At 39.2% G+C, this 72,089-nt stretch overlaps 1 protein-coding gene across 3 annotated transcripts; it reads right to left on the minus strand.

Annotated features, from left to right (window-relative positions):
* Positions 1-260: 260 nt before the first annotated feature.
* TM4SF1 (transmembrane 4 L six family member 1) lies at positions 261-21,065 on the minus strand. 3 transcript variants are annotated; one of them, XR_013413414.1, is made up of 6 exons: positions 21,010-21,065; positions 20,612-20,704; positions 7,182-7,271; positions 6,945-7,090; positions 2,917-3,097; positions 261-1,099 (listed from the first exon to the last, which is right to left on the minus strand). XR_013413414.1 is itself a non-coding variant. In XM_015131757.3 (5 exons), the coding sequence occupies exons 1-5, from the start codon at positions 9,046-9,048 to the stop codon at positions 952-954; spliced, it is 762 nt and encodes a 253-aa protein (XP_014987243.1). In that variant the 5' UTR covers positions 9,049-9,150; the 3' UTR covers positions 261-951. The 3 variants fall into 3 exon arrangements, 2 of the variants coding, with proteins under 2 accessions (XP_014987243.1, NP_001253644.1); XM_015131757.3 differs by lacking the exons at positions 20,612-20,704; positions 21,010-21,065 and adding an exon at positions 8,872-9,150 and having other exon boundaries at positions 2,897-3,097; NM_001266715.1 differs by lacking the exons at positions 20,612-20,704; positions 21,010-21,065 and adding an exon at positions 8,872-9,165 and having other exon boundaries at positions 1,059-1,099.
* Positions 21,066-72,089: the final 51,024 nt, after the last annotated feature.

Here is a 72,089-nt window from a genome sequence, read left to right on the forward strand (position 1 = left end):
CCTTCCTGGGAGGCTGATACCTGCAGCACCTGGTAGAAAGGACAACTGCCTAACTGAGGTGATGATCCCACAGGTACAGCAATGGCAATTTACAGACAAGAGAAAGAAGAGGAGAAAGAGGATGAGGGAGAGAGAATAGGATAAAGAAACCAAAAGACAGGAAGCCGTTAGCAACAGGGGCCACATAACCTGCAAACTGGGAACAAAAAAGGGGGAAAAACAAAAGAGAACTTTAAGGACAATGAAACTAAACAACAAAATGGTAGTGAATACTTTATTTTGTTGTAAACAAGTTAGTTTTAAAGGTATTTCCTCGTAGTCCTCCTGCCCTCACTCCTCCCCCGTTCCTATGACGCTGATCAACTGCTTTATTCAGTTTCCCATCTTTCTTCTGGCCCAGTCATCTCAGTCTTTCTTTTTTTAAACACGTGATCCCTAGTACTCGTCCTTGGAGGACAAAAGGCTTTCCATATGTAGGAAAAATTTGAATCTCATAGTATTCACAACAACTAGCAGCATTGTAAGTTTTGATGCATTCATTTGGATTGGAACATTCTCAATCAGTCCTTCCGCTCTAAGTAAATATTTGTTTCTCACAGAACACAAGGCAATTCAAAGGGCCTCTTGTTAGAGATTTATAGGTGTATGAATGGGAAACATCATACAAGCAGTGAAAACAAAAATCTTTCCAGGTTGTAGGATTTTCTCCCTCTTGGTCTCATAAAAAGCAACTAGACATCTTTAATTTAAAAAATACATGCACATATATACAATAGTGATTGGAATGTTATTTTTATCCAAAACATTATAGAGTTTATCTCAGATATACTGAGGACTCTCACTCAGTCTGTAAATTACCCCCAGAGGGTGGTTTGTTTCCTCATTCCTTAAAAAAAAAAAAACATAAGTTTACTAAATGTAAACACTGACATCCTGTGAAGATGCCAGTCTTTACAGGCCTTTGTAAAAGTAGAATATGAGGAGTATGTTACACCAGTACAAAGTTTTACAAATGAATACAAGTAAAATATATAAATTACAATGAAATAGAGGAAGATTGTGGCTCTGTCCTGGGGTGGTTCTTTTAGCAGTCATATTGCTGTAAAGAAAATAAAATACCATTAGGTTATAATCAGGATAAATAATGATGACATTTTAGTCCTTTAAATTCCTATTTTAAGCAAACATAAACAGACTGACCTCAGCTTCAGCAAAGCTTAGGCCAACCATACTTAGGGCTTAGACAATGCTCACGAAATGTTTCCTAAACAAAACCGGATCCCTCGTCCTCCATGAGTAAAAGCCACAGAAAGGGCCCATGGAAACTGCAGGATACTGATGCTGCATTGCTTTGAGTCCATTTGTGTAGGGTTTTAATCTTAGGGATTTAAAAGATAATGCCATGGAAGTTTCATACCGACATGAGCTCAATGTGGGTAACCTTTCAAGTTAAATGCTACAGAGTTATAGACCTGACTCTTCTACATGAAAAGCTCTGCCCTTTGAAAGTGTCTTTTGTCCTATAAACAAAGGTAACAGATCTTCCCTGTAGTATCTGGGAAGAAGCCATCCCTACAGCAACTCAGCTGGGAAACCCAGTGTATTTACTACCCCAGATCAGAGGAGAGTATCACTCCCTGCCAAATCACTTCAGCCATTTTGGTCATCGGCTCTTTATGCTTGTCCCCAAAATGTACTAAGTGAGTGCATTTAGTACAAGTAATCACTTAGTTTGAACTCTGCCTTGTATGAAATTCAAGGCTAAAGGTAAGCTGCATTACAGCAATCCCCAGAGGATACTTCTCTGCCGTTCCCCAACCATATTGCTTGAAAAAAGCTCCATATTGAAGGTTTCCCACTCCCTTATTTTCTTGGAAATTTGCCAAAGAAATTATTAATCTTGCTATACGTGCCTGATAAGGAAGACTAGATTTCATTTTAACTTTCCCCCAAAATTACAGAAAGTTTCCTTTTATTTTCAGCAAAGTTTTTCATGGTGGCAATGGACTTTTAATTTTCATTAGGTTTTCGTCTTATTTTTAAAAGAAAATTAACAGATCTGGCACCAGAGGAGTAATTGGTTTGAAAAATATAAGACATAAAATAACCCTCTCAGAGATAGGATCAAAGCTGGACTGACATCAATTCAATAATATATATATTTTAGGAAGATATAGAAACAAGAACTTTCACTGCTACAAACAAATGCATTTTTTTTCTCCTAAATCATATCAGGAAACAAGTGCTTCCTGGTTTTCTTTCACAACGAAAGGGTTTTCATGAGCTGCTGTTCAAAGGCTGCTAGTGATTCTCCATACTTACTGCTTAGGCATTTTTATGACTCCTTATTAGGAAGGAATTGCAGAAAATCCAGGAGAACAGCAAGTGTGGAATAAAGGTTAAATGTAGGAGCTTTTGCATAAAATGACTCAAGGTTTGAAGCCTGTCATTTCCTGAGTAGGTGATCTTAAGCCTATTGCTTAATATTTGAGTCATAGTCTTATCTGAAAAATGGGTTTACTATAGTGCCTGTTGCATAGAATGGTTGGCTATTACTTATGTATACTAGTTGGGAATATGACAGCAAACAAAGAGTAGACATCGCTTTTTTTCTGTCTCTGCAGCGAAAGCAGAAGCAGTGAATTAGATCCTGAAGGGAGCGCTGTGTCTATGGGCAGCGTGTTCCTGTGTGCATAGAACCAACTGCAAAGAACTAAGACAATCCTGTGACTGTGAGACTCGAGGAAGCTTGTTCCTGACAGCTGAAGTGAATGCTATAATTGTGTTGCTACAAAGATGATACCAGAATAAATGCTGGTAGGTCGAGCATGTTTGGTTTTGCCTTTTTCTTTATGATGAAAACAACGGTATATTAACACCAGGGCCAGACTACGACATTTTTATGCAGGTTCTTACCTGTTGGCGAGAGCAGCAAAAGCCACATATGCCTCCAAGCACTCCATTTATTACTTGAATAAGACACAAGATGAATTCAATTCCACCAAGAGCCAAGAGGATAGAAAACAGAGATACATTCCATTCCACAATGTGCTTGGGTTCAGTGCACTGGGACCATGTGGAGGTATCCAGAAGGTACCTGTGGGTAAAAAGAGAAACTTCTGACACATGGCCATACTTAGGGGATACTTCGTAAACTACTTTTGTTTGGTGGTTTTTCATTCAGAAAAAAAAGAATGAATTTTTCAATATCCTGTGTAAGTTTCTTCCAATGCATGTCATTCCATAAAATGGAGGAATCTAGTCCAGATCCTACTATAATGATAAACATAAAATTATAATTTATAATTTTTTTTTTTTTTTTTTTTTTTTTGAGATGGAGTCTCGCTCTGTCGCCCAGGCTGGAGTGCAGTGGCGCGATCTCGGCTCACTGCAAGCTCCGCCCCGCGGGTTCACGCCATTCTCCTGTCTCAGCCTCCCGAGTAGCTGGGACCACAGGCGCCGCCACCACGCCCGGCTAATTTTTTGTATTTTTAGTAGAGACGGGGTTTCACCGTGTTAGCCAGGATGGTCTCGATTCCCTGACCTTGTGATCCACCCGCCTCGGCCTCCCAAAGTGCTGGGATTACAGGCGTGAGCCACCGCGCCCGGCCAATTTATAATTTTTGACCTCTAATCTAGGATTACATGGTCAGAAATTCTCACCTTATAATGATGTTTATATTCCCTAACAGACATCTGAATTCTTATAAACAAAAATAAAAACGCAGAACTGTATTTATGCTGTGTTTAAAGCTAGGTAAAATTCATGTATGTGTATGGAAGTAACCTATGAGCAAATGTGGAAAAATGAAAATAATTCATGTGCTAACGTAATTATAGGTGTTTTTTAAAACTGTTTTCTAATTTTATTGTTGTTATTGGTATAAAGATGGGTATTTGTATTCAATATTGAGTGAATACTTAGAAAATACAATCTCTTTAGGCTAGTTTTTTTTTAACTTTAAAATATTAATTTAGATCATTTTATTACATCTCAATTTGTTACTTTTGAAAATTATCCAAATTCTGACAAGTTTGGAGATTTAATATGCTTAATATGCTAGAATTTTTCAATTGAGACCTTTGGAACAAAGCTATTTTTTGCTTTTAAGGAAAAAATTAATTTGCAACATGAAGCACAGGGGATTAAACCTAACTAATTTGATAGCTCTTTACTTTTTTTTGAGACAGAGTCTCACTCTGTTGCCCAGGCTGGAGTGCAATCGCGCGATCTTGGCTCATTGCAACCTCTACCCCCCAGGTTCAAGCCATTCTCCTGCCTCAGCCTCCCAAAGTGCTGGGATTATAGGCGTGAACCACCACGCCTGGCTGATGGCTCTTCACTTTCATGATGCTGTGCCCAAGGGTCCATAATAGCAGGTAGCACACTGCATTCGCTCATTCAACAAAGATTATTGAGCACACAGTGTGAGTCTGACACGGAGCCAGAGCTGGGGATATAATGGAGCACAGGGCACGAGTTCTGTCCTGAAAGAGCATGGCTTCTAAAGGAAGAGACAAGTCACAAGTAATCTCAATGCAACAGATATGCTGATCAGTAAACAAAATATGGAAGAGCCACAGAGGAAGGGCACCTAACCTAGTCCAGGGAGAACACCTGATTATACATCTATTCAATAAGGCTGAGCTCCATGAAGGTAGGAGCCAGACCTATTCATCATTGTATATCCAGCCGCTAGCATAGTATCTGACACACAATAGCCCCTCAACACATTTTAAAAGCAGTTGAATGATAAATAACAACATGAAGTTACGTGGTGAAATATCAGCAAACCATACTGAGGTGATACCTGACTATAGATTATAGGATTTAGTCAATTTTATAAATACCTGGATATTCTTCCAGTATGAATTCTACTTCTGATAGCTCTCCTAGAATTTCAGCCTTTGCTACAGAGTATTTGGATTCTTAACGAAATATAATATAATCATGTGGGAAAATCAAGGTTTGACTTGATTCCACAAAGAGGCCTGGTATAATTCTTTTCTTATCACGACTTCCTGCCACAACAGAACAAAGGGGCTTGGAATTTGAGACCTAACTTTAGAATAGTTCATTGAGCCAATCAGAGATTATAGTTGTTCATTTCAAAAACAGTTCTGTCTTTGTGGCTCTGACTTGCTGCATGTCAGCAGAACAAAAATCTGTACTTTCAGGTCGCAATGTAAAAAAATTTCTTTGGCTCTGCCTGGCTCCCGGGCAACTAACCTGTGGCTTGTGACTGTTAGTTATTTCCCATATTGAAATCCTTGGACAGTTTTAAATGAAGAATGACGTAGAACAGAAGGAAGGTTTCTTGTAGAATCCACGGTGGATAATGGGAGGGGCAAACAGTCAAATAGCTATAAAAACCATTTAGCAATACTACCACCGCTTCCTGCTTTATGGCTGCATAAGTCATGACTTTTCTTAGAAGTATGTTTGTGCAATAGTTTTGTATGTTTGTACATATGTGAATAGTCATTTTCTACTAGTACATCCAGTATATTCTGATAAAAGCTGAGTCATGATTGATCACAGTTTTGAACACCAAAATTTCAAACTTCTGTAAGTATCAATTTTTCTTCAAAGGCTACCATTGGGTTATGTTTATTGTAAGGTAGTGGATAATACTAACAGTTAACAGTGGCAGTTGCTCACGATGTGGCAGCCTCTGTGGGGAACATTTTACATATTATTTCATTAATTCTCATGACAATCGCAATTGAGTTACTCAACTGAGATGCAGAGAGCTCAGTTCACCTTTTCCTGTAGGTAAGTGCAGAGCTGGAATTGAACCCAGGTAATTCAAATTCATGATCTCATAACTATGCTAAATTTATGAGATTCGTATATCCTCACTACATCCTTTAAATTCATGGGGACAAACACTCTTGATAATATAATTCGTTATTAATATTATTTTTAATCATGAATCTCAAAACTAAACCTTTCAAAATTCACTTCAGAAAGTTGAGTAGGGAAAAGGTAAACTCAGAATCAACTCCTGCTCAAAGAAACATGTCATTCATTCATCACCACATACATCCGTTTCTATCAGCTGTGCTGTTTCTGTTCTTGATAACTGATAGAAAAAATTAGTATCAACATAGAATGGCGGAACAGCACGAATTATCCTGATATTACAATTGTGAATAGGCCTTACTTATATAGCTTAGTAACTAAAAATGGTAGCATTGTACATAGTTCATATGTTTTATATGAGTCTATGTGTGTATAGGGGTAAGGGCATGATTTGCCCTGGGTTTGGGTTAAATTCATATAGTTGCCATTCTTATTATATATGGATTCTATAATACTTTCTTATAAAATAGTAAAATGTATTACACGTAATCAGCCAATTGTTCTGGTATAATGTATGAAGTAATTGAGATGCACTGTGTGAACACAAACTCTACATCTAGACTGCCTGGGTTCAAATGCTAACCGCCACTTTCTGGCAACGTGACCTTGGATGAGTTACTTCATCTCTCTGGGATTTCGTTTCCTCATCTTTAAAATAGGAAGTCACTTCATAGGGTTATTATGAGGACGGAATTACTGATTCTATTCAAAAGCACTTTGTATTTGGGAAGCTGAGGAAGGAATATTGCTTGAGCTCAGGAGTTAGAGGCTGCAGTAAGCTATGATTGTGCCACTGCATTCTGGCCTGGGTGACAGACCTAGACCCTGTCTCTGGGGAAAAAAAAAAAAAAGAAAGAAAGAAAGAAAAGAGAAGAAGCATTTAGAACTTGTTTAGGTCAGGGACTGGGCATCCATCCTTGGATACCTATTGCCTAAACCATGCCTGAGTCAGTGAGAATAAACAGTGGCTAGGTGGGTGGATGGATGGATAAGTGGATGCCTATCCGGTTTGATGGAGCTGCCACTATATATATGTGGTGGATAAAAATGTGTAGCCATGTAGAGAATAATTACATACTGGCCCTCGGTGCTGGCAAAGGTGTAGTTCCACTGGCCGAAGGAATCAAGACATAGTGGTCCTTCTGCCAAGCCAAGGGCTGCCACAATGACACAGTAGCCAGATCCTGCAATTCCAATGAGAGCAGCCAGTACAGAAGAAAGCATCTAGGGAAAAGGAGAAACACAGGAAGTGAGCCACAGAGTGCCACAGCTACATCTCAGGAGCCATTTTCACCACCAAGGCAGGAGGACCTACCGCACATCGTTTGCCACAGTTTTCATGGCCGCAGCAGCCACAGCAGTCATCCTGTTCCAGCCCAATGAAGACAAATGCTGGCAGGAGCATCTGGTTAGGAAACAAACAAAGTCAAGTCATTGACTTGCCCAGGCTCATATGGGTCGGGTTAGGCATCTCTTGGTAAAATATATTTATTTCTAATGATGTTAACTGGCTTTGATTAAGTTGACCAAGTATCTCAAAGAATGTAAGCCTCTGAGGAGAAAAAAAAAAAACATCTAAATGTCATATCTGCTTGTTTTCAAGTAATCTGTCAAAGCATTTTTTAGGGTGAGGGTGTAACGTGGGAGGAGTAAAATAATAAACTATAAATGTGTTTATTCCACAAGAGTTTGTCATACAGTCCCAGATACAAATTCCGTTTTGGAAATAGTAAACCCTTTTTTTAAATCTGATTTTTTCCCCTTGTAAAATGCAGAAGATACCAACAAATCTTTAATAGAATAACTGAAACTTTTTTGTAAATGGGAGACATGAAAGCTATATATAATAAATATGAACTGCTTCCTTTATTATACAAATGCATAGTTTTAACTTAACATTATTAAGCTCTTAAGATAAAGTAAGCATGAAATACTTCAGGTTCAAGATCGAAAGAAACTTAAGTGTGATGTTATGTTTAAGACAAATAATCATGTTAACAAGATAATAATGCTTAAATCTGAGGCAGACGGGCACGGTGGCTCATGCCTGTAATCCCAGCACTTTGGGAGGCCAAGGTAGGAGGATCACTTGGGCCCATGAGTTCAAGACCAGCCTGGGCAACATGGTGAAACCCCATCTCATTAAATAAAATAAAATTAAATAACATCTCATTAAATAGATAATTTAAGGCAGATTTGCCATGCCATAATCAGTGTATTAGGTTTAAACGTTTTAGTATCTTTTACTTGATTAAGAAAATGTATCATGTATGGTACCATTCCATAAAATTTCTCTTTAAAATTTTTAATCCCAGTACTTTAAAGTAGCAAACTTAAGTTTGTTCACATTCTTTCCATGCTGTGGTTGAAGCTAATGCTTTCAGCTCCCAGGTTGGCAGGGAATTTCCTTTCACTTCAATCAAAAACAAATCTTGGAAAAAACAACACATTCCACTGTTAGCTTCAGACACCGACCTGCTGCTAACTGTAGGGTTTTTCCAAGATGCCACACCCCAGCCTTACATAAAGGAGAAACTTAGAGTTCTTTTAAAATAGCAGTGCACTCACAATGCATTATTTTTCCCTATCACAGATGGCTGAAAAGAAACAGCAGAGAATTTGGATTCAAAAGTGTTGATTTAGGCAGAGAACCAGCCAACCCCTCCCAGCTCCCCAGAGCAAATGTTAAATGACTACCCGCTCTAGCAGAAACTCTATAGTCTCTCAAATCTGATTTAAGAGCGAATATCTGTTTCCTACCCATAGAGTTTAGCAAAAAGGCAGTTCACTTTTAGTTGAAAGAGGGTTTTGTAAAACAACATCTAATAAAATTACTAGGCTATACTGTACTTACCTCGCTTTTGTATAATCTGCTTTCAAAGGAATGAACAACAAAAAAGTCCCTTGATTTGGAAATATACATTACAAAAAACTTTCCATGAAAATACATAATGAAAACATCTAGGAAACAGGAGAGAATTCAGTAATAATCCTGAATGACTTACCAGCAGGCCCCCTCCTACGATGCCAGAAAAGAACCACACGAAGCGGCTGAGGTGGTTTTCGGAGGCATACTTTGTTTCCCCATTGGGAAAGTAAAGCAAAATATTAGCTATAATGCACAGGAGGGCGAGCCCCACCAGAGAATGTCCGATGCATCGTGCACACTTCCCGTAGCACATGGTGGTCTGCTAGGTTTTCTCCCCTTTCTCTTTGTCTTCAGCTCAGTGATACCCCAAATTAGATGAAAGTGTGCCCTTCTGGTGGAGAAACCAAACACCACTCTCAGCCCATTCCTGCTACCTCTTAAATACTGCGATTCTTAGTCACTGAGTGGATGAGGTACTTTGCTTTCATTGGTCCTAATGGCAGGCTCTGGCTGTGGTGCGAAGAGGCAGGGGGAATGTCCCGCCCTTCAGACGAAATCCTTGGGACAGGCAAAACCAGGGGCAGGATGTGAGAAACAGCCTCAGTTATAGGCAACAGGGAAAATGATTAATCTTGAACAAGGCATTGACTGTGCAACTCCTCCACAAGATAAAGAATCAACAGGAAAGCCTAACATGACTTTCCAGTAACTGCCAAGTGTCTGAGATGCGACAGCCCTGGTTGAGGCTTTGAAAGACAGTGGGCCGTGCCCCTGCTCCATGCAGCTGTTTGGACAGCTTCCAGTCTGAGAGCTCTGTGTTCATTTCTACCTTTGCGCTGATTTAATTTACAACCTGGGGCAAATCTCCTGAGCTCATTTCCTTGCCTATTAAATACAAGGTGTCTGAGACATCACCCATGGATTTGAGGAGGCTGTTGGGGAAACTACAGAGCAAACTTCTTTACTCTGCCTACAGCAAGCTCTGCAGGACGGATTTCAGTGCTCAGCCTCCCTGGATATCTGCCCTTAAAACAAATCTGCACAACAAAGGTGGCATCAGTCAGCACAAAGGGCTCAGATGCTTTTTAAAAATTATTGAGTGTTGCTGTCAGGAAAAGCTATGCCAGGAAGGGCCAAGGAAAGCTTAAAGCATGGGACAAAAGTAAAAAGAGGAAGAAGAGAGGGGGAGGAAGAGAATGAGAGGGAAAGAGGAAAGGAGGAAGGAAAGAAGAGAGGGAGGGAGGGAGGGAAGGAAGGAGGGAGGGAGGAAGAGAGGAAGGAAGAAAGGGAGGGAGGGAGGGAGGAAAGAAGGAAGGAAGGAGGGAGGGAGGGAGGGAGGGAGGGAAGGAGGGAAGGGGAGAAAAAAGTAAGAGAAAGGGACTTGGCAAGCAGAGTGGAGAAACAAGGTTCAGAGAAACAGAACTGACTAGGACTGTCAAAACCCACACAGAGGTAAACAGATGGTTTACCCAGCCAGATCCTGAGACCAGCTTCCACAGGCTCCCCACACAGGGCAGATAAGGGGTGTTAGACTAACTTTCTATTTGGTTACCTTGCAGAAGGAGGGGCTGGGCACTGAATAAATTTAAGCCTTGAACAGCAGATTGCACCAGCCAATGGATGGCGGTGGGAGGTGGACAGGGTGGTTGGGTGGGGCCAAGACTGGAGGGCCTGGTCACCAGGACAGGATAGAGAGTACAGAAAATAGAAAAGGCCCAAGGTAGGGAGGCTTTAGCTTAGAGAAGGTGAATGAGGTTCGTGAATCTAGAGTCTGAAGGATTTGGCCCGAAACTAGAGCGTGGGACACATACCAAATTTGAGGAGACCAGCTGTGGTTAATGACATGGCATGGGACCAGAGGAGGGCCCAAGAAGTGTGGCCTCAGCACACTAACAGGGGTGAAGCCAGGATCCAGGATGGCCTGAGGAAATAAATCAGTGGAGTCGGGAAGCCTGGAACCACCCAGGTGCTCAGGCAGAGGCAGGCAAATCCTCACAAGAGCGCCACTGGGTCACCACCATGTGTCCAACAATAGGGAACCTGTGTTCAGCCTGATGGCTTGGAGACAGAATTCCACTGGTGACAGAGCCTGGGCCCTGTGGGTGAATGACAGCATCCTTTGTTGAAGCGTAATCTTTGCAACCCCACTCTGGGCTTATCTATCCCTCCCGGGGGCCAAAACGGGGAAAACTGATTCTTAAACGACTGATACGGTTAGGCTTTGTGTCCCCACCCAAATCTCATCTTGAATTGTAATCCCCGTAATCCCCACATGTCAAGTGAGAGACTGGGGGAGGGAACTGAATCATGGGGGCAGTTTCCCCCACGCTGTTCTTGTGATAATGAGTTCTCATGAGATCTGACAGTTTTATAAGGAGCTCTTCCCCCTTTTCTCGACACTTCTCTTTCCGGCTGCCTTGTAAAGAAAGTGTCTTGCTTCTCCTTCACCTTCCACTATAATTGAAAGTTTCCTGAGACTTCCCCAACCATGCAGAACTGTGAGTCAATTAAACTTCTTTCCTTTATAAATTACCCAGTCTCAGGCAGTTCTTTGTAGCAGTGTGAAAATGGACTAAAACGACGGCTTTGCCCTCAAGCGCTTAAATTTCTTTCTGTCTTCTTTCCCCCATCTCCAAGTCAGTAGGGAATGGAGAAGAGTGAGGGGCTTGGAAAGAGAAAGCCTGGAGTGAGACCCCCAGCTCTGCTATATTCCAGCTGTGTGGACTCAGTCCAGTCACTTACATTCCAGGACTGTTTCCTAATCTATAAGACAACGGGCAGGGCTAGATCAGTAGTTCTTAGAAGGTTTTTGAGAATCTTAAAATAAAAAATAAAAGATTTTTTGAAAATCTTGGAATAAAACCCTCTCCCCAGAAAAAAGAAACATACATGCTGCAGGATGCTGCTTATATGTGACTTCGTCAAAGAAGACCTATCTAGTGAAGATATTCCTCTATCTCCAGTTACGCTCCATCACGTTACCCTGCTGTATTATCATCACAGAATTTATCAGCCTCTGAAGTTACTCTGTGTATTTGCTTGTTTCCTTTTCTGTTGGTGTTTCCCCTCCCAACAGAGTGCAGACACCTTCTGCCTTGTCCACCATTGTTTCCCCAGTGCCTGGAGCATGTCTGGTGCATCATAGGTGCTCAGTAAATACTATTGAAGAGTTGGGTGAATAAAATAAGTGAATCTATGAGTTTTTAAGCCTCTTGTTAAGCAGGCTGATGCTCCAGCCTCCCCACCCTCAATTTCATTATGCCTCTCTGTGAGCTCAAGATCTCCCAGCCTCTCACACCATTGCTCCCAGGCCCTACCACTGTCTGGTTGTTTGATTTGGGGCAAGCTATTAACCACTGTGTACCGTGTACCTCTATTTCTATAAGTCATTCATTCACCAACATCTATTGATTCCTACTATGTGTTGTAAGTTCTGGGGATATAGCAGTAAGCAAAGCAAACAACAAAATTCCTGCCTTTAAGGAGTATCCACTCTATCAGAAAGAGGGAGGCAAATAAAAAATAATAAGTAAAATACAGAGGGTATTAGATGGCGATAAGAGCAGAAAAGGGAAATAGGTGGGAGGAGAAGGCCTTACTAGAAGACCTCTCTGAGACAATAATAGAATCTGCCTCACAGGGTTGTGGTATGCAGAACTGAGTCAATGTGTGTAAAGCTTGAAGATTCTGGCATTTAGCAGTCACTCAAAAAATGTTACTTATGATTATTTACTATTTTTATCAGCCCTCTCTCTCAGAGGAGATGTCTCTACTTTATCTGTGATTCATTATATTTACTTTTCTGGGATTCTATCACTCCAATATATGTTGGATTCCTTTGTTATCTTTCCTGATAAATTTTAAAATACTGGACTTCCCCCAGTTACAGTAAAACTCATTTCTAGCTCCTTCATCCCTTCTGGAATCACCCTTAATCCATGACACCCTTGGAAGCAGTGGTTTTTACTGCATCACAGAACTGCAGGTTCCAGAGCATGAGCTGCTGGTTCTCAGCCCCATGTTTTGGATATGCCAAAACTGCCAGAAAGGCCCTGCTATTCCTGCCCAGCCTACCCTACCCCTGCCTTGTTACCCTGACTGAACTTGTTACTTCATCCATGATGCCTTTCATCACACCCCTGCCTGCTTCCCCCGACCACCCCACCCTCTGCATGCTCATGACTCCTGCTTTGTTCTTACACACACCACACCTCCATGGCAGCCCTGATCTGACCACGATGCACAAGTGTGTATCCTCCTTAGCTTCCCCACCTTCACTGAAGTCTCAGAGAGCAGGGACCTTCTATTTTCTTCTTTGAGGGCACAGCAGCTAGCATGGTGTCAGGCATTTAGTTGGCTCTCAATTAATATTTGCCAAATTTTGTTCAGATGAAGAGGGAAGTTGAATATGTTCAGTTCTAAGATTATCTGCATTTAAGCAAAGTCAAAACATCTTATGAAAAGTTAGGGAAAATTGACATTTACTATATTTAAATTAGAAAATGTTCAATTTTACCTATCATTAACATAAGCAACTGGTATATGCTTCTTAGGGTTAGCTCTTTCAACGTTTTCATGCATAGAATGTGGCTTGAAGAATAATTCCAGGGGAAACTCCTTTTGCTTATATCAAGTGCTATATAAGCATAGATTTTCATGCTGAAAGAAGCCTCAATAGAGTGAATGGAATCATTGTGGCCATTTTATAGTTAATCCCACAGGGGTTAAAAACTCTTCCTAAGGTCATCTAGCTAGTTTGCAGTGGAACTGGGTTACCTTTAAGAATTAACATAAACAGTCTATGATTCTATGTGGTTGTGGGATTCTAGGAGGAAGATTTGAACTCAGATCTCCTGCACCCTAGTTGTGTTTTTCCACATGTGTTTCTCCTTCCTTGTAGGTTCTTAGTCATTTGAACATGACAAATGTAATGATTCCTATAGAGTAACCATGCTCATTAGCGCCTTCTGATTATAGTAACAGAAGCCAGTTGAGTTACCTAAAACAAAGGGGCATTAATTACAAACTTCAAAGGTGGAGATGCAGATAGGATGATGGAACTCATGGATAGGGCAACAAAGGTCTGAAAATTCTGAATGTCCTACTCCACATTTTGCATTTTTGACTCTTTCTATCCATATACTTTATTATTCTTAGTGCAGTCTCATTGTCTCTGGTTCTCAGTTCACACACAAAAAATATGGCTACTGACAATTCTGAAGTTTATGGTTTTCTCAGTTCAAAAGATTCATCCCAAGTCCAGATTGTGAGAGAGGGGACATGCATTGGACAAGACCAGGCCAGGTGCCCATGCCTGTGGGGTCAGGTGCCCATGCCTGTGGGACCAGGCGCCCATGCCTGTGGGGCCTGCATAAACTTGGCTGCTGGGAGCCATCCCTGCAACCAGGTACATGGAGGAGAAGTCGTTCTCAGGAAAAGGTGAGTGTGGGACCAGGCAGGGAAGCCAGTTGCTGTCCTTTATTTGGAACTATAATCAGGGTAGACAACCACAGTAAAGAGATGCAGAGGCAGGGAGCAGTGTAAAACCACCTTACACACAGCTTCCTGGCTTTCCCCTCACTTTAGGTTATAGCTCAAATTATTATTGGGCTAAAAAATAAGCTCTGTTGGCCCAATTAAACCAGAATTAATCACCAATTCCCGATCTCTATCTGGTAATTTTAGTTCAACATTGCTCAGCTGATGGCTCATTAAGCCAAGAACTCTCCCAGGTCTCAGTTGCCATTTTCAGACAAGACACCTCCTGGGGTGCCTGCCCTGTGGTCTGAAGCTCAAAATGTGGCTCTGGGTCTCCCTTCCTGATGGCTAGCTACCCAGAAGGGCTGGTCTGACTTCCTGTTGAATGAGTGAGCTGATGGCATCCAGGGCACCTAGGACATCTAGTGCACAAATACTTGAAGGGGGAAGGACTCTCATGTTCTGATTTGAGTATCATTTCCTTGGGTTGAATAATTAGAGCCTGGCATGTGAGATGTGGAGGGCTTCAAAGACCATTTGACTTTCAACAGAAAATGGTCTATGGTCTAAAGTGACACACCCTGATTCAGCCCAAGGGAAACAATGTCTATGGGTGAGGCCAAGAATCTGCATTTTAAGTAAGTCCCTCAAATGACTCCAGTGCACAAGCAGAGTTGAAGTTCACTGATGTAGGTGGCCCAACCTTCTAGTTTTATACATGAGGCTACACAAGTCCAGCAAGGTTCATTTCAGTTGAGAAGAAAAATCATTGATTAAAATAAAAAACCCTAAAAAATTTAAACTGATGAATTAATGTGTTTGCACCTTTTGAACCTGGTTCACCAAGTGGTTCTTTGTGAGATAGGAGAAGTAGCAGGCCACTTCCAGTTCCTCTCTCTGTCTGATGAGACACCAGGTCCTCCCTGGGAAAAGTGGCAAGTTCTCTCATGCTGGCCTCCTTCCCCAGATCACAGCTGCCTTTGGGGAGAATGACAAACCTGTTCAGGGTTCCTGGGTAATACGTACCCACTTTCTGTGCATTCAGGGGAAGGGGAGTGTGGAGTGGAAGGAGAGTAGGCACATGCAAGTCACTCTGATGCTGTAATTTAACTTTACAGCTCCCTTGTGCAAAGCTGTTTACAGGTGAGGAAACTGAAGCTCCTCTGGGTTAAGCATGCAGGCCAAAGTCACAAGGCTGGTGAGTAATTAGGCCTGGATTCCTCCTACGCAGGGCTCCCTGACTCACATACCCACGCTCTTTCCTTCACACACTGGGCGGATTTTACTACAATGTTAATCAGATTTGGGGACTGTTTCTTTGGCATTTCTAAATAACATAACTTTGAGACATTAATCACTTGGATTCTACTTTAATTTGACGAATGATTTCAAGGTTAACCTGATGTCTCAAAATTAAAGCTACAGCTCCTGTTCTACAAACTTGGTTTTATTGTAGCAAAATAGAACTATCAACAAACAAGAGATGTGTGCAATTAAAAATTTTTAAAAGAATTGTCTAGATTCAGTAGAGGAGAGAAATAATAAAGCCTATGTTCATTTCCTTTACCCTGGTCTAACTTATAAAAGTATTTCCCTACCTGTGTCACTGGTCACGATTGCAAGTTGTCCAGGTTCTCAGCATTTTGAGCAAAGAATTGGACAAAACGCCCAGCAAAGCAAAGAATGAAGCAACAAAAGAAGAAAAGCAGGGATTTATTGAAAATGAAAGTACACTCCACAGTGTGGAAGTGGGCCCAAGCTGCAGCTCAAGGGCCCGAATACAGAACCTTCTTGGGTCCAAATACCCCCTGAAAGTTTCTCATCGGCTACTTCATGCTCACTTCATATAAATGATGTGGTAGCCTGAAATCAGTCTGATTGGCTGCAGACAGCAGCCAACCAGAGGATGAAGTGAAGTTACAAAGGTCACACTCCCCTGCAAACATCTAATTGATTTCAAAATGCAACCAGAGGGTAGGGTGAAGTTACAAAGTTATACTTCTATACAAACTGAAGACTCCGCCCATGATCAGTCTGATCAGAGCCACAATCAGACCATCCAGAGTCTGGAATGAAGTTACTAAGTTGCAAACAAAGACTGTGCCAGCAATCAGTCTGATTTGTCGCTTACAGCCAATTTCCCATCTGCCACGCAGGAAAGGTCAAAGGGAGTAGCCTCTGGTCCTTTTGTTACTGAGTAATGGAAAGTTAGGGTTTTCCTTGCAATTTAGTTCTAGGAAGTCGATGTGAAAAGCCTTAGGTTCCCTGTTTCCAGACTCTATTCTCCTGCCTCACATGGCCTTTTGACCTTATATAAAATATGCTTGCTTTTTTGCAGAAAGGTTGGGGTGGAACTCTCCACTCCTGCTTTCATACCATTTGAAGTTCAGACCAGTGAGACTTCCATCAGTTGGGAGTTGAAGATGCTACAAGGACAAGAACTGAGGATGGTTTGCTCAGAGCTGATTTTTAGACACCATTTTCCAGGGATCCCTGGTGACAGAGGAGCATTTTTTTGTGGTTGAGTTCTGAATTAAAAAGTTTCCTACTATACATTTGTTTGGTCATTTCTGTGACTTCAGTACTCTCAGAGACTTGGACCAAAGCCTAAATAAGAGGCAGTGTGAGTATTCTCCAAGTAATCATTCCAAGTTGGTGAGTTCATACTACACCTAGACCTCATGGCCTCGCCACTCTCAAGTCAGACTGGTTTTTGTGGCTGTCAAAGTCTAACATGGCAAATTTCCCACTGATACTAAGTGAGCTGAAAACTCAAATTACAGTTGATTTTGCCCTAGGGAATTTTACCAGGAACAGCTTTACAGCAGTGGAGAGTTGAAACGTGTGTGTGTGTGTGTGTGTGTGTGTGTGCGCGTGCGTGTGTGTGTGAGAGAGAGAGAGAGAGACAGAGAGACAGAAAGAGAGAGAACAAGTGAGCAGCATATGTATTAGAAAGACAGACACCCCCAAAAATGTGACAGATTTGGTTTGGCTACACTGCTTGCTCTTCTGGCCCAGGTGGACAGTTGACCTTCTTTCCCCCTCCCTGTTCATAGTCTCTGACTGGCTTTGATGCGGTAGAACCGAAGTCCAAATAAGCATGACCCTAGACTCTAATACAAACACCATGCTTCAGATTTCCTCCTCAGAAAGGGAGTTGAGATTCTAACCAGCTGAATCATCTAGTGACAACTCCCTTCATTGTGTTAAGTTACAAAAACATAGTTGTTCACTATGGGAACCCTGATGGGAAATCCATTCCACTTTCAGGTTAAACGGTTAGCCTGGCCTGTTTCACATGACTGTAAGATTCTACAAGGTCCTGATATTTCAATAATGCCTTCGCCGTGATTTGGAAGTTACTTTTTCAGACTTAGAAGGTGAGGAAAACCTGAGCAAGAATTGCAAAGCAACTGAAAAACCAATTTGAAACACAAACACTATCTGGAATGTTTATAATGCATTTATTCCTTGCCCAATAGAAACCAAATAAGCTTCTCTGCTGAGACCCTTCAGAATAGCTGTCCCTAAGAGGAACTAAATCAGGAACTGGGGATAGCTGGCAAGAAGATTTATCAAAGCAAGCTCAGGATGTGGAATCCCTACATTGCCCTGGATCTTCTTTTGCAGGTGTAGGTTCGTAGAGTTCTCATTCACCATCCTGAGGACACCAGGGGAATAAGGATTGCGGGGCCTCATCCTTCTTGACTTTCTCCCCCTCTGATTTCCTGACTGTCTTCTCAATGGTCCTGATGTCTTCTATAATGAGTTGATGTTTTTAGGAATCAGAGTCCTGGACACAGAGACACATCCAGGTTTGGCACCAAGCTTGTGTGAATTCTTTTCTGACTTTTTTTTTTTTAATGAAGGAGAAGGAAGAACATAAACAAGTGTAAGTGGAAAGCACTTTTTTTTTCTTCTAGGATCACATATGTGATACTTTACAGGGATTTCTTCTAGGTTGTCCATACGTCAAAAACAGCTAAAAAGATTATTACAGGGAATTCTTAAAGTCTTAAAGGAAGATAGTCTCACAGGAGGATGAGATCCCTGACAAATCAATATTTTAATTATTGTCTTAAAAGGATATGGAGCAGAATTTCCCCCTCATTTTCATTCTTCAGTTAGAGCTTCTGATCAACATAAGGATCATTCACCCAACAAATATTTACTGAGCAATCACTTAGTGCCAGGCATAAGTCTAAGAGCTTCACACATGTATCTTACTACGCTCCACAGCAACCTTCTAGGTAGGTGCTATTGTAAACACTATCACACAGGGTATAAAACTGTAAGAGCTTAACTGCCTTTCCCAAGGTCTCACAGATTTTCCAGGGTGGCCAGGATTTTAATTCAGGCAGTCTAGATCCAGAGCCTCTTAACCACTATACCGTGTTGCCTCCAACCTGGGGGAACTGGTCTGAAGAGAACAAGTATTACCACCAGTGTTAATACCATTATAGGTAAAATACACACAGTGCCCAGATATCGCTTTCTAAATACGATTCTCCAGTGAAAGAAACCAAGGCACTTTGGACTTTGGAGAAGTGACTGACTGCAGGGCTGAAACAAGAAGAATGGGAGATAATTCTGGAATATTTTGTGCCGGTGTTCTGTGTTCTTTTATGAGATGGTCATTCAGGTGAGGTCACAAAAGGACATGTGAGGAGGCTCAGGAAAACGCAGTTTACTGTACCCACAGATCCTAAAGACAGGAGGCACAGTACACCACAAAGAGCCTCAGGGGAAAGCTCCGGGGTTGCCAGGAGGCAGAGGGGCAGGAGTGAGAGCAGCGCCAGGCCACGTGGCCGTGGGAAAAGCAAGGCAGGGTGAACTGTTTAGGACTCGCTGGTTTGAATATTTTCCATAGGCTCTAAGTCATGGAGGTGTCCTCTAGTTGCTTGGTATCTGGTCTTGGAATGACTAAAGCAGAGAAGGGTTACCTCTTGTGTGTATAGCCAAATAGAAGAGGTAACGATCTGGTCCGGTTAGTTTACATATCAGAGACATGCTCCTGGCGGAGGGGAGTGTTGGTCTCTCTCCCCAGCTCTACTGGGAAAGGATTCACTTTGAAGCTTACTCCGGTCATTGGCAGAATTTATTGCCTAGTATTTGTAGGACTCTCGCTTTTTCGAAGTCAGCAGGAAAACGAGCCTCTAGAGTGAGTCTGCCAGCAAGACAGATCCTTACATAATGTAACACAATCACAGGAGTGACATCCCATCACCTTTGCCTTATTTTATTGAATCCCATCACCTTTGCCTTATTTTATTGGTTAGAATCAAGTCACAGGTCCTACCCACACTCAAGAGGAGGGGATTATATGAGGATGTGAATACTAGGAGTCAGGGATTTCAGGGGGACACGATAAAGTCAGCCACGGTGATGCTGTGTTCTCATTGCATCCTATGAGGTGGTTTACCATACCCCTTAGTCTACTACAAGCGATGTTAACTTGAATCACTTAATGAAAATGGTGTCCACCAGGCTTCTCCAGTGCACTTACTCTTTTCCCCCTTTGTAAATAGTATTTTGTGGAGAGATACATTCGGACAATGTCAATATTGCCTTTTCATCAAACTTTTAGTTAATATCTCTATGAGCTCATGAAGTCCTATTTTGTTCAATGAATTATAATCCATTACTAATGCTCAAATTGTCCCAGATTTGGCCTGTGAAAGCCCTTTAAAGCTGGCTCCTGTGTCCTTTTCACAGGACATTATTCTTTGGCCACTTCCTTACTTTCTGGATGTATTGTTTATATTTTTTATTTTCTGTATATTATAATGTTTTGATTTCTTAAAAACCTTGATTATAGCCTCATAGAATATCCAGCTAAACTGCCCAAAGTCTCTACCTACAGGAACTGTGAGATAATAATTATGTGTTGTTTTAAGCTGCTATGTGAAAATTGATTGACTGCAATATAGAAAGCTAATATAGTTGTTTCTATTTTATTTTCGCCAAAGATGCCTGCAATCTTCAGTTGCATCAAGATAACAAAAGTAAGGAAAGACGGAGGAAACATGCTGGGTTGAAGGAGACTGAGGACATATAACCACACAATGCAAGATACTATCTTGAACTGGATCCTGGACCGGAGGGAAAACTATTGATATTAAGGACATTACTCTGACAACTGGTAAAATTTAAAATTGGTAAAATTTAAATATGGACTGTGGGCTAGATAACAGCATTTTGTAAATGTTTAATTTCCTCATTTTGATTATTGTATGGTAGTTATGTAGAAAATTATAAAGTGAATATGACAAGATGTTAATTTGTGAACCTAGTAAAGGGTATATAGGAGGTATTGGTACTATTCTTGCAACTTGGCAGTCAGTTTGAAGCTATTTCAACATAAAAAGATGGAATAGCCCAGCCATGTTTGTTCATACCTGTAATCCCAGCACTTTGGGATGTCAAGGCAGGAGGTTCTCTTCAGCTCAGGAGTTCGAGCACAGTCTGGGCAACACAGTGAGACCTCGTGTCTACAAAAAAAATCAAAAAATTAGTCAGGCATTGTGGCACACACCTGTAGTCCCAGCTACTCAGGAGGCTTAGTAGCTGGGACTACTAGCTACTAAGTGGGAGGATTGCTTAAGCCCAGGAGGTCAGGGCTGTGGTGAGCTGTGATTGTACCACTTAAGCCTGGGTGACAGAATGAGAAAATAAAAAATAAAAATCCTAGTGTGTGATTTTACTTTTAGAATAGTATTAGAAATCATTCAAAGAGCTCTTTTGCCTCTGTGGGAACTTTAGGGACTTGAGGAGCACTGAGATATAAGATACTCACCTATCAGTGTCACATAGGTATAAAGAGCATGAATGATACATAACCTTTTATCACATTATATAGGTTTGGTGTATTGTCAGGAATTTGATGTCAAGACTTGCCCTTTATGACTAATTCTTATGTGTCATTCACCTAGAAGCAATAATCCTTGGATAGGTGTGCAGTAAATTTGGTGTGACAACAATGTTGTCTTTGGTAGACCCTGATGGGACACAGTCCAGCTCTCTTTCTGGCCTGAGGCCCTTGTTCCTCCTCCTGCTGAGAGCGTGCTGTGAGTGTTAGCCATCCACAGCCCAGGTTCTCTCAGGGACTGCCCTCTACCTAAGGAAGCTGCGTCACCCAAGCTATGGCCCCTCCCTGAGGAGAAGCCATCTCTAACCACTGAGGAGGCAGACTATACCTGGCTTCCTTGCCTCAACTGACAAACTTGGTAGCAGTAGGGAGTTGAATTAACTCATTACTTTTAGGTCCTATACACGTGTTGTTGTTGTTTTTTTAAATCAGAATTTAAAAATTCACATTCCTTGTGGCTCAGAAATGTTCCTGTCTGCATTCCATAGGAAGCAGCAGCAATGTTGTCAGGCAGCCTAGGGTTCAGGAAGTGAATTGATGGGTTTGGAGAACGCATGTGCTGAAGACGGGCTTCCCTGGGAAACAGATTCTGTGTGGAGATGAGCTTATAGGTGGTCTCTTAGGGAGTACCCTCGGGATCATCCCTATGAGGGGAGAGGAGTGAGGCAAGCAGGGCTGGGCAGCAGATGAACTCTGATGCAGTTCAACAGAGGCCTCCGCCAACCCCACGGACAGCTGTGGAGCTAGGATGACCTTACCAAGTTTGTCAGTATCACAGACCCTCTTGTGATACAATGTCCCTTTTCAGGACAAAATGATCTTTAATGATTTTGTTTACTTAAAAAAATTTTAACACATACAAAATTAGAATAATATAATATAAAGCCCCATAGATTTTCTCTCACATGGCTCCAACAATTATCCGTGACCAATTTATCTGCTTTGATACCTCAACTATTCCCACATTATTTGAAGCATATTCCAGATATAATATTATTTCATCTGTTTTTCAATATCTTTAAAAGAGTATGAACTATTTGAAAAAACATAATCCTCATAGCGTTATGTAAAATATTATAAATTAGTAAAACAAGTTCTTTAATATCATCAAATATCCTTTCAGTGTTGAAATTTCCAGTTGTTTCATAAATGTTATAAAAGTTGTTTTGTTTATACAGTTTGTATATTTGAATCAAAATCCAAATAAGGTCTGCGGATAATGATTGGTTGATAGTCTCTGAAGGTTCCCCTCCACCTACCTCTTTTTCTCTCCCTTTCAGTTTCTTGGTGAAGAAAGCTGTAGAATTTCCTGCAGTCCATAGACTGGAAACCTCTTGTACTGCTTAACATGCCAATTGGACTTTGGACCTGGAGGCTTCATCAGATTCAAAGTTTTTTGTTGTTGTTGTTGTTTTTGCTTTTTCCTGTATTTGGCAAAACAACTTTTTATGTGGGATTGTGCTTTTTCATTAGGACACACCTAAGGCCAAGTTGTTTTCCTTTTGATAAAGCTCACTGTGGGTGGCCAATGTCTAGGTACGATCATTCATTAGGAATTATGAATTTTATCATTCTGTTTTAATTTATTAACCGGATTACTTTTTATGAAAAGAAACTTCTCCTTGTCAATTATTTGATGATCTGGAGACTCAGTTTGTATTAAAAAATTAGAATAGGGCCGGGCACAGTGACTCACGCCTATAATCCCAGCACTTTGGGAGGCCAAGGCGGGCAGATCACCTGAGGTCGGGAGTTTGAGACCAGCCTGACCAACATGGAGAAACCTTGTCTCTACTAAAAATATAAAATTAGCTGGGCATGGTGGTGCATGCCTGTAATCCCAGCTCCTCGGGAGGCTGAGGCAGAGAATCGCTTTAACCCTGTAGGAGGAGGTTGTGGTGAGCTGAGATCGCACCATTGCACTCCAGCCTGGGCAACAAGAACAAAACTCTGTCTCAAAAAAAAAAAAAAAAAAAGTTAAAATAAATGCTAGATCCTTTGCCTGGATTTACCAATTTTTAAAATAATTTGTTGGTTCGCCATCATCTACCCAGTATGACCAATTAATTTTCATTTTGTTTAATATTAGTATGAACTTTATGCATTCATAATGTATTTCATCATAGCCATTACAGTTATTATCTTTATATTGATGCTTAAGTTGCTCTGTCTTTGGTCAGTAGAAGCCTCTTCCAGTTAGTTCATGAGTCCTTTTACCATGGCCCTAGTCATCTTCATAACTTTCTTGCTATGTGGTATTAATAAGAGGTGCCGGGCTCATCCTGTACATTTCCTGCCCAAGACCTGCAATCAGTCATTTCTCTAAGAAGTCCTGGTTCTTTTTGAATGGTATTTCAAAACCATCATATAGGCTGAAGGAGGAGTGCCCTGTAATTTTTTTAAACTCCTACCTTGAGAGTAGGTAGGAAAAAGAGATTCTGTTCCTATCCTTTTTATGTCCTTCTGTAATATTCGAACTTTTATCACGTATATTTATTATTTTATTTTCTACACACAAATTATACATAAGTACACAGTTGAAAAAAAGTCAAAGTAAAAATTTTCCCCATGCCTTTCCCATACTACTTCCTCTGCCAGAGATAACTATAGTTAGCAATGTGTTGTGAATTCTTCTAGAGTTTTTCTTAGATAGTATTGTTACCTAAATAAGACTAAGGCACTTAGGATTCCAGATTACATTTTAATCTATTTGGACTATTCAAATAAACGGAAGTCTGAGATAAAAATATAATGGACAGCTATTTAAATCTTCTTTGGGATCAACAGCCCGGGCCTCCGCGTTGCCAACTCCAGGGGGTGCTGTGTACATTCAGGTCTCTGTAACTAATGTCCCCTGGCGTTTGCAACACAGCAAACCTGCTAACAAACCAATAGGACACTGAGCAAGAGGTATGAACGCACAGAAAAGAAGATGGTTCATAAATATATGAAAAGATGTTCAAATTTCCTTTTGACAAGAAAGTGCAAAATAAAACCAAAATATTGTTTTTCATCTCTCAGATTGGCAAGGATTAAAATGCTTGTTAACATACCCTTATTCAGTGCTGCTGGAATGACTGCATTTTCAGCAGTTTGGCAATATGCATTCAATTATAAATGTATTTGCAGTTGCTAATTTAAAACAATTCTAAAAAATATACCCTACACATATACTTGAGTGTTCGGGAACTGATGTATGTATAAGGCAGGGTTTCTTTAACTAAAATTTGTCATTTCCTTTAATTATGAAAGCATGCAGGAAACTATGATAGTATCAGCCTATGCCTTTGTTACCAATAAAATCACAGATGTTTTACGTCACATTACAATTGTTGCAGATATTTTGAAACAGCATTTATGCTCATTCATATTTTGAAATTACAGGAATTTGATCTTATTATGTGTTCGTAAATAAGTACATATATTTCTAAATAAATGTTTATATAAAGAATATTTTGATGCCTATATATCAGCATAATTTGTTTCCTTTTAATCCTGAGGATTTTGCATGCACTGAAAAACATTATATTAAGAAGAAATTAATAGGCTTCACCAGACTGCCAAAGGGGTTCATGACACAAAATAATTACAAATTTACAGCATCGTGTATGTAATAGCAAATTATCAGAAGCAACCAAGAGTGGAAACTGATGAAAAACCATTTGTACCTTGCTGTAGAGAATACTCTGCAGCTGAAAAAAAAATAAAGAATGAAGAATCTGTCTAATAAAATGAAACTATATCTAAGATATTTTACAGAGAGTAAAGCAGGGTACAAAATAATTTATGTAGCAGGCTGCTACTTGTTTTAAAAAAATGAAAGAGAGAGTGAATATGTACAAATGTCTGTTTGCTTGTATGTGCATAAAATAGCTCTGGAGGACACACAGGCAACTGATAGTATTGGTGGCTTCTGGGGATGAGAACTGGGTGGTTTGGGGCTGGAGTGTTACGGAGACTTTTTCCTGATAAACCCTACAGGACCTTTAAAACTTTTGAACCTTGCAAATGTATAATCTATTCAAAAATTAAATTTAAAAAAGTGAACACTTAAGAACTCCTTACTGGACTCTGTACAGGAGATTCATACACAGCCCCAAGGCAGCACCTGGTCAAGTCCTTTCTCCCCAGCCTGCTCTGCAGCAAGCCCTGTAGTTTCTATGCCCTTGAAACTAGGCCTCATAAAACTAAGAAACTAGGCCTCATATAGAAAAAAAAAAAAATTAACACCAGGTGGCTCTGGATAGGGTCCCACCCTGCCTCGATAGGGTCCCACCCTGATAGGGTCCCACCCTGCCAATTCCGGGAAACAACCTCATGGGGTCCCACCCTGCCAATTCCGGGGGTCCCACCCTGCCTCGAAGTTCCCGGAATCAGCAACTCCAAGAAAAAAAACCTCATAAGGTCCTGCTCTAACCAATTAGAACAAGACACCTTGCTCAGGCCATAGCTAGACCCAATTACCACGCGCCTAAAGCTTTGTTTGAATTTCGCGCCTTAAGCTGTGTTTGAACTTGTGTTTGCCTATATAAACAACCTGTAACAAGCACTCGGGGTCCCAGGGCCAACTTAGAGCTTGGGACCCTAGCGCGCTAGTAATAAATAACTCTCTGCTGTGAATCTCGTGTCGGTGATCCTTCGCGGCGACCCCTGCACAGGAAGGAATCGACAGTTCGGTTCCAACACCCTCAATCTCCTATTCTGAACCCTCAGTCATAACTTTCTCTCTAAGCCTTCTTTGGCTCTTGCCTTTCCCAACACCTTTAGCGTTTTCTCATTAGCCTATTCTAATGCAAAACAAGCACACTCCGGCCCTGTCTCTCTATTTTTGCTGCACACAAATTGTTACAAGTCAACTAGGCTTTGGTGGAACTGTTCTTAATGGGCAGTGAAGTATGTGAATATTCACAAGTTTTTTGTTTCAAGTATTTTTTATGTTTTCGTAGTATAATTATTTTAAAATGAAATCCTATTCATAGAATGAGGGCAAATTTTTAGTTTGTTGGTCACAAGTGGGGCCTAATCACTACTATTTGTAAGAGGGCATAAATATTATGGGATTAGGTCGCTAAAATATTTCATCTTCCCAAAACTCCCCTGATAAATTTTCTACCATTTCAAAAATGAAGCCAAGTTTCAGCACAGTATAGTGATGACCACCCTTGTCCAATACATCTTTGGCTATAATATAGGGTACATTTATATTATAAAAGTAACATATTTTGAAGAAAACATTAATGCCAAGCCCTGAGTGATGATACTAGCATGAGTAATGATTGCCAAAATTATGCAAGTTGCAAAACAAATTTAAGCAGGGTTTATAAATATTTGTTTAGAGCCTTATAACAAACGCTGACTCTTCTTGAGATTTGGGTCAGCAGAAGGAAGCCTGCTATATTTTTGGCAAATATTTTGTTTAAAAGGTTCTTTGTATGATCAACAAAACTATAGCAAGGTCTTTCCATAAGAATCTGCATGACCAAATAATTTAAAATTAAAATATAACCTTATTATTTTCATGGTGGACTCTGGGAAAATATCTGAGTTCTCAACAGAAACTGCCAGTTTGTTTTTGAGTGGGAAATGTGTTTTCTTTGGAGTCATGAACAGGATGAAGAAAACTGGGACAACTGCCAAGACTGGGCTTCGGGCATCTCCATGCTGCAGAACAGAACAGGGCAGCCGGTGGATGTGGTGGGGGTGGGATTTAGAGAGGAGAGGGATAAAATTTCCTGTGGCTTCTAAAGAGCTGTATAACAAGGTGAGTTATTAAGAAAGGAATAACTTGTATTTCCAGCTTCTTTTCTCATTCATGACACCTAGTACAAAAGTTTTCCCAGATTGTGTTCACAAAGGAGAGGCATGGATGTTGTCTTTGGAGTTGAAGACACAGAAGCTACCTAATGTAAGGAAACATTTGATTTTCCTCAGGCTAGGAGTGGGGAGTGTGCACAGGAATCAGGCAGGTTTCTGGAAGGGCGCTGGCTCCCTCATACACATGTGCTGGCCAGGAATTATTTCGGGATGTGCTTTAGAGGCTCAACACTTAACGCCAGGCTCACAGGAGACATTGAGATCCTGAAGGTCTCTGTGGGCCTGTGCGTGGTCAAGGAGTGGACCATTATGAGGCATATCTCTGGTCTGGCTGGAACATAAGGCCTGTTCAACGCTTTCAAACACTGGTGAGCCACCAGTGACTCTGACAAGCATCTTGCAAGCTTCTGTCACTCCAAATACTAGGAGATTTTTGGATGAACACCGAAGCCCCCAAATATTACTGAGATTGAATTTTCTACCATCATGTGAGTGAAAATACAGAACTAATTTTTCTGTCACATTTACACACCAGAAAGTGGCACAGTGACATTCGCACCTGCTGTATTGGAAGTATTTCTATGCAGTCACATTTAAAGTTCACCTCCCCTGGGCTACTACTGCTCCCATGCAAACATACATGCAAGCACATTCTTCTATCAACATCTTGGAAGTAAGATCGGCTGGGGCTGGCTAACCTCCCTACCCTTCTTGACATACCCCTCAGTCTTCATGTTGTCTGTCTCATTTGTCTTCTTTACTTGTTGGCCTCATTCACTTTTCATGGAATTAATTCTGCAGAAAATCTAAAGAACCCAATATTTGCCTGTAACTCAAGGGCATAATTTCAGTCTCAAAATGGTCATGGTCTAGAGTTTGATGTTGAGTAGAAGGTAGAAGGATATGGTGGGAGGACATGAGAGCAGTACCAGTCCATGGAACGAGGACAGGGAATTTTAGTGGTACAGAGGGGTAGGTAACCCAATCTGGAACAAGAGGAGGGGTCAGGTGAAGATTTTACAAGAAACTGATGACTTAGTATCAGCAGATCTTAAGTTGCGGAGAGTAAATAGGGACAAGAAAAGCATTCTAGGGAGATAGATTAGTCAGGAAAATGCTTGGGGACATGAAAAATACGGTCTGCTCCCTGAACCTCAGAGTTTAGCATTGTAAAAATGTAAGCCCCAGGGGGAGCAACCAAACACTCTTTCTCCCCATTCTTGTGCAGTTTCTACACATGCTCTACAAACTGCCCTGAACAGTCATCTAACTCATTTCTCCACCTCTCAAGAGTCTGCCCAGTGTGGACTCATGTAAGAAGCAGCAGCAAATCAAGCAAAATGATTTCTAGCAGCAAAATGAAAGACTAAACTAGACTGTTGGGAGAGTTTTATCAGACAATTTCGGAGCTCCTCCTGCTATATAGGATTAATCAGTATATATTAGTCAAATGCCTAGACCCTTTCATTTCTGTACCTAGATTAAGATTTGTAATATAATCATTTTCTGAGAACAAGCATACATTATGTAGTGCTTGTTAGTTGAAAATAGAATTATGAAATTATTTCATACATAATTTGATTACCTAAGCTGACAGGACACAGAGAGTTAGTTCAGGGCATGGATTTTCACATAAAGACAAATGTTGTTTTCAGACTCAATGTAGAAGGTCTTCTTCAAGGTAAGATTTTATCGTTGGCTAATTCCTCCACATAGATATTCCTTCCCCTTCCACTTTATTCTGTCTTAAATTGTCATTCCTTTCAGGAAATGTCCCATGAACCAAACTCAGTTTGTTTTCAGCACACTGTTAATTTTGCCAAGAATAAAAAGGGACATCATTTCTATGCATGTTTATTGCACATGTGTTATTTGTCAAGAATTCATTCAATCAAGTAAATAAATGGAAGAGATGATGAAATTAAGGAATTGCTGCCCTAACATCTCTCTTCCTTAAAAAAAGAAGTTTTGAAAATTTTGTTCCTAGGGAATAATTTAAGATTTTCAGTGAATGTCTTTTTAGAGCAAGTTTTTAAAACTTTTATTTGCACTGTGGACCCATGTGGTAACAGAGTAATACCTGTACCCCTCTCAGAGTAATGTTTTTAAAGGCATAAAATAGAATACATAAGATGACAATTGAATTAGAAAAATAATTATATGGAAATACAGTTATCAAAATTACTCTTAAAACTTCATTATAAAATAACATATGTGTTTCTTAACATATTAAATAATAAGATCCAGCTGCAAGTCTAGTAGCTACCATATTTTGAAGTTGTGATTAGTGCAAAGGATAGTTTCAAGATACAGTCATGCATTGCTTGATGGTGAAGGGTGAAGGATGAGGGTACATCCTGAGAAATGGGTCAGTAGGCGATTTTGTCACTGTGCAAATATCCACAAAGTGTACTTACACAAACCTATGATGATATTGCCTACTACACACCTGGATGTACAGTACAGACTATTGTTTCTAGGCTGCAGCAAGTTACTGTACTGAACACTGTAAGAAATTGACATACAACAGAAGGTATTTGTGTGTCCAAACATAGAAAATGTACAGTAAACATATATAATCTTAGGGGACCACTGTTGCATATGCAGTCTGTAGTTAACTGTAATTTTTACGCAGGGCATTACTATATGTAAAATTATCTTGTGAGAGGAAAATATATTTTTTACTTACCTTGGTGACATACTTATAGGAACAGCTAATAATTGCCATGGTTTGGAGTCTAAATTCATAACTGAGAGAAATGCTAGAGGTTCAGGAAATCAAACACAGGAATTTTTTCTTCATCCAGGCCCATGGACTGCCTGAATTCTATCCCTGGACCCAAAGAACGCTTGTTTTCAGGGGCCCAAGATCAACATATTGACTCAATTTCTGCCATTAATAAAGAGATGACCCTAACGAGATCAATTTCTTCACGAGAAGGCAAGGAGCTTCTTAATCTCTGATTACAAAGTATGAGAAGGAAGAGGAGGTTTACTATTGTGTTGTCCCTCGAAGATGCTTCACTGCAAACTCATTCTGCACTCTCTCCTACCCTAATCCATTCTATTTCAGAATTTACTTTTTAAAAAGTTTTAACCCAGAGGTAGCCCAGAAGAATGAAACAACCATGAGCTTGACAGAGGCCTCTTGAGCCCCAGCCTCATCTCCTATGTGACAATGCTATGTCCCTTAACTTTGACTGTCAGTTTATTCACCATAAAACAGGTGCAATTATGCCTATCTAGCAGTGTCCTAGTGATGTTTAAACATGATGACAATTACGAAAATGATTTGTAAGCTACGAAGAGCTGTGCAGTCTTTTCTATGTCTTTTTCTCACTATAGTACACAACTAGGGGATACAAGAAAGGCAAAGCTAATGACAGCACATTAAGGAAGAAGAGCCCAGGTTCGATTGGTACAGAGCACGAGAAAAGCAGAGAATATTCCCTACACACTGGAGGATCTCAGAGCTTTTTTCCCTGCTACTTCATGGCTATATAAAAGCATTCTCCCCCACCAGCCCTCACAAGAACAACAAAAGTCCATGTTTGCTTTAGTCACCCAAGTGTTCATCCTTCCATCCACCCACAGTCATGAGAGGATGTTAGAAATGGCTTTGCAGGTGCCAACCAATTGGAATTACATGGGCAAATGATCCAAATAGATATATTGATATCTCAAAAGCAGACAAATGACCACAAATATATATATTAAAAAATTCTCAGCATCATTAATCATCAGAGAAATGCAAATTAAAACCACAATGAAATATCACCTCACGCCTGTTAGAATGGCTCTTATGAAAACAACAAAAAATAACAAATGCTGGCAAGGATGCAGAAAAGGGGGAACCCTTAAACACTGTTGGTGCGAGTGTGAATTAGTAAACCCATTGTGGAAAACACTGTGGAGGTTTCTCAAAAAACTAAAAATAGAACTACCATGTGATCCAGCAATTCTACTATTAGGTAGTTATCCAAAGGAAAGAAGTCAGTGTATCAAAGGGATATCTGCATTCCCGTGTTTATAGCAGCACTATTCCCAATAGCCAATGTATGGAATCAACCAAAATGTCCATCAACAGAAGAACAGAAAGAAAATGTGACATACACAATAGAATACTACTTGGCCATAAAAAAGAATAAAATTCTGTCATTCATGACAACATGGATGAGCCAGGAAGACATTATGTTAAGCAAAATAACCCAGGCACAGAAAGATAAGTACTGCATGTTCTTACTCATATGTGGGGGCTAAAAACATTCTGTGCTAATAGAAGTAGAGAGCAAAATTTTGACTATTACAGGTTGGGAATGGTAGGGGGCTGGGGAGGTTGGGGAGAGGTTGGTTAACAGATACAAAATTACAGCTAGATAGAAGAAAGGAATTCTGGTGCTCTACAGCACTGCGAGGGGAATATGGTTAATGATGATTTATTGCATATTTTTAAAAAGCTAAAAGAAAGGATTTTGAATGTTCACAATACAAAGAAATGATACATATTTGAGATGATGAATGTGCTAATAACCCTCATTTGATCATTATCCATTGTATACATGGGTATTGAAATATCACTGTATCCCATAATAAGTACAATTACTACATGTCAACTAAAAATAAAAAGAAAAGTAAAAAATAAAAATTCAATGTATACATAGCACTCAAGGGCACATTTGCTTAATCCTTAGAGTGACATTTTGTTCAGTGCAAAAGAGTGATGCAAGAAGTTAAAAGGAATGTGCAGGGTATACTCCTTACTAATAATACTAATAATACTTCCATTTATATAAACTTTTATTGTCTTCAAAGCCCTTCTAAATGTACAACCAAAATGTTGAGAAAAGGCTATATGATTGTTACATTTACTGACCAGAATTGAGCTATTTTGTTTGATGCTCCAAACAATGTTATGATATAGGTAGGGAAGGTGTTTTATTACTTCATCGTTATTATTATTATTATTTTACAACTGGAAAATCTAAGACTCAGAGAGTTCAGATGACTTGCCCAGAATCCAGAAAAAGTAGCAAGACTAGATGTAAACCTATGTCTCCAATCCTAGTACCTTTTCTCTTCTAATATACCATACAGTTTCTAAGATAATTATGAAAGGTAATTAACCTGAATCACTTGTTTACCTTTGAAGAGAGATTTTCTTTCCAGATCTCCAGTTGCCTGTCAAGACCAGCCCTCTGTCAAGACTCTTGGAGTCATGACTAACAGGAGGGGAGCAGGTGGCAGCGTGGCCACCTGCCATGCAGAAAGACTGGGTCATTTCCTGTTGGTAAAGGGTTTCCTGGTTCAGGTTTGTCAGGCATTCTAAAATTGAGAGAAAAACAAAAGCATCTCTAAAGCACATGGAAAAATAAACACCAAAGTCAATGCTTCTGTGTTCCAAGTGAAAATGTCACTTTAAAGAGAATCAGCTGTTATTTTTAGAAAGAAAGAATAAAATTTCAGCTCTGTATACCAAAAGTATAACCTCATCCATTAGGGACACTGATGTAGAAGCAAGTAGACACTATTCAAAGTCTGCAGTTCCTACCTAACTAGGTAATGCTTAAATAAATAATCGGTTCCCATCATGCAACTCAATGTTTAGCTGAGTTCAAACATACTGCTGCCAACATTTTAAAGTCAACAACGATATCTAAAATAAACGTAGGCTGACTAACACACACTGGTACTTTAATGAAAATATATTGTGAAATAGCTCCTTACCAATAGAAGTTCTTGGGCTCTTTCTTTGGATAACTGTGGACTATTCGGAAGAACGTTAAGCCACCTATACATTTGTTAATTAGTTCAACAACATCCCCCATTTTTTGAGCACTTACTCTTAAGAACTTTAACGATCTGAGATTTTATCCTATTTTATCCTATTTTGAAGCTATTTGTTAGCTTGCCAGTTTCAAAGAAGCTGGTAGAAGTCATGAGATTCTTGGGTCAGAGACAAGTGATTTTGTTGCTTACAGCAGTAGAAGTAGCCAGTGTTAGCATTTTAGAGGAACTCTGAGCTTAGGGAAACCAGGCCTTTTACACTGAACAGGAAGCATGGTTACTCATTACTCTTGAGACACTTTTTCACTCTTCCAAGGTGGTTTGCTACACAAACACCCTTGAAAAATAGTGCAGAACAAAGTCAGTCAATCCCTTTACTCATAAGACATGTAGAAATGTGAGAAATCCAAGGAGAATTGTCTCCAGACACTTACTCTCTACCAGACATTTTAATAGATGCTAAACATACGAAGATAAAAAGAACATGCTACCTAATTCTTGATAAATATAATAGTGCTAATAAATTCAACTATGACATTAAACTCTCAAGTTCTGTCCATAGAAAATGTGGGAAGTTCAGTTAGTTTAGTAACCCTCTTTAAATTCTTCTAATCAAGAAAATTGGTGAAGGATTCACAAGGCAGAAAGCCTGGCTTTTCATCACCAGCTTGTTTGCCAGTGAAGTGTTAAAAGTGCTACGTGTTGGCAAAATGGAACTAACGCATTACAATTACATTAGAGTGCAATATCTCAGCACTTTTCAAAGTATTCAGTCTGTGGCGTAATGATCAAGATGACATAAAGGCAAAGGTCACGGCAGGGGAAGTAGATAAGAAAAAAGTGAAAGCTGATAGAAAAAAAAATATTATCAAGGAAACCTTTCTTAATTGTACTGGTAGGACTTTGCTATAAAAGAAATTAGAATTAAGCCACACCAAAATTCAGACCAAAACAGCTGACTCTAGCAAATGCATGAGTTACAAATGCCTTTAGAATACAATTTAGAGGTGAGTTTTTCTTTTTTTTCTTAAAAACAAGCAAACAAACAAACAACAACAACAACAACAAAATGGGATACATGTGCAGAACGTGCAAGTTTGTTACCTAGGTATACGTGTGCCATGGTGGTTTGCTACACCTATTGACCTGTCCTGTAAGTTCCCTCCCCTCACCCCCCACCCCCACCCCCACCCCCGCCCCCCCAACAGGCCCTGGTGTGTGATGTTCCTCTCTCTGTGTCCATGTGTTCTCATTGTTCAACTCCCACTTATGAGTGAGAACATGCAGTGTTTGGTTAGAGGTGAGTTTTTCTATGGGGACTTGAGCATTATTACCAGAACAAATTTAAAAAAAAAAATTTAAAATTCCACTGAAAATACACAGTCCGACCTTCTGAAAAAGACATAGATATGTTTTCTAAATCATTTCAACTTCAGTTAATTCTTTATAATGCCATTTCTCCCATTATTCTGATCCAGTTCCCTTTAGGCTCACTCGGTTTTTGACAAGGAACTTTCCAAAAGTAAATTGACTTCCTAGGCAGACTTTTCCACAAGTGAGAGAAAATTCTGACCTGACAGTATGGATATTTCAGACTCCTTAATAGCACTCTTTTCTTTTCCATTCCAAATTGGTTAATTGGCGATTTGATTTGTCAATAAGGCTCTTGTGAATTTAATTAGCATAAGCCACTTCCATCAGAGTCTTTCTCCCAGGTAACATGAAAAAAATTACTGGATATTTTGAAGATGCAAACAAACTGTTGAGAAATACTTTGTTCCTAAGTGGGCTAATGCTGAGGCCCCACTGACAAGTTCAAGTCCTCTGGAGACTGAATGGCTTACCTGATGGCTGTTCTCCCTTTGATTTTTTTCAATATGATAATAATTTTGCCTTTTTCCTTTCATTTTTCCATGAAAGTTAAAATTTAAGAACCTGTTGAAGATCTATCTCTAGTATAGTACACAACAGTCATGTCTGTAATTCTTTGATCTGTCACAGGTACAGGAGTTCCTCTAGGACTATAGATGTATGTTTATAAAACTGGTAACATATACTGCACTTGATTTTAGCCAAAAGGCTGAGAAATGATTTTTTATATATATGTGTGTGTGTATATATATGTATGTATGTATATGTATACACACACACAAATATATATATGCATATATAGGATTGCCTATATATATATATATATATAGTATTTTGAGACATAGTGAAATAATATTGGATAACAAAGGCCTAAATGGAAATACAATGTATGTTTAGATTCTTTAAAATAATTTAATATTTAATATTAGTAAATAATTATCCTCAAATTAATTTATCATCCTGAACTATTTGAATCATTTAGCACTTCGGAAATTTTTTAATTTCCCAGTGTCTTGGGAACTTTTTCCATGAGTATTGATTCCAGTGTACTTTGATTGTGAAGCAAGGCTGTGAAACAAGTCTTGTTATCTCCATATTCAGAGGCATCCAATGTTCTGATTGTTCTTAGGAAGATTATAAAAGTCGTAAAACTTACCACTGTGAAGAGAATTAATAAAATACTTTTATAACATCTATTGTCTGTGTCTGAAAGAGTTAATGCTAAGGGTAATGTGGCTGTTAGGTGGGCTTCTGAGGAAATGGTGGGAGAGGCCCTGGTGAGGCATCTCCATGAGAACCTGCCTCATAAACCCACGCACTTACCCATAGCAAGAGATGTCCAGACCAAAACTTCCTTGGATGTGTAAGGAGGAAGGAAGGAAAAATCAAACCAGTGGGGCCAAAGTTGCTTCTCTATGATTTCTTTTTGGGTCGCCATCAGTCAGAGGTGTGTGCCTTTTCCCAGCTGTCGATAGCCTGAGTCATAAGAGAAGGAAGATAGCAGATCACCCAGAGGAGCTGATGAGCCATAGCCAATCAATTTTAGCAGGAAATGTTGTGGGCATTTGATTTGAAGAGAGATTAAACACGTGCACAGGGGCCAGGGGGAGGTCTGGTGTCTACCCCCTGCATGGAGTTTCCAAAAGTTGTATATTTTATAAACAAATGTGGCACATCTTATAAGGTTTTTAGGGAACAACTTTGATATGACAATTGTGAAGGCCATGATGAAAAGACAAAACAGAAAACAGTGTGAAAGTAGGAGCCTGACATTACGAAGAACGACACCTTTGTGTGTTTGCTCCCCCAACAGCCAGCACCAGGCCTTGCTTTCCGCCAGTGCTACCACTACCACAGGTTTGCACCCTCTCAAGTTAGACGCTGGTATTATTTCCCCAAGCAAAACAAGGGATATAAACAAAAAAGAAAAAAGAAAAGAAAAAGGAAGAAAAGAAAAGCACCCATCCACCTGAGTTAGAATCTTGGCTGCCGTTCTCCAACTTGACTCAGTTACTTGGCTGAGTCTCCGTTTCCTCACCTGTAGGATGGAGTTTTTTAAACACCTACCTCCCGGAGCATTATAAAAATTTAATAAGATAAAGTTTGCGTCTCGGCTTGGGTTCCCAGAAGAGACCTGAAACTAGGACCTGAGTGCAAGTAGTTTATTTGGAAGGTGAAGGGAACTCTCAAAGAGGAGTGGGAGCTAAGATAAAGGAAAGGAAGGAACTCTTCAAAGGAGCATTAGCCGAGCCTGGGCAACATAGTGAAACCTCGTCTTAACAAAAAAACAAAAAATCAAACAATTAGCCAGGTGTTGTGGTGCATGCCTGTAGTCCCAGCTACTAGGTAGACTAAGGTGGGAGGCAGACTGTAGCGTGGAAGCTAGAGGCTGCAGTGAGCTATGATCATGCCACTGCACTCCAGCCTGGGCAACAGAGCAAGCTCCGTCTCAAAAAATTACACAAAAACACTATTAGCAAGCCACCTTTCCTTGTGTGTTACTGGAGCTTAGAATATCACTAACAATTCTTTGAAAGAAGGAAAAAAGTCAGAAAATATATATGCATACATACAAATACACATGTATATTTGTTCATGCAAAAAATATACTTAAACACAAAAAAAGCTGTTAGAGAGGTTGCCTCTGGGGAAGAAAATTGGAGGACAAGGAAACATGAGTAAGAGGCATACTTAAATTTGCTCATATCACCTCCCATACCTCAAATTTTCCGTGCTTGTGTATGCTTTTGAATGAAGAGAATTGAGAAAGTTTGCTAATACTGATTATTCCCTAGCCCACTCCCTTTTCTTTTTTAATCCTGAGGCTCATTACCTGACACACTCAATGTTACAGAATAATTTTTAAAAGTTTTAAATGCGCAGCTGGGCCTAGTGGCTTGCATCCTGTAATCCCAGCCACTCGGGAGGCTGAGGCAAAACTGCTTGAAGCTAGGAGTTTGAGGCCAACCTGGGCAACATGTAAGAGCCCATCTATATTTTAAAAAAAAGAAAGAAAGAAAGAGAGAGAGAGAAGAAGAAAGAAAGGAAGAAAGGAAGGAAGAAAGAAAGAAAGAAGAAAGAAAGAAACAAAGAGAAAGAAAGAGAGAGAGAAGAGAGAGGGAGGAAGGAAGGAAGGAAGGAAAGAAGGAAGGAATGAAGGAAAGAAGGAAGGAAGGAAAGAAGGAAGGAAGGAAAGAAGGAAAGAAGGAAGGAATGAAGGCAAGAAGGAAGGAAGGAAGGAAAGAAGGAAGGAAGGAAAGAAGGAAGGAAGGAAAGAAGGAAGGAAGGAAGGAAAGAAGGAAGGAAGGAAAGAAGGAAGGAAGGAAGGAAAGAAGGAAGGAAGGAAGGAAGGAAGGAAGGAAGGAAGGAAAGAAGGAAGGAAGGAAAGAAGGCAAGAAAGAAGGAAGGCAAGAAGGAAGGAAAGAAGGAAGGAAGGAAGGAAAGAAGGAAGGAATGAAGGAAAGCAGGAAGGAAAGAAGGAAGGAAGGAAGGAAGGAAAGAAGGAAGGAATGAAGGAAAGAAGGAAGGAAGGAAAGAAGGAAGGAAGGAAAGAAGGAAGGAAGGAAGGAAGGAAAGAAGGAAGGAAGGAAAGAAGGAAGGAAGGAAAGAAGGAAGGAAGGAAAGAAGGAAGGAAGGAAGGAAAGAAGGAAGGAAAGAAGGAAGGAAGGAATGGAGGAAAGAAGGAAGGAAGGCAAGAAGGAAGGAAAGAAGGAAAGAAGTAAGGAAGGCAAGAAGGAAAGAAGGAAGGAAGGAAGGAAAGAAGGAAGGAAGGAAGGAAAGAAGGAAGAAATGAAGGAAAGAAGGAAGGAAGGAAAGAAGGAAGGAAGGAAGGAAGGAAAGAAGGAAGGAAGGAAGGAAGGAAGGAAAGAAGGAAAAGTTCCATATGGGAAACAACTCAAATGTCCATCAAGGGATGTATGAATAAGTCATGATATGAGGGACTTACATGAGGGAATGTTATTTGGCCATAAAAAGAAATGGAGTACTGACACACAGTACAATGTGGATGAACCTCAAAAATTTGCTAAGTAGAAGATATCAGACACAAAATTCACTTATCTTATGATTCCATTTGTAGAAAATATCCAGAAGAGGTAATCCACAGAGATCAAAAGCAGATTTGTAGTTGCTAGGGACTGGGGTTAGGGGAGAATGGGGAATTACTGCTTAATGGATAAGAAGTTTCATTTGGGGATGATGAAAATGTTTTAGACTTAGAGGTGGTGGTTGCAAAATACTGTGAATGTACTAAATGCCAGTAAATTGTTCACTTTAAATGATTAATTTTATGTTATGTTAATTTCATATCAATGAAAAAACGTTTTATAATCACAAAAGCAATAAATCAATGCCCACTTTAGGTTTAAAGAACAGAGGTTTAAAAAGAAAGAAAAGAGACAGGAAAGAAGGAAGAAAGGGAAGAAGGGAGGGAGATACAAAGAAAAGGAGAAAGAACCACTCCTATTTCCATCACTCAGGGAAATTCATCATTAACATTTTGAGTTAATATTTTGGTATATTGGTATTACCTTGCAGTCTGATAATAATAGTCAACTATATTCCAGACATACAATGTTTGGTATTACATAACCTTCCAGTCCTTTTTTTCTCTACACAAATATGCTTTTTTAAAGAAAATTTTAAAATGATATTATATTGTACATATGCCTACATCTCCTGCTTTGTTCACTTAATATAGCACAGGTTTTCACATCGTTAGTCTTCCACATGATGTTTAATGTTGTATTGTACTCTAGAGCATAATGTACTATAATCTATCTGACTAATCCCTTAATGTTAGATGTTTAGGCATGCAGAGTTATTGTTGAGAGATGAAAACATAAAGACTATAGTTATGAGACTGGTTCTTGTGTGTGACTTGAGGTACCAGCTTTTTCCTTGATAGCGTCACCTCATTCATGTAAAGTCAGCACAGCTCCCTCTACTTTCTCACAACTGAGGCACCCCCCACCCCTTAGCCAAAATCATATATAAAGTGTTTTATTTATAAAGAAGCCTTTTGTTAATATTGGGAAACTGAAAAAAGAAAACACACAGTACATTAAAAAATATTTCACAAATCATTCACTCATGATTATGACACTAATTGGTAACTGTGGAATTATCTTTTAAATGTCAAGATACAAGGAGGTGCTCATTTTATTTTACAGAAAGTATCACAGGGTTTGAGCAAACTTGCCCAGGAACCAGAACATTTGCAGAGCAGAAATGCAGAGAGAAGATGGAGCATGTTTATCAAATAATGTAAATAAAGTTATCGGTGGTATGATAGCTTCTGAAAACAACAGACTCTTGTATTTAACAAAGTCATTTCAACCATCTGTTCAAAAACCACGACTCCATATAAGGTCAGGCTTCTAAAGGTACACAGCTGAAAGGAACTTTATAGGCTTGAATTATCAGTTTCCCACAGTGTCTGCACCCTAGGGGCTTGGAGGGATGCTGCTGTCTACTGCACCGTCTCAGAAAGTGGGACTTGAGCAGCTCGGACCCTGCCCTGTTGTTTGAAGACTTGAAGGCTCTGAGAAGTGCTTCTATAGCAGAGTAGTACCCTTGGGAGCTAACTGGCTAAATGTATGATAAAAATCATTATGAAAATAACAGTTTTAGATAACTTGATGTTACAATCAACATCGTCATATATATTAAATTTGACCCAACTGTTAGAAAATCTTTTGATATATGTCTTGTACCTTAAACATAATGTTAATATATGCTATTCATTCATTCAATAAATATTTATTTGGTGCTTGTTGCCGACACCCTTCCCAACTCTGGGGATATGAGGGTAAAAAGAGGAGAAAAAGCCGTTCTGCCATGGATCTTACATTCTCATGTTAGGGGCTGTCAATAAAATAAACAAGCCAACAAATTAACAAAATAATTGCAATGACTATCAATAAGTGCTATGAAGAGAATAAACATGGGCTGAGATTGAGAAAAATGAAGCGAGATGTCCTTTAGGTAGGCACCCAGGGAGGAACTCTTAAAGGAGATGAAGTTTAACCTGAGGTCCGTCTCCAAGAAGAGAGAGATCTAAGCTTGGGAGTGTGGGAGGAGGGACATTCCAAGTAGAGGGAACAGCCTCCCAGGCCTCTGACGATAGATCATACCTGGCATATCTGAAGAACTGAAAGAAGACAAGCATGGCAAAGTGTGGTGATGTAGGAGTGGGACAAGATGAGGCAGAAGAGATGGTTGGGACCCTGTTAAACAAGGCCTTGGAGGCTGAGTAGGAACCTGGCTGTTTTTCAGAATGCGAAGTCAATCATCACGTTTGTAATGATGCTTTCCTAAAGGTCCTACTCAAGAAGTTAAACAAACTCAAAGTCAATGAATTGCTCTATTTGAAGAATAAAGACAAGAGTTATTTTAATGCCAACTCAGGAGACTGACAGCATCATGTAGCTAAATTCAACCAGTCAAAGTGGGTTGGGGCTAGGGTGATCATATATCCCAGTTTGCTCAAAAGAGTCCCAGTTTACACCTGAATTTCCAGCATCCTCTTAGTGTGTACCATTTGTCCCCAATACTTCACTTTTTAATGGAGTGTACTTGTTAGTAGTTGCATTAAAACAAGCCAGAATGGATTAGGCAGACAGCTACTTTATACTTCCAGCTTCTCTCCTTTCATGGTGTAATGGAATAGTGTGTGAGATGTATGTATAATGTTGACTTTTCACTTTGACATATGGTAAAATCTGGCAGACACTAACAATAACCCATTTCTCTTTTTTCAACTCTTTCAAGAAGCAATGTAGCTAGTATTTTCTTTTCAGAAGAACCATACAGGACTGCTGCTGATAAAATGAAGTTGGCAGTCATTCCTTGGAGATACTGCAGGTTCAGTTCCAGACCACCACAATAAAGCGAATATTGTGATAAGCAAGTCACATAAGTTTTCTGGCTTTCTAGTGTATATAAAAGTTATGTTACATGCCAGGCATAGTGGCATGCACCAGCTACTCGGGAGGCTAAATTGGGGGTACCACTTGAGCCCAGGAGTTTGAGACCAGCCTTGGAAACATAGTGAGACCCTGTCTCTACAAATATTTAAAAAATTATTTTCCAGGCACGGTGATGCATTCCAGTAGTCTCAGCTATAGGCTGAGACGGGAGGATTTCTGGGCCCAGGAGGTCAAGGCTACAGTGAGCCATGATCATGCTACTGAACTCCAGCCTGGATGACATAATGAGACCCTGTCTCCAAAAATAAAATACTTTATTGCTAAAAAAAAAAAAAAAAAAAAAAAAAAAAAAAAAAAAAAATGCTAACAATCATCTGAACCTTCATTGAGTCATAATCCTTTTGCTGGAGGAGGGTCTTCCTACCCACAAGAAGCAACTCCTCATCTGTTCAAGTTTGATCATGAGATTGCAACAACTTAGTTCCATCTTCAGGCTCTACTTCTAGTTCTAGTTTTCTTGCTATTTCCACCACCTCTGCAGTTACTTCCTGCCTGAAATCATGAACCCCTGAACGTCATCCACGAAGATAGGAATTAACTTCTTCCAAACTCCTGTTAATGTTGATATTTCGACACCCTCCCATGGATTACAAATTTTCTTGATGACATGTAGAATAATGAATCTTTTCCAGAAGGTTTTCAATTTACTTTGCCCAGATCCATCAGGGGAATCACTATATATGACAGTTTATGAAATTTGTTTTTGTATAGTAAGACTTGAAAGTCAAAAAATTATTACTTGATCCATATGCTGCAGAATAAATGTTAGATTTTCAGGCAGCGAATGAGAATTGGTTTCAACTTAAAGTCACCAGTTGTATTAGCCCTTAGCAAGGGAGTCAGCCTGACCTTTGAAGCTTTGAAGTCAGGCATAGACTTTTCTTCCTCTCTAGCTACAAAAGCCTTAGGAGATATCTTCTTCCAATGGAAGAAGATATGTTTTACTTACATTGAAAATCTGTTCAGTGTAGCCACCATCATCAATGATCATAGCTAGATCTTCTGGCTAACTGACTGCAGCTTCTACATCAGCACTTTCTGCTTCACCCTGTACTTTTAAGTTATGGAGAGACAACTTCTTTCCTTAAACCTGATGAACCAACCTCTGCTAGCTTCAAACTTATCTCGTGGAGCTTCATCACCTCTTTCAGCCTTCATAGAATTGAAGAGAGTTGGAGCCTTTCTCTTGATTAAGCTTCGGCTTAAGGGAATGTTGTGGCTGGTTTGATCTTCTATCCATACCACTCCAACTTTCTCCATATCAGCAAGAAGGCTGTTTCACTTTCTTATCATTCGTGTGTTCACTGGAAGTAATTTTCTTCAAGAACTTCTCCTTTGCATTCACAATGTGGCTAAGTTTTTGGCTCAAGAGGCCTAGCTTCTGGCCTGTCTTGGCTTTCCACATGCCTTCCTCACTAAGCTTAATTTCTAGCTTTTGATTTAAAGTGAGATGTGCGACTCTTCCTTTCACTTGAATATTTAGAAGTCATTGTAGGGTTATTAACTGGTCCAATTTCAATATTGTTGTGTCCCAGAAAATAGGGTGGCCCAAGGAAAAGGAGAGAGATGGGGAAAGGCTGGTTGGTGGAGCTGTCAGAAAACACATAGCATTTATTAAGTTCAATGTCTTATATGGGCATGGTTTATGGCACCTCAAAACAATTACAATAGGAACCTCAAAGATCACTGATCACAGATCACCATGACAGATACAATAATAAGGAAAAAGTTTGAAATACTAATAATAAGGAAAAAGTTAGAATTACTGAAACATGGCGCAAAGACATGATGTGAACACATGCTGTTGGAAAAATGGCAGCAATAGACCAATGCAGGGTTGCCACAAACCTTTAATTTGTAAAAATCATAATACACAGCTCAGTAAAGTAAAGCACAATGAAACAAGGTATGCCTGTACTCAGTCATGAGCAGTTAGGGACAGATAACTCCTGGTCTCAGGTGGTGGTAAAAGAAATATTCTATGCTGCTTGTCCTGCCAGACAGTCTATCAGCTTGTGCCACTCTCTATAAATGCACAAAGTCAGCAAGTCACTAAGTTAGTGGGAAATTATTGGTTAGGTACATATAAAATATGTACAGAAGGCAGAAGACAAGCAGTCCTGCCACAGAACTTACTGTGTAGTCTGAATGCTGCAATTGTTTTGCCAGTTATTGAACTGAATGGCATAAATCCAAATAAATCCATGACTCTTTTGTTTTTGGGCAATGTTTTTTTATTTTACAATAAACTCTTTCAATAGCAATGACCTCAAGGAAATGAAAACATGAGTTTAGTACAAAATCAAGTACAAAATTGCCATTTCTCAAGAAAATAAATGATTAAAGTGAAACTTGAATAAAATGTAGACATTTGCCATCCACTGTGGGACCCATTGTGATATCATGGACCACTTGAAAACAAGGAAACACAAATCTGCTGAAAAATCATCAGGGTCTACTTCGAAAGTTAATAGTAAATTTAAGAAGATTCATATTGAATATGACATCAGTTGAGCAGGTGCAGCTTCAGAAGGTGCATTTATACAACCTCTTTTAAATCATAACTTTTCATTTAGGTTAAATAAATGATCCTTTATCTATTTTAATTTTCTTCTTTTTAAATCCCGTTTCCTCATGTACATACACTTGTAAAGTGATAGTGTATAATGATAGTGGATAATTAGCATAAGAAGAACTTGCCAAACAACTGCATGTCCTCAATTTTATATCAATGTCATCTGGTGATTCAAGTAAAAATCTAGTTAACTCTGATGACAGTTGAAGGCTCTCATCCAATTCACGGAATCAAAGTAAAACTTGCAGGATTTTCTTTTGTTGAAAGTGAAACATCTGAAATTATTGCGAATGCTATTGTAAATTCGATTACAGAGTACAGCATTGAGGATTAAATGATTTGTTTTTGCATCCATAATATGCTTACAAATTCTGGCAATGTACAGCATTGTGGAAAAAATAATGCTTCTACTAAATTAAACTTGCAGAGCAAAAATGTACTTGGAATTGATTGCCATGCACATGACTCATAATTGGGTTAAACAAGCTATGATAGTTTGCCAATTGACATAGAAGCTGTATTGCCAAAACTCACAAATATTTTTGCATATACACAGATAAAATAACTGAACTACATAATTTTCATGGTGATACTGATATTGAAGAAAGAAAATACTTGGGTATAGCAACATGTGAATCCACTCTTTGCTGTTCATCATTAATTAGATTTCAGAAACATTTGAGTCTTTGAAGAACAAATTTGTAACACAACATAAGTATCCTATATTGCCACTGACATTTTAAATGTGTCCTGTAAATTTTGGTTGCATTTCACTCAAAATCAGCTGGAAATCTTTAATCAAGGTATAAAATGAGTAGAGCACCCCAAAACTTCAGCTTTTAAATTTTGGCAAACTGAAATTATTGAAGGCAAAGCTTATAAACAAGAAGACATTAAAATTAAGCCATACAAAAGCATGGCAGGAACTGAACAAAACAAGAAATGAGAGTTTAAATGGTTTATAAGATTTAGTTTTAAAGCTTCATGATTGTGCTCTGGGTTATTTTAACTTATATAAAAAATGTTTGCTAGACATCTCATTTTTAGTTGCATAAGTTTGTATTCTATATTAGAATAAAATGAAATGGAAAGGACCTGTATTTTTGCAGTATCTATATTTGTTCAAACACTCAAAGAATCATATTATAGACAACTTTTAAATAATTTTTGCCTTTTTAAAAATGTTTGTCAAAGGTACCAAACTTATAGTCAAAAGATGCAAAAATGAAGGTATTTATAAAAACATTTAGACTTAAATATTTATATATATTTCAATACAAAAAATAAAATTAGGGTTAAAACTCTTCTGCTTATAATTTTCTCTGCACTTACCAAGTATTATGCAGACCTTACATTTTATTATTATTATTATTATTATTATTACTATTATTGAGATGGAGTCTCACTCTGTCACCCAGACTGGAGTGCAATGGCACCATCTTGGCTTACTGCAGCCTCTGTCTCCCAAGTTCAAGCAGTTCTACCTCAACCTCCTGAGTAACTGAGATTACAGGCACTCCCTACTATACCCAGCTAACTTTTTGTATTTTTAGTAGAGACGGGGGTTCATCATGTCGGCCAGGCTGGTCTTGAACTCCTGACCTCAACGGTCCTCCTGCCTTGACCTTCCAAAGTGCTGGGATTACAGGCATGAACCACCGCTCCCAGCTGTAAATTTTAAAAATTTGATATATAACTACAGGGAAAAAAAGGTGCTAATGGTTTCAAATTAATTAATTAGAAGATATAAATTTGAAGGCTATTTCACATAATTTTATGAAAAATTAAAAAATAAAAAGACCTTATTGAAAAAGAATATATACAGTCTTCAGAAAAAACATACACTGTGATATGGTGTTAGAGACAGGGTATATCTAGGAAATATAGTGAAGTATGTTACTGTATACCAAGAATAATTATTCTTATGTTATTAAGTTTCAAAGGATCAATATGAATAAGTCTTTTTAAATTTTTCCTTAGTAAATATGAACATGTTATTTTTATTTTTGGAAGCAATTTTATTTTTAAAAATAGTTTTCGAATAGAACTATTATATCTTATAAGTTCAATAATAATGAAAATAATTTTTCATTCAACAAGTATTTTTAAAACTATATAGTTTTAATTATTTTTCACAATCCCTTTTATTTTTAGACATGTCCTGGTCTGTATGATAAACTATACAGTCACCTTAGTTAGGGCAGTGTCAAAGAAACAAAGCTAAGGCACAGGGCCTGAAATTGAAGAAACAAAGCTAAGGCACAGGGCCTGAAATTTCTGGGTGCCCAAGCCAGCTGGGAGCCCCTCTAAAGAAATTAAGCCTCAGGAGCACAAATGCTCAGCTCCTACCTGTGCTGAGGTCATCTGCATTTAAAACATTTGCTGACGAAAGTTTTCGTTGGTGCACAGCTCTGTCATGAGAAGAGGTGCATAAATACTCATCTCATGCTCCCCCAGACTTGATTCTCAATCTACAATTTATGTAGGTCACACAACACTGAGCACCTCATCAACTGAAGAGCAGGTATTAGACAGGTTTGCCCTTCCTGTGTGGGTGCTTCAGTGGAAGGCAAGGAGAATGGGAGGAAGTAGGCCAATGAAAAACAGGCAAGGCAAGAGTCCCTCAAAAACCCTGCTTTGAAAACTTGGGCCAAAAAGAAAGAGCATGAGGGCCAAATATAGGGGGAAAAAAAAAACCATGGGAAGTTGATCTTTGCGGATGGTTTTTGAGTTTAGTTTGAAAGCGATTGAGGAGGGGAAGGGGAAATTCACAATTTTGCTCAGAAGCCATTTGACTTCAAAGGTCTTGCTACGCAAATCACATATGACTCCAATGTTTTCTCAACTACAAAAAGTCAGAAGGTCTTTCACTGAATGGAATGGCATGTCCTGCTCCACCCTGAAATAGCGGAGTTCAAGGGTTCTTAGCACTTTCCATTTCTCATGGTTTCTGTCTCTCAGAATTGGAAACTCTGGGATAAGATCAGTTATAATTCCTATTAAGGAAAAAAATCAAACATTTTAGCTAAAGCTAAATCCACAAGAAAATTAGATAAATCACATATAATTCCCATTTTAAAGGAAAGGAAACTCAAATACACCCTTCATCATTTCCATAAAATTATTCCCATTTCCCTTAAAATACAACTTCTGAGATACAATTTTTCTAGGCTTTTCATAATATAAACCAATCAACCTCTGCATCTTATGTTTCCTTAACTCTTAGACATGATCTTTCTCTCTTGTCACCTGGTCCTCTGTTTCTCAAATACTCGTGCCCTTTTCTCTGTCCCCAACTAGAAACCCCTCCAACAACTTTGCTTCTAGAATCTAAACACTACCCTTTCTTCAAGTATCAACTCCAATTTTTCTTCTGCTATGGAGTCTTCTCAGTCCACTCCAGTTCACAATGATTTTTCATTTTGGAGAATTTACAGCACTTTTTGACAAGTCACTTCACCTTTGGGCATTCTCATTTCCTTATCTGCAAATGGTGACGTCATCCACTTCATGTGGCTTGGGAGGACTGAATGAGTGACACAAATAACCCTGTGGTTTGCCATAGTAATTATCAATCACTGTTTGCCATTGCATTTGGGGATAGAGTGATATTATAATCTGCAGGGACAGAGTGAAATTATGGAGAAAGTCCTTTGGGTCTGCCAGCATTGGGTTCCATCATCACTTAACCCCCTGAGTTTACAAAATGCAAATAATAATTTTTATCACACAGAGTATGGTGAAGATCAAAGAAGAGAATGTAGATAAAGGTCTTCCTGGCCCTAGTACACTCAATGTTGTCCCCTGCTCCATTTCATTAAAGGCAATTGATTCATTTACTCATTTACTGAACATTTATTGAGAGCTTAGGATACAGCTGTAAACAAGACATAAACAGTTTCCCCTTCCATGACATAGCAATGGCAGTGTCCTGATGGGGACTCTCAGGAAGTGTATAGGAAGGGCACCTGATCTAAACTGGGAGGTCAGGGAATCTGGAAGCTGAAGAAGGGTAGGAATTGGTGTGACTGGAAAGGGGGGCTATTGTGATTGTGCATTCTAGGAGAGGCACACTGCACATGCAGAGGCCTACATGTGGAGGGTGCGGACATACGTAAGTTCAACATAGCTGGACACAATGTGGACAAGATGAGGCAGGAGAGGTCATGTACCCATAGATATGTGTGGTCTTTTAGTGTTTGCAAACATGGTCCACTCTGATCCTCAAAACAACCCAAAGAGGTGGTCAAGGCAGGAATAGCCATCTTCATTTTAAAGATGTGCAAACAAAAGTTTACAAGAATTAAATGACTAATCCAAGCTCAAAAGTGAATTAAAGGTGAAGTCTTGTGACAGTTGACAGTTGCTAGGCTGCTATCTGAATCATTATTATACTCTTTTTTTTTAAATTTCAAGCTGTGACAAGCGTGTTAAGACCAATCATGTTTTAAAATTTTATTTTTGCATCCCTCACAGTGCAAGTCACCTAGTAGGTGTGCTATGTTTGCATGAATTGACTCACTTTCTATAACTTAATGAGGAGAGACACAACAAATCATAACCAGGTAAAAGCAGATATATGGATACTAACATACATGGGTTAAAATTAAGTACTGTTGGAAACCATTACAATGTCTCTGCATTGTAGCTAAGTAATAGATAAATAAATGATGCTACATCCATATGCTATTATATTATGCAGCCATGACACTGATGTGAATAGAGCTTTATGATATATTAAATGGGGGGAGAGAAAAGTACAAAATAGTGTATTTTAATATTGTATATATGTATACCAAATGGTGTGGCAGAAGAAGAATAGATTATATTACTTGTTTATATATAGACCGTCTCTTAAAGAAAACTCAAAACTGGTAATAGACATTGCCCCTGAGGAGGAGAACTACATGGCGGAGGGATACTGGTAAGAGAGAATTTTATTGTATACCTTTGTGAGTCATTTTATTATATTATCCAGTTTTTAAATTATAACAAACTTTAAATATTTTCTATTGGAAGCTCTGATTTCACTGTGCTCTTGGTTTTTCTCTTAGAGGCTTTGACTTCCTATGAGATCTAAACAGAAACTAGTCTTGTAGGCTAGGTTTGGTTTGGTTTTGGTTTTTGCATAGGGTTTAATTTCAGAGGCGGTGGTTTGCTGGTAAATGTTTAACAGCTGGCTCCCTAAGTAGTTTCGCTTTGAATATTGGTTGGTATTTTTGTTTATGTTAATGAATAAGATGAAAGTAAAACGAGGAAGATATATATCAGAACTTCATTCATCAGTGATGTGAGCAGTTTATTTGCTAAATTGTTTAATGGTTCCCAAATACCCAAAAAAAAAAAAAAATTCTTGGTTTTTATGCTAGTCACAATGTAATAGTTGGAGATTACAGATTTTAAATTATTACCATTTTCACTATCATGTTCTTAAGTCTAGTCAATCAAAAAAAAAATAAATTTCACTTTGAGTTTTGTCTTTTGCCAATTTCCATCACGTAAATAGTCCCACCAAGGCTGATTTTGAGCTACCAATGTTACATCACTGAAAGTAGAATTAAGAAGAAACAAAATAACTTTAAAAGCCTAGGTGTTAGTAAAATGTAGTAAAATAATTCAAAAACAATGAGTTTTTAGAATGTTTTCAACTTTGTTTTTAATATCATATATTTAATTGAAAGTGTATATTATTTAAATTGCATAATAACTGTGTTTAGCTTTTAAAAATCTAACAAGCAGCTCTTAAAAGCCTGCACAAGCAAGCTCCAACACACTCCTGCTCCTGTGGGAGAGAAGGTCACCTTGGCTGATAGAACATTCCAGAATATTTTCCTATGGTAGGAGCATATTAGGAATGAATTTAAATAAAAGGGTATCAGCATTTAGCTGACAAAGAAGAACCTGCTGACTTTACCCTGAATAAAGATAAATACTTAATAATTCTTGTTGATCACAAATCAAATCTCAACACCAAGCAGTTGAAAAAGAAGGCCAGAAAGAAAAAGAGAAAGAGAAGAGAGAGATGCCTTAGTGTTCCTTTCAGCTCAAACATTGTAATAATTTAAGGCTCTATTCCAAGTACTGTCTTTGTACCTTAGACAAGTTACTTGTCCTCTGAGAGTCTTTTTATTTCTTCATCTGTAAAATGGGGAGAAATGAGATGATTGCGAGGGAAAAACATGATACTGGTGGTTCATCAGAAACAAACCAATGCCCATTAGCAGTTGAATGAATAAACAAATTGTGATTTACCATATGAGGGACTTTTATCCAGCAACAAAGATGAATGGACTCTGGATACACACCACATGGATGAATAGCACACTCCTTTAACTTGAGTGAGTTAAAGAAGCCAGACTCAGGCCGGGCGTGGTGGTTCACACCTGCAATCCCAGCACTTTGGGAGGCCAAGGTGGGCGGATCACGATGTCAGGAGTTTAAGACTAGCCTTACCAACATGGTGAAACCCTGTCTCTACTAAAAATACAAAAATTAGCCGGGTGTTGTGGCGTGTGCCTGTAATCCCAGCTACTTGGGAGGCTGAGGCAGGAGAATGCTTGAACCCCGGAGGTGGAGGTTGCAGTGAGCTGAGATCACGCCACTGCACTCCAGCCTCGGTGACAGAGCAAGACTCCATCTCAAAAAGAAAAAAAAAAAAAGAAAAAGAAGAAGAAGAAGCCAGATCCAAAAAACTGTACATACTGTGTGAATCATTTCTATAAAATTCTAGAAAATGCAAACAAATGTATGGCAACAGAAAGCAAATACATAGTTGCCTACAGGGAGGAATGGGAAAGAAGGATGACAAAGGAATACAAGGAGACTTTGGGAGGTAATGAAATGTTTGTTATTTTGATTGTGTTGTTGGTTCCATGTGTCAAAATTTATCAAGGTGTATTTTTTAAATACTGCAGGTTATTGTATGTCAGTTATACTTCAGTAAGCTATAAAAGGTAGGAGAAACCAAAAAGCAGTTTTTTACTCCGTGATTTTGAGTTCATAGTGAATCTTGTCATTTAAGAAGTCATTAAGAGTTATGAATCTGTTTTTCTTAGCAATGCTTTCTCACTGTGAAGGGAATGCAAAGTTTTCAAATGGTTTGTGGTCTTATCACGTCCCGTGAGACCGATTCACAGGCAAAGGATCATAAGCTATCATGTTTCAGACACTCGAAGACTTACACGAAAGTGTAGCGTGTGTTCATTGCTTCAGTTCGTGACTACATACTATGAGCTCTTCTCTTTTCACAGAGGTGTCCACCTTTACACAAGTTTAGCAGTTTTGCAAACTGTTACTTGCCAAAATACAGACCCAGTTTCTGGGAAAAGGTTAAAAACAAATACCACTAGCTTAAATGACAAAATTGGCTGTAGTCAGTGTTTCTATTAAAGGTTCAATAGAGATAGGTAGATAGATAGATGAGATAATTTTATATTTTTTCAGGGATATATAAACATGCTACATATTTACATATAAAACAGTATGTGGGAAAAACCTGAGTCACACACCCCTGCCATTTCTGGCCATTTCCTAATGGTGAGCAATGTTAAGAGGTTTTTACTACCTTTCTAGATATACATGGAATTATGCATTTGTATATTCCTCTCCTTCCCCATTAAAAAAAAAAAAAAAAAAACAGCAATCTGTGTTTTAACAAGCCTTCCGTGTAATCCTGATGCACACTGAAGTTTGAGAACCACTGACATTTATAGACTGAATTATGTCCCCCACCAAATTCCTTGTCGAAGCCCTAACCCCCAATGTGACTGTAATTGGAGATAGGGATTATTACAGAGGCATTAAGGTTAAATGAGGTCATAAGGTGGGGCCCTAACCCCATAGGACTAGTGTCCTTAAGAAGAAAGAAGAGGCCAGGCGAGGTGGCTCATGTCTGTAATCCCAGCACTTGGGAGGCTGAGGTGGGAGAATAGCTTGAGGCCAGGAGTTTGAGACCAGCCTGGGCAACATAGGGAGACTCTTTCTACAAAAGATAAAAACTAAAATAAAACAAGAAGAGAGGCAGGGCGCAGTGGCTCACGCCTGTAATCCCAGCACTTTGGGAGGCTGAGGCAGGTGGATCACCTGAGGTCCGGAGTTCGAGACCAGCCTGACCAACATGGAGAAACCCTGTCTCTACTAAATACAAAATTAGCCACGCGTGGTGGCGCATGCCTGTAATCCCAGCTGAGTTCAGGAGGCTGAGGCAGGAGAATCGCTTGAACCTGGGGAGCCGAGGTTGCAGTGAGCCAAGATCGCACCACTGCGCTCCAGCCTGGGGAACAAAAGCAAAACTCTGTCAAAAAAAAAAAAAAGTAGGAAGAGGAAGCGATACCAGAGATTTCTCTCTTTCCACATGAGGGAAGGCCATGTGAGACCACAGTGAGAACGTGATGTCTACAAGCCAGGAGGAAAGGCCTCAGGAGAGACCAACCATCCCCTGGTACCTTGATCTTGAATTTCCAGCCTCCAGAACTGTGAGGAAATAAGTTCCAATTATTTAAGCCACCCAATCTGCAGTGTTCTGTTATGACAGCGCACGCAGACTAATACCCTGACCTAACATAGTTGTATCTTTTTGGGTGTTATCAGTTGTGAAAGGTGGACATCTTTGTCCAAAATTCCCAAGGCAGGAATTACAAAGCCTGGTTCTGAACTAGAAATGATTATGAGGCATGGGAGACAAGGGACAAATGAAGGGAGAAAACCCAGATGACATTTCAGTTGGTCATCCCAGCTCATGTATTACTCATTTACTACTTGAAACTATAAAACATATAAATTTATAATATATCAAACTTGTGAAACCTCACCACTCATAGATAACTACTTAACGCATTGATATATCACTGAAGGGAATGGGACATTTTTAAATTGTATTTAATATTTTTATATGCATAGATACAATATTTTATTTTCTCAACAGTGATCTTACTTTATATAATTTTGTATCCTTATTTTTTTCACTAAAGTGTATCTAAAGCATTTTCCCCATGATGGGGAGGAATTGGATCCACCAGTTGGTAGGGAGGAGAGGAGGTCACAAAGCTTTGGAGACGGATCTTGAAGGTGACCCAGGGTCTGGGCTGGATCTGTAGTTGTCCAAAATAGGCAGGCAGCTCTGAGCAAGCTGTTCCGAATCTAGGGGCAGGTACACACTTGGAATTCAGCGGGGAGTTGGTCTGATACCAGCACATCCATCCTCACTTTGCAAGATCCTTGTTGGTAAACTGTAGAGTTCAGGGGCTGGGTCCAAATTCAGGAAGGAAGAGTGGCAACAGCTAGGTAGGGGTACCTATCCCGGGCCCTAAGAATGCTTATTTATGGGTAAGGTGGCTGTGAGAAAAGAAATAAGGAGAAAGAAGGAGCAAAAGAGAGAGATGAAAGATAAAGCGGCAGAGACAGACAGACAGAAACAAAGAAACTCCTGGATACCACCTCCAGTCGCACCCATCAACATCCTGATTAAGGTTAAGCCTAGACTTAGTCTAGGATGGATTAGGAAAGTAGTGGTAGGGATGGAGAGGATGGGGTGGATTCCAGAAATAATCTGTAGATAAAATTGGTCTAACAATTGGTGGGGAAGCAAAGGCAGGAGTACAAAGAAGTTTCCCAACCTTCTCTGCCAAGAATCATCTGGAAGGCTTGTAGACCTACAGAATTCCCAATGCCTTCCCTGGATATTCTAATTTAATAAGTCTGAGGCAGGGCCCAGGAATCTGTATGTCATTCTTATTGTGGGAAGAATGACTTCCGGATCTCTGGCTTAGGTAACTGGAAAGCAGCAACATAATTAACTGACTTCATTTTTAGAGATATTAAGTTTAAAATGCCTTTGGAGCATCAGAATAATGGTGACTAAATCTGTTGAGCATTTACCTTAAATGCACTATTGAATTTAATTCATGTACCATTCTTCTGAGGAAATTACAGTACTATTATTGTACTCACTTTGCAAACAACGAAACTGAACTCTAGAGACATTAAATAGTTTTTCATTATTTAGATAGCTATTAAAGGGCAGATTTGGGTTTTAAACCTAGGCACATCTTATCCCGAAGGCTTTAGCTTTTTTAACTATGCTTTACTCGGTATACCCTTAGGTAGTATTACCTGAGTCAAATTACAGGTTAGGGCTGAAGATAATGTTGAAAGCAAAAATTTGTTTCAGATTGCCCAAGGGAGCCTGCAGAGAGAGGGGAGTATTGAGCCAATGGTGGAGCTTTGTTTCTGTTGGAAAAGGAACAGGCAGAGGATGAAAGGCCTTAAGGTTCATAGAGATTCAAGGAGAACCAGGAGAGAAGTGTCTTATAAACTAACCAAGCTGATTTGCCAGAAAGAGTGAATTTAAACTCATCAGAGAATTCCCGTAAAATGAATTATCCACTGACTTTGGTGACAGGGTGTAAGTTCTGTGGCACGATCTTGGCTCACTGCAACCTTCACTTTCTGGGCTCAAGTGATCCTCATGCCTTAGCCTCCCGAATAGCTGGGATTACAGGCGTGTGCCACCATGTCTGGCTAATTTTTGTATTTTTAGTAGAGAGATGGGGCTGGCTATGTTGGTCAGGCCGGCCTTGAACTCCTGACCTCATGTGATTCATCCACTTTAGCCTCCCAAAGTGCTGGGATTGTAGGCATGAGCCACCGTACCAGGCCCAGGGTGTAATTTTTTATCTTCCCCAGGAAGGTGTGGGGAGAAGCCCAGTCTCTGAAGATTAAGGAGTGAAGAGATGAGGAAAGGGATTGTTAAATAAAAAGTAACTCAATGATACTTATTAAAGATGGTAGGGAAGACTTTATTCAGGACCATTTTGATAGACTTTATTCAAGCACCTCTACATGGAGTCTCGCAGGGAGGGAGAGACATTGGTCTCAACTCCAAGTACAGCATGGGCAAGTGGGAATTTATAGCCAAAGAACAGGGTGGGGGTCAGTGGATGGGAAATTACTAAGAAGAAACATCAGGGGCATTCTGACTAAACCAACTTAAAAGGATTTTTGCAGAAGTCAAGCCAGAGTGACCAAACATCACCTGGGGGATGGTGGAGGATGAGGAACCCATCAGATATCAAGGGTGATCAGATATTGGGTGGTGCAGGGGAGTTGGGGGGGGCGGGCCTTGCTAAACTGACTTAGCAGGGCTCTTTGCTAAAACTGGGTTTTACATGGAAGTACATAGATGGGCCTAGAAGCTTCAGGAGTTTGATTAAGGTTGGGTTAAGCAGAGAATCTTCAGGACAGTGACTGAACACCAGTTTTCCAAGGGGCTCAGCTGTAACAGAATAATCTTATAATGTAAGTTATATATTTGTTAACTGCACTCATCTCTAAGTAATATGATTATTACTTAACTTCCTGACTTCTTTTATTCTCCCTGAGGCTGAAAGGATGCCTTTCGCCTTGGGAACCATTGTTTTGATAGAGAAGAGGCAGGGCTGGAGAAGGGGCAATTTGTGGAAAGCAAGGTTTCCCTTATGTAGCCTGTGGTGGATGTGAGGAGATAAACTGTGGTCCTAACTTCACCTGGAGGCCGACAAGCTAAGGAAACTAAAAAGAACATGCAATATCTTTTTTAAAACATGTAATTTCAACTTTAAAAAGTAACCATGTATTGATTATAAAGTTTTTTAATAGGAAACTTATTTAAGAACAAATTTGAGACTCAAGGGCAAAAAGGACATAAAACCATGACCAGAGGGGCTTTGTAGTGAAGTTTTTCAAGTTGGGACTACTTATGCCTACTGACAGATGGAGGAAAAAGAGGGTGGAAAAGCAACGGTTCCTTAGATCAGGATGTTAAAGGTGCAGTCAGGCTGGGAAAACTGGAGCCTGGGAGAGAGAGAAAGCCAGACCTTAGGAATTATCATCCCATCACCTGTGGACAATCCCTCTAACATTTTCGGTCTCTACTTCTAATCTGTTTTCCACGTATTTATGTAAAGTGTTTTCATTACACAACTGATCATCATTTTGCAACGTAAATTTTTTACTTAGTATTATGTTTTATCATGTTGTTAAATATTATTTTAAAATCATATCTCAGCGTCTAATGATCCCTTACGTAGATGCTACTTTTTTAGGGCTAGCAAAACATGTTTTCAGATTACTCTCTAGAAAAAGCATAACCATTTCTTTCCCACCAGAAATATATCAGTCTCACTTCACCACACTCTCACAAGCTGTTACCATTTTTTTCCATCATTGCCAATTTGACAGGGAAAATAGGGTGTAGAATTGTAGATTTTAATTTGCATTTATTTGATTATCTTCAAGGTTAGCCATTTTCATGGGTATATTAGCTATGTATTATTTCTGCTTTACAATGTTCATGTCCTTTGCTCTTCTATTAAGATAATTATGCTTTTATTAATGTGAAATAACTTTTTAACAGCAAAAACATTAAAACTTGCCATCTTGATCACATGTTTTTAACAGAAAAATTTTCCAGGCATAGCCAAAATCTAAATATCTTATTGTAGCTATTATAATGTGATGAATACACTATTTACAAATACCTGTGTATGTTTTTCTTTGTTGACTATATGTTTTAAGTACCAGTAGGCATTATTATCATCCTCATCATTATCATGCTTATTTACTTCAGGTATTCTTTTATTTAATTTTTACTTGAAATAAAGATTTTCAACTATTATTGCTGTGTGGCATTTCACTAATGCCAATAAAAAGTAAGTTTCTTCATACCCAGGGTTGAGAAGTGGGCAAGGATGAGCTGTACTGCTTTTCTGTAAAAGGTCTAATTCCTTCAATGAATGAAAATGAAAATAACCCCAACATTTCATAGCGACTAGGAGTGGCTACAGGCTTTAGAGCCAGAAAGCCCTTACTCCCCATTTACCAACATCAACGTATCCATGGGCCGTGCTTCCTCTCTGAGTTTCAGTTTCTTCCTGTGTGAAATGGGAATGCTAAGCAGGATTTTTGTGAGTTCACAGAAAGGATGCCTAGACAGTGTTTAGTGCTAGGCCTGACACATGGCAAGTGCCCTGTGAGTGGTGCCATTCTTGGTTTGATTTGATGCAATGCCATTGCAGAGAGGATCCCCTCATGCTATGATGTGCTGTTTTTAATGTGATTCTGCTTTTCAAGCATCTTTTAAAAATCCCTACAACCGGCCGGGCGTGGTGGCTCAAGCCTGTAATCCCAGCACTTTGGGAGGCCGAGGCGGGCGGATCACAAGGTCAGGAGATCGAGACCACAGTGAAACCCCGTCTCTACTAAAAATACAAAAAATTAGCCGGGCGCGGTGGCGGGCGCCTGTAGTCCCAGCTACTCAGGAGGCTGAGGCAGGAGAATGGCGTGAACCCGGGAGGCGGAGCTTGCAGTGAGCCGAGATCGCGCCACTGCACTCCAGCCTGGGCAACAGCGTGAGACTCCGTCTCAAAAAAAAAAAAAAAAAAAAAAAAAAAAAAAAAAAAAATCCCTACAACCAACAGCCCTCTTAAGTTCCATTCTACGTATAGGTCTAACTTTGATTCTTTTATAGTGTTATGATATAGTAATCAAGTAGAACCTAACTATTTATTTCCTGGTCATCAGCTCAGTGGTAGTTTTTCTGATAAGGGACCTGGATATATTGATTAGTTACCCACTTAACAACATGAAAAAAAAATACTATGTGATCAAATAAGTTAGCACATGCATGAGAAACTTCCAAATATTCAAAGATATCCAGGGAACTTGGGTGTTGGTGAGCATGGGAAAGTAAAAATAAAACAGGAGAGCTGCTTTCATCTGTCCATAAAAGAGAAGAAATAAGTCTGAGATTCTCATGGCTGATGGATGGGGAAGCATTTGTTCTTATGTAGGAACCCAACATTAGAAGTCTCATGGCAAGTTGTAGTTGCCTAAAATGCAAAAAAATAAAAATTAAAAAAAAAAATAGTAGCCAGCTTTTGATTAGTGGTTTGGTTTAAATTATTTCAATGAGTTAAAACGGTACTATTTAATAATTCAGCTGGGCGAAGTGGCTCACGCCTTAATCGCAGCACTGTGGGAGGCCAAGGGGGGATGATTGCATGAGCCTAGGACTTCAAGACCAGCCTGGTGACACAGGGAGACTCCATCTCTACAAAAAACAAAAATACATTAGCTGGGTGTGGTGGGTGCACCTGTAGTTCCAACTACTTTGGAGGCTGAGGTGGGAGGATTGCTTTGATTGTGCCACTGCACTCCACTCTGGGTGACAGAGTGAGATCCTGCCAAAAAAAAAAAAAACCCAAGTAGTTGGAGGTTAGAACAATATTTATTCTCCCTCTTTTCAACTTTTGAAATTTCCAGACAAAAAGAAACTGCTCCCTGGCTGGCTCTCCTTTACTGGAATGCAAGTGTCGGTTAGAGCAGGGCACGTGCCTCAGCACAGTACACCGGAGCAGGCACAGTGCAGGGGCTCGATGTGGCTCCTCTGTGCACACTTGTTGAATGAAATATCTTCAAAGATCAGATAACAGTGTAAATAAATGATCTCCAGACTGACTCTTCTCTTTTCATGCTGACACCCCTTTGTATCCGATGGGGACACATACTTGAAATTTCTCCAGACATGCTCAGCTTAGCCCCTTATTACTTCTCCTTTTGTCTCTATTGACTCTTTCCCATGGGGTCCCAGGGAGGCTAAATGGAACTCCAGGGAGTAACGTAGTTACACTCTCTCTCCTTACGGCTTCTAGAATTTGCTCAGAAAATAAGTAAATTTGTAACTAAACTAGGGTATCTTCAAGCCTTCAGTTGTTCAATATAGATAAAGCTAAAGATATTTTAAATAAAAATAAAAATAAAAAAACAAGCCGACTCTTGTTCTGCTGCCCCCGTGAATGCCGGAGCCTTCCTTTCCTCCACAGCACTCAGGATGGGTGCACCTGAGCGGTTGGAAACCTCACCGACAGCAGAGCTCTTAAGAGCCAGGATATTCATTTCTCAGGTAGCAAAATGAATAGAAGTTTATGGTTACATAAAAACATGGTAACACATGGAAAACGGAGAAAAATGCCAGTCACACAAGTAGAAACATTGAAAGCACTGGCTTCCCATGGAAAACAGATAACCAGCATCAACTTCCTGTCTTAGCCTCTCAAGAGTAATTTTCTAAGTACTTATCTCCATAAGTACAGAAATAGCAAGGATGCATTTTCAGGAGGAAACATCTTTTAATCTGCCACAAATATTACTTTTTAAAAAAGAGACAAATCTTTTTGTTATAGTAGGAAGAAAATGATGGTTTGTTAGTTTAGTTCACAGGTACAGTGCTGGGCTCAATAACCACTTGTTTGAATGAATGAATGAATGAATGAAAGCAATAACATCACTCTGCTAAACAAGAAAGCTGCTCAGTATTGAGAATGTCTATTTGTTTATGTATTTTTCTTTCCTTGCATCATGTTTCCCTATGTGCAACACTTGGGCAACTCTTCATAACAAATGATACTCTCTCTGTTTAGGAAGGTCTTTGAAAGTACCTTGGGGTCTTTATGGTGAGCATGTCCAAGGTCTAAATCCAAAGTTTATGGAAGTTAATTGAAAAAGCCAACTCAATGATGAGCCCAGATTTTTGTTTATTCAGAAATAAACAAAACCTTTGAGTGTCTGGCCTGGTCAGAATATAAAAGACTAAAAAGCCACCATCTGGTTTGTAGGGAAGGAAAACTCTTGTACCCTTCTACCCTTCTGGGTTCTCAACTGAGTCCCTTGTAAAAAACATACTAACAAAAGAGAAATATGGATGTTTATGTACATTCATATTATATATATATATATGAGAAACTCAGAGAATAAGTAACACAAGGAAGAAGCTCTAAATTCAGACTTAAATACAATCTTCAGCTGAAAATAGAGAAAGAAGAGTGTGCAGATTCTCAAAGGCTTAGTCCTACAGGGTTGCTTGAGTATTGTTTATTTTAAAGTGTGCATGGAGTGGGGTGAGGGATAGGAGTAGATTACAAAATGACATCACATATTTTCTGCCATCTTCTATATAGAATTCCTACCAAAAAAATATTTAATCTGAATCTAATTGTGAGAAACAATCAGGCAAACCTGGATCGAGGGGTTGGGCTCCTTAAAAAATGAGCCAGCATCCCATGTGAACCACCAAGAATTGCAGTAAAGTTTAGAGGACAGGCATTTTTTCTATTGCTTCTTATTTCCATTGTCTAGATTCTGAAAGTAAGCTTACAGAAATAAGCCTCTTTTGCTCTGGATATTAAAGTAATTTAATACAGAGCATGGCAAAGTCCCATTCATTACCTAATTAACAGGAACATTTCTCCTTGATTACAGTTTGTTGACATCATTACCTTAGACCAGAAGCCAAGAGAATGCAGCTGTCCCTAGAATGTATATTCCTGAGCTAATAGAATTAAAGCTAGATTCACGCTGTGCAGCTTGGAGTTCTCCCTTTTTTGCTCCTAATCACTGGACCCTCTGTGTTAGTTCATTCTCACACTGCTGTAAAGAACTACCTGAAAGTGGGTAATTTATGAAGAAAGAAGTTTAATTGACGCACAGTTTTGCAGGCTGTACAGGAAGCATGGCTGGGGAGGTCTCAGGAAATTTACTATCATGGTGGAAAGCAAAGGGAAAGAAGGCCTGTTCTTCACATGATGGCAGGAGAAAGAGAGTGAGGGAGGAGGTGCTGCGTGCTTTCAAACAACCAGTTCTCAGAAGAACTCACTCTCATGAGAACAACAAGGGGGAAAATCCACCCCTATGATCCAATCACCTCCCACCGGGTCTCTCTCCCAACACTGGAGATTACAATTCAACATGAGATTTCTGGGGACATAGAGCCAAACCATGTCACCCTCTCAGGTATTTACTGCCTGATGAGATAGTGGCATCTTGGAGTTTTTCTCTATTGTCTCTGTTCAGCTCCACTGTTCAAAGTGGTCCTAGCCATAGAATAAAGGTGGTTTCCATTCAATAACAGTTTGAGATGTGGTTTCTCATAAAGCAAAGGAAGCACCCACTAGTTCTAAAATATATTTACTACCAAAAGTCTAAGGTGGAGAAAAGAACAAGAGGCACCCCTCCTTAAAGCATTGCATTGTACCATTGCCTTTGGAAAGCTAAATGTCTTCCATCCCATTTTAACACTCAGAAATATGACCAAGGAGGACAGTTCAGTAATCACAAAGTTTGGCTGGATGAATTGTGTTTAGATTACTATTATTAGTTAATTAGTTCAACCCATATTTATTAAATTCCTGCTATATATGGGAATTATGGAAGACACAGCTGTAAGAGAGTGGAAGTCACTGATGGGAATGAGGAGTCAATGGGCAACTAATTATATAATTATCTATTTAGCTACTTAAATAGAATTAAGAAAAGGGCTGCAAGAGGGATGTATATGATACCTTGAGAGCATGTAGTAGGAGGACCTATTCTATCTGGGGAAACAGAAATGCTTCCCTAAAGAAGCAGCATTGACCTGGGTTCTGAGTAGGAGTAGCAGCTGACCAGAAGGAGGGTGGAGGGCATGAAAGGTATTTCCTAAAAGAAGGCCAAAGCTGTGGGTCACAGAGTGCTTTGGGACACCTGGCAAGCTGATGTTAGCAGAGGTCAGAGGGGCTTGCAAGTTGGTTTAAGTTTCTGGTTTTAATCCTGACAGCAATGGGATGCCACTGAATGGTTTACACAGGAATGGCTTACACTGCAGAACAGTGACCCCGGAGACACTCAGAAATTACCTCTGTGCCTAAAGCTTTGTATGCCATTCAGATTGCTTTATCAGGATATGCTCCTAAATGGAAAATTATTTAGGTCAGAGGATGTGAAGTGGGATTTTATTAATGCTATCTTTGCATTTTACGGAAATTTGTACACACATAAAAAATGGAGAGAATGTACCTATTTCCCAACATCAAAAGTGATCAGTATACAGTACAAGCAGTCACTTTCCATCTACACTCCATGCAGGTCCATCCAATCTCCAGTGGATAATTTTGAAGCAAATTCTAGACATCATTATTTTATCTGTAAATACTTTAATATATAGTTCTAAAATATGAAAGCACTTTTCATTTTTTCTTTAACTATGATACCCTAATTACATCTAATAATTAATAATAATTCTCTAATATGGCCAAATATCCATATAGTGTGGTTTAAACATTTTTAAAGTTTGGGATACATGTTGTTAAACTGCTTTTTGGAAATTCTGAACAAATTTGTATTCTCACCCACCACATTGGAGACAGAGACTCATCAAATCTCCATCAAACTTGAGTATTATTTTTCTTACCTTCACTAGTTTAATAAATAAAAAGTGGTATCTTATCAAAGTTTGAATTTGCATTTCTCTTATTACCAGTGTGGTTGAACATTTTTCCATAAGCTTATGAATTATTTATATTTCCTCTTTTGTGCACTATCTGTTCCTGGCCTTTACATGGCTACCAAGGGACCATCTGGCTTCTGTTTAAACGTATCTAGTGACAAAAACATTACCATTTCAAGGGCAGTAGTCCTGAAAAAGGGGCTATAATTATTAGAAAATGTCTTACATTGAACTGAAGCCTTTCTATTAAGTTTAGTAACTTAGTTCTATCAAGTGGAGCTTCCCAAAATGCCTTTCTCAGCAGATGACATCTTCTAAATGTTTGATGACAATTAGTACAATCCCCCAAATTCTCCAGCCTAACATTCTAGTTCCTTTAACTATTTGTTTACTGTAAGTTCTAAGCTCCTCATTATTGTGGTCATCTCTCCTAGAAACACTCAAGAGAATTGTGTTGAGAAAAACTCAACACGAAAATATTTTTTTTTTTATACAGAGTCTCACTGTCACCCAGGCTGGAATACAGTGGTGTAATTATGGCTCACTGCAGCCTCAACTTTCCAGGCTCAGGTGATCCACCTCAGCCTCCCAAGTAGCTGGGACTACAGGTGCATACCACCACCACACCCAGCTAATTTTTGTATTATTAGTAGGGATGAGGCTCACCATGTTGCCCAGACTGGTCTCAAACTCCTGGGCTCAAGTGATCCACCTGCCTCAGTCTCCCAAAGAGCTAGGATTACAGGTGTGAGCCACCGCACCCAACCTAATGTTCCTAATAAAATGTCTTTCTCTGGCTCTTTATTTTTCTTTCTACAAAATGACTTGTAATGCAAAAGAGATAATTCTGTAATTCTTACCCTCTATTTTGCAAAACTGAGTATACTTCTGTATTTTTTAAGGTCTCGAGATGTAAGTCAAACTTTAACATAGAATTAAGCTTTTAGAATTAGAAAGAAACCATTGCAAATGACCTTATTTAATAAATATTACTGGGATATTTTTATCAAACTAAAATAGTGTATTCAACCTGAGAAAGGTGATTTTTAAAAATTTTTTAAATAAACTAGTACCAATTGCAGTTATTCGAGTGCTATACAAACCCAAGACACCATTTTACACTGACAGCAGGTTTCTGCATCACAGTATGGCTTCCAGTATACATTTTCTTAACCTTTAAGGATTCTGCAATAATTAGATTATGAAATATTTCTGCCTTAAGTAGTGCCAAATTATTTTTTTTAAATCATAGAATGTCAGCTATGGAAAGCAGTTTACAGACCCTTCCAGTCCACCCTCCTACCCCAGTTTTCCAGAGAAACAAGCTGAAGTTCAGGGAGGCTAAGAGCTGTTACTAAGGACAGCTTAGTTACTAAGGACACACACAGTCAGGGCACATTTTTAAAGCAGAAGTCCATTGGTCAATCTTTCCTGTAAATGTTTTTCAGCTTTGGAAACAGATTGGTCACTGTGATACAGGGACACAGGACCCCTTTGGATTCCCAAAAGGTTTTCCTAGTTAAAGATAGAACAGGTGATAGAATCTGCCAAAATAACCACAGTGAGACAACAGGGAGGGGCTCGTAAAACACACCACCTTTAGATATTAATTTTGAGGAATCTAGACAGGATTTTATTGTAGATTGTCTTTTCCAAAGAAAGCCACAACAAGAAATCTTTAAGAAGTTTTTATCTACAGATCTATGAGAAACAATAAGCTGTTGGTTTAAGCCACAAAAATCTGAGTGGTTTATTACATAGCAATAGATAACTGGAACAGGTTAAGTCACCCCACATTCTTATTTGTCTTTTTTTTATAAACTGTTTCTCAATGAATAGCAATCATTAACAGAATGCTAGTGAACAGTGTGTAAATATATTTGGTTTCCTAATGCTAATGTTTAAAACCATTGACCATCTTTCCCAACCCTATATATTTAGTTTATATGTTATATTTTAATCCTTGTCAGAACGCTTTCAGAAAGATGCTGGCATTCTCACTTCACAGATGAAGTGCTCTAGACCAAAAGATTAGAAACACTCCCAGCAGGTCATGGGGCCAGATTCAGACCCACGGCTCACTAACTTTAAATCTGCAGTTCCTTCTACCTTCAAAATTGGCAAAAAGGCAAGACCTTCATTTATTCTAAGAGAAGCCCCGGCTGTAGTTGAACATTAGGAATTAGAAGCAAATTTAGGGCCTGTCAAGTCTATCTCTACTGATAAATGGCAAAAATCAAACAGTTGACCCTTGAACCACATGAGAGTTAGAGGTGCCAATCCCTGTGCAGTCAAAACATCATGCATCACTTTTGACTTCCCCAAAACTTAACTACCAATGGCCTGCTGTTTATCAGAAGGCTTCCTGGTAAAATAAACACTCAATATTTTGTGTGTCATGTATTTTATGCTATATTCTTACACTAAGGTAAGCTAGAGAAAAGAAAAGTTATGAAGAAAGTTAAGAAAGTTATAAGGAAGAGAAAATATATTTACTATTCATTAAGTGGAAGTGGATCGTCATAAAGGTCTTCATCCTCCTCATCTCCATGCCTAGTAGGCTGAGGAGGAAGAGAAAAAGGAGGACTTGATCTTGCTGTCTCAGGGTGGCAGAAGCAGAAGAAAATTCACACGTAAGTGGACTCACGAAGTTCAAACCCGTGTTTGTTTGTTTGTTTCCAGTTCTTATGGTTGTATTTAAACACAAACAAAATGTAGACATGAGCTGTCTGTTCATTTTCCCCGCTGCACAGCCCGGCACGGGGACTGGTGACTGAGGGCCAGCTGGGCTGCATTTTCCACCATAGCTTTGCTGTTTTTGGAGGAAACAGAGTGATCTCAGGACAGTAAGAATTATTGCATATCAGCAGCACTTCCAGTTCCTTGACACTGTGGATCAGGAAGCCACTGAGCAGCATGTGCTTTGTTGTCGTTGTTGCTGTTACTCCCACAACCAATGTTGGGCATCAAGATCTGGCCCTTAAATCTTCTACGAAGCCTGTTGTCAATACCACTGGGTTTCTGCTGAATTTTGACATATCAGTCAGACTGATGCCAGATGAATGTCTTGGTCCTGGTTTTCATGATCATGGGCTTCACGAGGAGCCTGAGTGTGGCCCAGATGCTAAGTGGGAGATGGCTGCCAACTGCATAGGCAGCGCCAAGGAAGAGAGCTCAAACCCATGTTGTTCAAAGATCAATTGCAATCATTTGACAGTGTTATTGTGAGGATTAAATAAGAACATGCATATAAAGCAGTAAGTGCAGTGCCTGTCTGTGATAGTCTCCAATATGGCCTCCAAATAATCCCTCCCACCGGGTACACACATGCTGCTCCTCATTCCAACTGGTAGAGTGTGTTGCCTCCCTCCTTGAATCCGGGCAGCCTGATAATTTCTTTTTCTTCTAGTTTCTAAAATTTACATGGGTCATTTACAAAATTTGGGGCAAGATGCAAGTGGCATGTTTAGTTATTGCTGTGGAAATTAATAATTCAGCAGTACTTACAACACACTTATTACGTATACTTCTAAATGACCTTCATGATTACAGAACTCAAAATGGTTTTTGCCCCTTTTAAAAATAAGACAAATAGGCTGGGTGCGGTGGCTCATGCCTATAATCTCAGCACTTTGGGAGGCCAAGGTGGGTGGATTACTTGAGGTCAGGACTTCAAGACCAGCCTGGCCAACATGGTGAAACCCCGTCTCTACTAAAAACTACAAAATTAGACGGGCGTGATGATAGGCACCTGTAATCCCAGTTACCTGGGAGGCTGAGGCAGGAGAATCGCTTGAACCCAGGAGGCAGAGGTTGCAGTGAGCTGAGATCGTGCCATTGCACTCCAGCATGGGTGACAGAGCAAAACTGTCTTAAAAAAAAGAGACAAATGTAGATATATGAATCTAGTGAAATGTATTCCCAGAGATAATGTTCAACAAGTATTGAGATTGATTGAAGAAATTTTAAGTGTGACCCAGTTTTGAGGGACAGAATTAGTGAAAATGATTCTGGAGCTTCTAAGCCTGGTCCTTAAGAAGGCTGTTTCTTCTCCTTTAAAATAATCCCTCTTGGAATGCTTGTGACTGCCATGCTGTAAGCAAGCCCAAGTTAACCACATGGAGGAGAACTGAGGTAACCTGAGCACAGCCTGAGCCGATTCTGGTCCTCAGTCAATCTGCCAGCTGAATGCAGCCACGTGAGTAATTTCAGGTGAGACCAACAGAACTGACCCTACAGCATTTGGGATTATGAGAAATAATTTGTTGTTGTTTTAAATAACTCTACTTTGGGATGGTTTTTTATTCAGCAATAGATAACAAACATAGTCATATATGAATGCTTAGTAAGTAGAATGTTTTATTATTTCGTTACTATCATTCAGAAGGCTATATAACAATAATGGGGGGGTGGGCACAGTGGCTTACACCTGTAATCTCAACACTTCGGGAGGCTGAGGCGGGTGCATCACTTGATATCAGTAGTTCAAGACCAGCCTGGTCAACATGGTGAAACCCTATCTCTTCTAAAAATACAAAAATTAGCTGGGTATTACAGTGCATGTCTGTAATCCCAGCTACTCGGGAGGCTGAGGCAGGAGAATCACTTGAGCCCAGAAGGCAGAGGCTACAGTCAGCCGAGATCACACGACTGCACTCCAGCTTGAGCAATAGAGTGAGACTCTCTCTCAAAATAAATAAATAAATAAATAAATAAATAGATAAATAAATAAATAATGGTGTTTATTCAGATGAAGAAAATTCTCATTAAGCCTTCAGGAATTTTTAAGACGTAACATAAGAACTTTCCATTTTTAAGTTGTTAAAATAAGAACTTCAATTAATTCCAGTCTGGGAAATCCTTACTGCAATAATTGCTGAAATACCCAAAATGAAATCTGACCCACTCAATCACTTATATCTTATTAAACCTGTAATCATGCCCTCACCAAATGACTTTTAAATATGCCTTGTCATATCTTTGCTTTTTTTCTGACTTGTGACTTTGAGTACTTGCTGGCTAAATAGACATTGCAACAATCATTGATCAGATTTACAAGTTCGAATCTCCTTCCTAGGAGATAGAAGTATCTTCTCCAGGCAAAAATATGGACATTCCAACGCTCTCACTTCCCTGTCACCCCTATATGTCTAGAGTTTTAACTGTCTTCATCTATTTTAAACAGAAAAAACATGTTAATGAGATATCTCCCCATTAAAAATGATTTGCTTTCTTCCTCCAAGCAGAACCTAGCCCCTTGGGAGAAATTTTAATTGGTTTTTTCAACAATGGCATTTTTTTGTTTCTCTAAGAAAAATACTGGAGAGAAAAGGAAGGATTCGTGTTTGCAAATAACAATTTTTAAAAACCACACTTCCAGGGAAAATGGCAAATGGAGTGCAAAGAGCTGGATGCACCCCTTTCCAAGTCTTCACTTAAATAACACCTAAGGGTTTGGGTTTTGTTTTGTATTCAAGCATAAGCCCATGGGCTGTGGAGAACATGGGAGAGAACAACAGTAACAAAAGTATGAAAGCTCAGAAGTAAGACAAGTAGCAACTGACTCTGAAGAGAGAAAACTGAATCCTGAGTGTATTCTTTTGAGAGGGCAGTGGCAACAAAGTACTACAAACTCGGCAGCTCCAGTAACAAAAATGTATTGTCTCAAAATTCTGGAGGCTTTGACCAAGATCAAAGCTTGGTCAGGGGTTGGTTTATTCTGAGGGCTGTGAGAAAATCTGTTCTAGTCCTCTCACCTAGCTTCCAGTGGTTTGCCGGCAATCCTTGGCATTCCTTGGCTTATGAAACATCACCTCAATCTTTGCCTTTGAGGTAGGAGGAGGTAGGAACAACTCAGGAGGAAAGATCTGACTCTGGAGGCAGGGCTCGGACACTGGACCAAATTGAAGACCAGCTTTGAAAACAGGGATGGAGTGAAAGCAGCTTTCTGTAAGACACACCCATCAGTGTGACATGTCAGTTTACCATTGCCATGGCAACAGTTGGAAGTTACCGTCCCTTTCCATGACAGCAACCTGATGACCCAGAAGTTACTACCTTTTTCTAGAAATTTCTGCATAATCTTCTTCTTATTTTGCATATAATTAAAAGTAGATATAAATATGCCTGAAGAACTACCTCTGAGCTGTTACTTGGGGCACACTGCCTATGGGGTAGCCCTGCTCTGCAGGGAGCAGTACCTCTGCTGATGCTCTCTACTGTGGCTTCAATAAAAGTTGCTGTCTACCACCACCACAGTTCACCCTTGAATTCTTTCCTGGGCAAACCCTGCCCTGTATCCCCAAGGGGCTTAGCCTGCCCTGCATCATCATCTTCATATGGTGTTCTGCATGTATGTATGCCTCTGTGTCTACATTTCCCCTTTAAGGACACCAGTCTTATTGGATTAGGGCCCACTCTAATGACCTCATCTTAACTAATTAATTACATCTGTAATAACCTTATTTCCAAAGAAGCCCACATTCTGTGGTACATGGGTTAGAACTTCAATATATGAATTTTGAAGGGGACACAATTTAATCTATAACACTGAGCCTATAGTGAGAAAACTGAGAACCTATCTCCTTTAATCCTCATAACAACTCATTGCAATGGACATTATTCTTGTTTAGCAAACAAGAAAGCTGAGACTCAAGGAGGCTGAGTAATTTGTCCAAGCTGCCTTAGTTATAAATGCAAACACAGAATTCAAATTCAGGACAGTTTAAGCTCAAAGACCACGTTTTATTTCTGTTATATTATACTGCTTGCCTCAATGACTGGTTGCCTCAAGAACTGGGTAAACATCAGTAAGTCCTTTAAATTCAAATATGATAAACAATAGTCACTCTGCAAGACTACTTAAGAGAAGTTTGAAAGGTTTAAATGAGATAACTTGTGAAAGTTTATTTGGGAGTCTGCACCACTGTAGAGACACAAAATATCCTTCTATCCATACAGAGAATCCTAACAGAAAAGACTATGCCTACAGTTTTGGAAGGCTTTAGAGAACTTTAAAACATATTTCAGTTACTTTAGTCTACCTTATCACTGTTGAACTAATGAATGGAAATTTGGTTGCTGCAGGTGGATGTGTCCCAGCCACATTTAGACCCAGAACGTCAGATACTTCTATATCTTCCTGAAATGAAGTTTTGTAACTTATGTAGTGCTTAGCTCAGGACAAGGTTCATAGCTCCTGCCTAATGATGTTGTGTGATAAATGAACTAGTCAATAGATAAATACATTATCAATCAACCAATTCTTAAATCAATTTTTAGATTTCAGGAAACTGTGAGACTCTCTAACCAATGTATGAAGAAATCCTCCTTTTGTACTTACTTCTCTGGTTTATTATTTAAAAATTCCAAAATATGTGGGACTATTTGGTGATCCCAAATGGGCCTGTCTTCTACAGGAGACCTACCAATAGCAAAGAGACATCTGGTATTTTATTTCCATTGCAGATGGTTTGGAATTGGGCTTTTCCCCACTGTAGTAGGCATGACTACATTTCCACAGAGACTGAAGTTTTCTCTATCTTTGCCTTTGTCACATAAAGATGGTCACAGGGTGTTCTAGTGCAGTGCAAAGTACTGTCATGACTGCCAACAGGGAATGCAGCACAGAGGTTTCCCTGTTGGCTTCAAGAGTCCTAGGAGTGGCCTTCATTGACCAGGCTTATTCTTAACAAGAGTTAGCTATAAAACTTCCCTTAATAGGCTTTATAAAGGGCAGTGTCTTGAGTCATTGAGTTCCCTAGCACGCTTATTTCTAAGGGGATGTAAATTTGATGCTCTCTTCAGTATTTGGCATCTATGACGTTAACTGTTACAGGCTATAACATTGGTTTCTACATCAAGAAATTAAATGATTGCTAATGAGACATTTTAAATGCTATTTAGAATGAAAGATTGTTTCCTGATTTCTTCCTAGGGCAGGATGTGGTTTCTAGAAAATTTGATTTTTGTTAGCTTAAACATATCTTTATTTTTAATTGAAATGCTTCTTGAGATAATTGTAGATTCATATGCAGTTGTAATAAATAACGCAGAAATTGGGCCGGGTGCGGTGACTCACGCCTGTAATCCCAGCGCTTTGGGAGGCCAAGGCGGGCGGATCATGAGGTCAGGATTTTGATACCAGCCTGACCAACATGGTGAAACCCCATCTCTACTAAAAATGCAAAAATTAGCCAGGCATGGTGGTGGGCACCTGTAATCCCAGCTACTCGGGAGGTTGAGGCAGGAGAATCACTTGAACCCGAAAGGCAGAGGTTGCAGTAAGCCGAGACCATGTTATTTCACTCCAGCCTGGGTGACAGAGCGAGACTCCTTCTCAAAATAAATCAAATTAAAAAAAAGAAAAAAGAAATAATGTAGAAATTTTGCATACTTTTTACCTACTTTAAACGTATCTTTTTAAGTGTTTTGGGGTTGTTCTTTTCATCTTTAGGTGATGAAATTATTTTCTTTTGACTCAGTACTATTGATGTTCCATGTCTCCATGAATAATGTAGAAAACCTCATCAAAATTTTACACTCTCTAGGCCTTACTTTTTTTTTAATATTTAAAAGGAAGAAGTTGCTCTAATTTATTCCTAAGGTTTCATCCAGTTCTGTTATTCTATCAGAATCTGCAATTAAGATATCTGACAAACCCATGGCCATCACTGTTTCTGTGTAGCCAATGAGATAAGGATAGTTTTTGCATTTTTAAATAGTTGAAAAAAATCAAAAGAATAGTAACTTCTTGTGATACATGAGAATTACACAAAATTCAAATTCAGTGTCCATAATAAAGTCTTATTGGAACATAGTCAGGCTCATTCATTACATAGTATAATAGCTGCTTTCACATTACAATAGCCACAATAGAGACCATCTGTCTCACAAAGCCTCAAATATTTACTATCTGGCCCTTTTAAAATCATTCATACCCTTTAACCCTGGAATGCCACTTCTAGGAATTTTCCTAAAGGAAAAGCAGAAATGTTCAACACTAGGAGATTCATTACATAAAATATGTTACCTTCACCAAATAGAGAAGTATGCAGAACATGTTTAATTTCCTACCTCATAACACTTTGTAGTTATTCTACTGATAATTGTGTAGTATGTTTATATTCACTTTAAAATGAAGTCAGTTTCTGAGATACCATTTTGCATCTATCAGATTTACAAAATCTTAAAAATCTGAGTATTGGTAAAGAAACCAGAATTTTCATATACTCATGATGGGCGTGTAGTGTAAATTAGATCAGCTGCATTGGAAACAATTTTCCAATTTCTAGTAAAATTAAAAACAGACTTATTCCCCATCATGTCAATCAATTTCTGTGTAAATGTTCCAGAAAAATTTTCTCACGTGCACATAAGGATAAAAAATTAGGGCAAAGGTGTTTATAAACACAATTTTTAAAACTATGTAGGAGCTAGAAACATTCTATATGTGAAGATGCATTAATAAAATGTATTTTATTCATGTGAACTATATACTATCAGGATTAGATATTATACAATATTATTGAATAAAAAAGTAAGGTTCAAAATTACATGTATAACATAATATTTATCTAAAAGTGTAAAAAATCACAAAAAATATTATACATAGTCAGCCCTCAGTATCTGTGAGTTCCACATCCATGAATTCAACCAACTGTAATCAAAAATATTCAGGGAAAAACGTGGATAAACATGTACAGACTTTTTCTTTTTTCATCATTGTTCTCTAAATAATAAAGTAAAACAGCTATTTACACAGCGTTTACATTGTATTGGGTATTACAAGTAATCTAGAGATGATTTAAAGTATATGGGAGGATATGTGTAGATTACATGTAGATTAATGCAAACATTAATACTATGCCATTTTATATCAGGGACTTGAGCGTCTGTGGATTTTGGTATCCATAGGATTGGGGGTTCCTGAAATTAACCCTCCATGAATACTTTCTCTCTCTCTCTCTCTCTCTTTCTATATGTAGATATATGCACACACACACACACACACAAACTCTATTTCGCTATTTTTTTATATATATATATAAAACTCTCTCTATATATACATATACTCTCTCTATGTATTATACTCTCTATATATACATACATACAGATATATAGAGAGAGTTTGTTTTTACATATAAAAATAGAAAAACATATGAAAATATAGACTTAAAAG

This window comes from Macaca mulatta, chromosome 2 (genome assembly GCF_049350105.2).
Source record: "Macaca mulatta isolate MMU2019108-1 chromosome 2, T2T-MMU8v2.0, whole genome shotgun sequence".
NCBI classification, from domain to species: Eukaryota; Metazoa; Chordata; class Mammalia; order Primates; family Cercopithecidae; genus Macaca; species Macaca mulatta.

Coding starts and splice junctions, on each gene's coding strand:
- TM4SF1 (XM_015131757.3), bottom strand. CDS start 9,048: ATGTGCTACGGGAAGTGTGCACGATGCATCGGACATTCTCTGGTGGGG. Junction 3,098..6,944: donor TTTGCCAGCACCGAGGGCCA/GTATGTAATTAT, acceptor TTTTACCCACAG/GTACCTTCTGGATACCTCCA. Junction 1,100..2,896: donor GTAAGAACCTGCATAAAAAT/GTCGTAGTCTGG, acceptor TTTTCTTTACAG/CAATATGACTGCTAAAAGAA.